The sequence below is a fragment of the Aegilops tauschii genome, chromosome 7 (genome assembly GCF_002575655.3).
Source record: "Aegilops tauschii subsp. strangulata cultivar AL8/78 chromosome 7, Aet v6.0, whole genome shotgun sequence".
NCBI classification, from domain to species: Eukaryota; Viridiplantae; Streptophyta; class Magnoliopsida; order Poales; family Poaceae; genus Aegilops; species Aegilops tauschii.
Genome location: NC_053041.3, coordinates 333,346,183 through 333,418,271, shown reverse-complemented (window position 1 = coordinate 333,418,271; position 72,089 = coordinate 333,346,183). Strand labels below are relative to the sequence as shown.

General features: G+C 46.5%; 1 protein-coding gene across 1 annotated transcript; it reads right to left on the bottom strand.

Annotated features, from left to right (window-relative positions):
* Positions 1 to 25,067: 25,067 nt before the first annotated feature.
* LOC109765104 (putative fucosyltransferase-like protein) lies at positions 25,068 to 55,461 on the bottom strand. Its single transcript, XM_020323887.4, has 7 exons — positions 55,014 to 55,461; positions 49,666 to 49,826; positions 46,414 to 46,655; positions 27,500 to 27,604; positions 26,882 to 27,038; positions 25,760 to 25,987; positions 25,068 to 25,510 (listed from the first exon to the last, which is right to left on the bottom strand). The coding sequence occupies exons 1-7, from the start codon at positions 55,326 to 55,328 to the stop codon at positions 25,255 to 25,257; spliced, it is 1,464 nt and encodes a 487-aa protein (XP_020179476.1). The 5' UTR covers positions 55,329 to 55,461; the 3' UTR covers positions 25,068 to 25,254.
* Between the last annotated feature and the right edge of the window lie 16,628 nt (positions 55,462 to 72,089).

The window sequence follows — 72,089 nt, the reverse complement described above, 5'->3', positions numbered from 1 at the left end:
CACCGCAGGTTGCACAGATGCTGAGAAGGTGCGTTTTGCCACACACCAACTGGATGGACCCGCAGCCTCATGGTGGGAGAATTACACAACCACTTTCCCCATAGCCAATGTCACTTGGGATCAGTTTCAGCAAGCTTTTCATACTGCTCATGTCTCAACTGGAGCTATGAGCATGAAGAAGCGTGAGTTTCGCAACTTACGCCAGGGAAATCGTACTGTCACTACTGGAATTAGCTAATTTGCCGTCAGCCAAGTCTTTGCCGTCCGCTGGCTGACGGCAAAGAAGGTCTTTGCCGTCCGCTTACAGAAAACGGACGGCAATGAACTGGCTGATGGCAAAGAACGGTCTTTGCCATCAGCCTACTCTTTGCCGTCAGCTAGCGGACGGCAAAGAATCTTTGCCGTCAGCTAGCAGACGGCAAAGAGAGTGGTGGTCCCCACTAACGAGCTGATTAAAAAAAACTTAACGGCCTCCCCTCTTTGCCGTCAGCTAGCGGACGGCAAAGAGAAAAAAATTGACGGCAAAGGTTTGGCGGAGGGCAAAGAACTAACCTAACTAACGGCGAGACCCACCCCGCCCTGGATCCATCTCTCTGTTTCTCTCCTCTCTCCTCGACCCGAGCCACCACGCCGCCGCCCCACCACCTGCCGCCATCCCCGCCACCCGCCGCCGTCCCCGCCACCCGCCGCCACCCCCACCAGCCGCCCCCACCACCTGCCGCCGCCCCCGCCACCCACCAGCCGCCCCCGCCACCCCCACCACCCGCCGCCACCGCCCCCACCCTGTGTCGTCACCCCACCACCCCGCCGCCTCGGCGCCCCACCACCCCGGCGTCGCCGCCGCCCCCGCCACCCGCCACCGCGGCCCCATCGCCCCCGCCTCCCTGCCGGCTCGGGGCCGCCGCTCACCGCCCCTCCCCCCTGATGAGCTCCACCGCCCCTCCCCCATGATGAGCTCCACCGCCCCGGCCGGAGCCCTGCGGCCCCCGTCGCCACCGCCACCCTTCCGTTGCGAAGCCCCGGCCCCCGTCGGGTCCGGTGAGTTATTTTTCTTTTTTTCTTTTTTTGCTGTTTAATTGTTAGTGTTAGGTTTAGTGCTAGATATATATGTGTTAGTGTTAGATTTAGTGCATGGGTTTTAGATAATTAGTCATATAATTAAAAGAAGTAGAAAAAAGATGAAAAAAGAAGAAGAAGAAAAGAAGAATATGTAGAAGGGGAAGAATAAGAAGAAGAAGAAGAAGAAGAAGAAGAAGAAGAAGAAGAAGAAGAAAGTGTAGGAGAAGAAGAGGAGGGGAGAAGAAGAAGAAGAAAGTGTAGGAGAAGAAGAGGAGGGGAGAAGAAGAAGTAGAAAGTGTAGGAGAAGAAGAGGAGGGGAGAAGAAGAAGAAGAAAGTGTAGGAGAAGAAGAGGAGGGGAGAAGAAGAAGAAGAAGAAAAAGAAGAAGAAGAAGAAGAAGAAGAAGAAGAAGAATATGTAGAAGGTGCTCTTTGGCCTTCCAGAGGCCGGCGGGGTCATATATTTGTGAATTATGAGTTAGGTCGTATATTTTTCGATTTTGTTATGCAAAACATCATACATATTTGTGTTTATCGGGTGGATTCAAATGTGCAGTTGTTTCGTCGCTGCGAGGGTGTGGTGTTTGACGACCTCCCCGTGCGTTCGACGAGCTCCGCCCCTGCGTTCGTTGGTGAGCACAAATGACATCTCCTCCCCCCCCTTCATGTGCTTTGTTCCGGTCTTCGTGCCGATGAAACTTGCTAGCTATAGGTGTCAATCATTAGTATGCGTAATCACTATGCGTCTCCCGTTCGAAAGGGTTACATCTATAAATATGCATGCATTTGCATATTTATAACCGTGATTCTTTCGAATTGTCCAACGCTATCCATGGATAGCCCGAGTATGTGTAGATTGGGTTCATTTTCCCATATGCTTTGCTCCGGATCCGACGCATAAATTTCGTCAGTGTCTCCCCTGTTGTTCTTCGGGTACACATCCTCTCTGTTTATTGCAGAGACGTGTATCAGGAGAACAGCGGGGAGGTGCTGCCAAAATTTTGTGTCGGATCCGGAGCATAGCATGGGAAAAGGAACCCAATCTACACATACTCTGGTGGGATTAGGACCTATCATTACCTATTAGAGTGTAGGTTGCATGGACGTAATAAAATTGACAAACTAGATCAACTGATGAATATATACATGGTGAATTATATATATATATATTGTGTGTCCAGTAGCTCTGAAAGTCAAGATGAGTGATCGTGCATGGATGTACACCAGTCACACTGGTCAGAACAAATGGAGCACTGAATGGTTCACAAAAACCAAGGCGTTTGTGCAAGCCGCATTTGCAAATGGCCAGAGGAAAACCTGGTGCCCCTGTTCCCGGTGCGACAATTGGGAAAAGAGGACAGAGGCTGAAATAGGCAAACACCTGCAGAAGAGTGGTTTTACGCCCAATTATACGGTGTAGACATTTCATGGTGAGTCTGCCCAACGTGACCAAGCTGAGGTGGTTCGTCGTCACACCGACGAGCATGGTACCGGGATGGAAAACATGGTGCAAGACTTGGATGATGCCCGGGATTCGGACGAGGAGATGGAGGAATCTGCAAAGGCCTTCAATGAAATGTTGGAGTCTTCAAAACATCCGCTCCACGAGCACACTGAGCTTTGTCAGTTGGATGCCATCTCACAAGTAATGGCTCTGAAGGCTCAGTTCAACTTGGGTAGAGAATGCTACGACGCAATTATGACAGTATTTGGACGCTTTCTACCCAAAGGCCATGTAATGCCTGCAAACCTGTACCAGTCGGACAAAATCCTCCGTGCACTGAAGATGCCCTATGAGAAGATACATGCATGTGAGAAAGGATGTGCCTTATTTAGGCTTGAATATGCGGACTTGAACTATTGTCCCATTTGCAAGTCTTCCAGGTATGTTGTGGTAGACAACGGCATGGGTGAGAAGACGCAGACCAAAATCCCCGTTAGTGTTCTTCGGTATATGCCAATCGTACCAAGACTTCAACGTCTTTTCATGGTTGAAGAGACGGCCAGACAGATGACATGGCACAAAATGGGCAAAAGAACCGAACTAGATGCAGATGGGAATCTGATGATGGTACACACATCAGATGGTGTTGCATGGAAGAAGTTTGATGAATTACATGATGACAAAGCAGCAGATCCGAGGCATCCTCGAGTCGGCATTAGCACGGATGGGTTCAGTGTGTTTGGTCTGACGGCAACCCAATACAGTTGTTGGCATGTATTTGTCTTTCCACTCAATCTCCCCCCGGACAGATTATGCAAAGAAAGAACATTTTCCTGACGTTGATAATTCTAGGGCCCAACTATCCGGGGAAAAATATGAATGTGTACATGCAGCCGCTTAAGGACGAATTGCAAGAAGCCTGGGATAATGGGTTCGAGACATATGACGCCTATAGCAAACGGAACTTCATAATGCGTGTCTGGTACATGTACTCGACGCATGACTTGCCGACGTATGCGCTATTCGTTGGCTGGTGTGTGCATGGAAGGTTCCCGTGCCCCACATGCAAGGGAGCTCTTGAGTTTCGTTGGCTTCAGGCCGGTCGCAAGTTTTCTTGCTTCGACATGCATAGACAGTTCCTGGATCCTCGCCATAAGTTCAGGAAAGACAAGAAGAACTTCATCAGAGGTAGAGTTGTCAAAAACTCTGCACCACCTGCGTTGACAGGCCAACAGACCCTGGATCAGTTAAACGCTCTCGAGCCAGATCCAGAGCGTCCAGGGTACTTCAAGGGGTATAATTCTAAGCACGCCTGGACTCACAAGACATGCTTATGGGATCTGCCTTACTTCAAAGACCTCCTTTGCCCACACAACATCGACATGATGCACACTAAGAAGAATATCGCCGAGGCACTTTTTGGTACATTGTTCAGCATAGATGGGAAGTCAAAGGATAATACTAAGGCTAGAGTCGATCTAGAGGCGCTATGTGATAGGTCGTTACAAAACATGAAAGAACCGAAAGGAAAGCAGAACTGGACGAAGCCAAAGGCATGGTTCAATCTTGGAAGGCCAGCTATGAGGGAAATTATCTTGTGGGTGAAAATGCAGTTGATGTTCCCCGATGGGTATGCAGCGAATCTAAAGAGGGGAGCGAGTCTTGATAAATTGAAGATATTTGGTCTCAAGAGTCATGATTGGCACATATGGATTGAGCGGGTAATGCCGGTGATGTTGCGTGGCTTCATCCCTGAGGATGAATGGCTAGTACTGGCAGAACTCAGCTATTTCTTCCGTGTTCTTTGTGCGAAAGAACTATCGCCTGGCGTGCTAGAAGAAATGTAAGAGTTGGCGCCGGAGTTGATCTGCAAGTTAGAGAAGATATTTCCACCGGGCTTCTTTAATCCAATGCAGCATTTGATTTTGCATCTCCCGACCGAGGCAAGATTGGGGGGGGGGGGCGTGCAAAATTGTTGGTGCTACCCAACTGAGAGGATGCAGAAGACGCTTCGACAAAAATGTAAAAATAAACGTAGAATTGAAGCATCGATGGTTGAGGCATTCATCACTGAGGAGGCGGCAAACTTCGTGACAGCACACTACGAAGCCAAAAATCGTCATTTGCATAATCCGAAGCCTCGGCACAATGCTGACGAACCTCAAAAGGGTGGATCCAACCTCAGCCTATTCAAAGGGAATCTCGCACCAGCCAGTGGTTCGAAACCAGTATCTTTGGATAACGAAGAATGGCGAACCATTACGTTGTATATCTTCAACAACCTGACAGAAGTGCGGCCGTACATTGAGTAAGTTCTCGGTACATTGTTTTGCAACTTCTATTTCCTTTGAACTGCTCTTATTCCTGGATATTTCATACAGTCGATACGTCGCCATATTCTCGTATGGAGCGGTGATCCAAAAGGATTCTGTCGAAGAGTATGAGCTTCTCGCAAAGCAAGGAGGCGGCTATCCCGGTTTCATCTCTTGGTTCAAACAAACGGTAATTTCTATTAGACCATTTCATTTCATTCGCTAATTTTTGCCTAATGCAACAATCCTTTCGTATTAAACTTGTAGGCTAATTCAGAGTCTATGGACGCCGAATTGAGACAAGTCGCTAATGGTTTTGACTATAAGGTCTGTTCATTTGACAAATACGACATCAACGGGTATCGCTTTCGTACCTATGGCAAAGAGCTATTTATGGCCGACCGAAAGTCTACAAATTGTTGTGTATCTGCTATCGGCGAAGGAGGTACCGAGTATTATGGGAGAGTTGAAGCAATTTATGAACTTCTATTGTATGGTGACAACCCACCGAATGTCATACTCTTCAAATGTTATTGGTTTCAGCCGAAGGAGACTAGAAGGACTCATGAACATATAGGGCTAGTTGAAATCAAACAAAGCACCCATTTAGATGTTCCTGATGTCTATATTACGGCTCAACAGGCGACCCAAGTATTCTATCTACCGTGGGCCTGCCAAACTAATCCAAATCTGAAAGGTTGGGATGTCGTTTATGAAGTGCCGCCACGTGCTAGACTATCTCCCCCAAAGGAAGAGGATTATGAACCTCACATTAACCCAGACACATATGAAGGAGAATTCTTCCAAGAGACACGTCTTTCCAAAAAGCGTTTGAAGAACCGCTATACTTCACCCCAAAACATTGAAGTAGACAGCGACAGTGAATCCGACATCAACCCAGAGGAGGAACAAGAAGAGCCGGAACAAGAAGAGGTTACTGCTGCGGATAACCTGTCAATGCTTGACCGATTACGTCAAGGTGGCCTTCCACATGTTGATGCCACTGAACCCTATGAGCCCGTCATTGATTATAGTGATGATGATTATTATGCATTTATTGATGATAGTGATCGAGATTATTAGTAGTGTCAGGTATTCAATTTCTTTATGTTGTACTTGATGATGATACACTTAAGTGATATACATATTATTATTCATGTCGGTATTTTTTTTATGTTGTACTAATTTCGTTTACTCTTTGTCATGGCAGGTGTTGAAAGATGGTGGGCGCTGGTAAGTTTCTTCTAGTGTTTTGCTTAACAAATGCATAAAGACCTAGACTTAGCCTTATTTCCTCCAATATGCTTACCACAATGACCTAGAGTTAGCTTCTTTTCCTCCAAAATGACTTAATAAGCTTACTGACCTCCAAAACCATCCATTTTACCTAAGTTAGCTCTAAAACGATCTATACTTAGCTTTGTTTCCTCCCAAATGACCTAAGTTAGCTCTAGTATGCTTAGTTAACTAGGTTTGCTCAATAATGACATGTACTTAGCTTACTTATGTCAAAAATGGCATAATTAGCTTAGTTAGCTCATAAACAATCCATTTTACCTAAGTTAGCTCTAAAATGACCCATTATACCTTAGTTAGCTCATAAATGATCCATTTTACCCAAGTTAGCTCTAAAATGACCCATTTTACCTAGACTAACTCCAAAATGATCCATTTTACCTATGTTAGCTCTAAAATGACCCATTTTACCTAGGTTAGCTCCAAAATGACCCATCTTACCTAGGTTAGCTCCAAAATGATGCATTTTACCCAAGTTAGCTCTAAAATGACCCATTTTACCTAGATTAGCTCATAAACGATCCATTTCACCTAGGTTAGCGCACAAACGATCCATTTTACCTAGTTTAGCTCCAAAATGACCCATCACACCTAGGTTAGCTCTAAAATGATGCATTTTACCAAAGTTAGCTCATAAACGATCTATTTCACCTAGGTTAGCTCATAAACGATCCACTTCACCTAACTTAGCTCAAAAACGATCCATTTCACCTAGGTTAGCTCCAAAATGACCCATCTTATCTAGGTTAGCTCTAAAATGATGCATTATACCTAAGTTAGCTCATAAACGATCTATTTCACCTAGGTTAGCTCATAAATGATCCATTTCAACTAAGTTAGCTCATAAATGATCCATTTCACCTAAGTTAGCTCATAAATGGCATATACTTCTTCTTCTAGTCACCTTTTTCTAACTTTCTTATTTGCCTTTTTGCAGATTTCATTCACTTCACGGAAGCTAGCTTGCTATGATGGAGTGCTTGTTTTTTCTTTCATTCTCCTCTAGTATTCTTCTAGCTTGCTATGATGGAACTTGCTATCTTGATGAAACTTTGCATTGTAATATGTATGGATGGAACAATGTGTATGTGCAACTTGCTATGTATGAATGGATGGAACTATATATGCATGCACGATGAAACTTATGTGCTGGATATGTCATTGTTTGCTGTTAAATAGCCCTGTGAAATATATATATATATATATGTCATATATTTGCTGTGAAAATTGCTGGATTTAAAAAAAAAGAAAAAAAAGAGGCACCTTTGCCGTCAGCCGCTGATGGCAAAGGCGCCTTTGTCGTTGCCGCAAACGGCAAAGAAGCTACGCAGCGGCGGACGGCAAAGGCTTTGCCTATAGTGGCAGATGGCAAAGGCTTGTCCCGCAGTGACGTCCAGCTGACGTCATTCGGCGGACGGCAAAGGCCGGATGCTCTTTGCCGTCAGCGGCGGACGGCAAAGGCTGCCGTTAGCCGCCTAACGGACTAACAGCACATTTATTGCCGTCGGCTTTCTTTGCCATCAGCCGCTGATGGCAAAGGCCCCTTTGCCGTCCGCTTCAGAAAGCAGACGGGAAAGAAGCTCTTTACCGTAGCCTACTTTGCCGGAGCCTTTTGTCGTCCGCGGCAGACGGCAAAGGCCTTTGCCGTCCGCCATCCTTGCCTTTGCCATCCGCCGTGGCAGACGGCAAAGTAGCTGATTCCTGTAGTGTGTGGGGCAGTATGTGGATGAGTTCAGTAAGTTCGCTCGCTATGCCCGAGATGATGTGGCCACAGATGTCGCGAAGCAGGAGAAGTTTATGGAAGGGCTGAATGATGAGCTGAGTATGCAGTTGATGGTAGCAACATTTGCTAACTACCACGAGTTGGTAGACAGGGCTCTTATGATTGAAGGGAAGCAGCAGCAGATAGAGAGCCGCAAAAGGAAGTATGGACAAGGGAAGTACAACTCTGGAGCTCAGCAGAAGCCTCGTTTTACCCCGAACTCGGGAGGACACACCCATCATAACCATGGAGGCCACACTCACAATGGAGGAAGTTCTCATAAGCACAGTGGCCCCAAGAATGGAAATGGGAATGGAGCAAGCAGCAACCAGAATCGTTCCAATCTAGCAACACCCGCTAAGAAGGACCTGAGTCATGTCACCTGTTACAAGTGCGGGAAGACTGGGCACTACGCCAACGATTGTTCTGAGTTGAAGAATGGCAATGGAAATGGAAGCTCTGGGAAGAAGCCCAATCCCTTCACCAGAGGTCAGGTGAACCACATCAATGTGGAGGAGGTTGAAGATTAGCCTGACGCAGTGATTGGTAAGTTTTTGGTTACGTCATTTACCGCTCTTGTTCTTTTCGATACTGGTGCATCGCATTCATACATATCAAGGGGATTTGTGGACAAGTTTAAGTTACCAACCTTAGCCCTTAGGTCACCCATGTTAGTAAGCTCGCCAGGAGCAGAGTATATGGCCAGCCGATGGTGTGATCGGTTACCATTAACCATTGGTAGCCATGTTTTCCCCTCAGACCTAATAATTTTGGAGTCACAAGGATTGGATATAATACTAGGCATGGATTGGCTATCGAAGTATGGAGGAAACATCGATTGTGCTAGTAAGTCGATACTTCTCACCACCCCTGAGGGTAAAAGGATTAAGTATGTATCCAGGCATGCGCCAAGGAGGACCCAAGTGAATTCCCTCTGAGGAGTTGTTCAGGAGGAAGTGCATGTTGTGAAGGATTACCCGGATGAATTTGCAGAGGAACTACCAGGCATGCCGCCAGATCGAGATATAGAATTTTTTATAGAGTTGTTGCCAGGCATCGGACCAATATCCAAGAGACCGTATTGGATGCACGCAAATGATCTGGAGGAAATTAAGAAGCAGATTAAGGAATTATTGGAGAAAGGTTATATTCGACCAAGTTCATCACCGTGGGGAGCCCCAGTGCTCTTAGTTGAGAAGAAGGATGGATCTTTGAGAATGGTTGTTGATTATCGTGCATTGAATGAGGTGACAATCAAGAACAAGTACCCATTACCGATGATCAATGATTTGTTTGACCAGCTGCAAGGAGCTAAAGTATTCTCCAAGATCGATCTTCAATTAGGATACCACCAGCTGAAGATCCGAGAACATGATATACCTAAGACAGCTTTCACCACAAGGTACGGGCTATATGTGTACACGGTTATGTCATTTGGATTGACTAATGCCCCTGCCTATTTCATGAGTATGATGAATAAGGTGTTCATGGAGTTCTTGGATAAGTTTTTTGTGGTGTTCATTGACGATATATTGGTATACTCGAAGAATGAAGAGGAACACAAGCTGCATTTGCGTTTAGTTCTCGAGAAGCTCAGGGAAACATCGGCTATTTGCCTAGTTCAGCAAATGTGAGTTTTGGTTGAAAGAAGTTGGATTTCTTGGACATGTTATATCAGGAGAAGGTATAGCAGTAGACCCTACCAAGGTTAAGTCTGTCACAGAGTGGTTGGCACCCACCTCAGTAGGAGAGATCCGCAGTTTTCTTGGACTCGCGGGATATTACCGGAGATTCATTGAGAATTTTTCCAAAATTTTGAAGCCCATGACGGAGTTGTTGAAGAAGGACACCAAGTTTAAGTGGGCCAAAGGATGTGAAGCCAGTTTTCAGGAGTTGAAGAAACGTTTGGTTATAGCCCCAATGTTGATTCTTCCGGATATACGCAAGGATTTCCAAGTGTATTGTGATGCTTCTCGCTTGGGACTTGGAGGTGTGCTTATGCAGGACGGGAGAGTAGTTTCATATGCTTCACGACAGCTTCGACCTCACGAGCTAAATTATGCCACACATGATTTGGAGTTAGCTGTCGTAGTGCATGCGCTCAAGACCTGGAGACATTTTCTTATTGGAAACCGTTGTGATGTGTACACGGATCACAAGAGTTTGAGGTACATTTTACTCAGAAGGAGCTGAATCTCAGGCAAAGGAGATGGTTGGAGCTCATAAAGGATTACGATATGAAGTTGCATTATCACCCAGGAAAGGCCAATGTCGTAGCAGACGCTTTGAGCCGCAAGAGTTGTGTCAATACCCTCGTAAGCGGAGGATTACCGCAGGAGTTAGCCGACGATCTCAAGGAACTTCGTTTGGAGATAGTTCCAAGAGGTTTTGTTGCAACAATGGAGGTTCAGTCTACATTATTGGGAAAGATTCGAGAAGCTCAGAAGGAGGATAAAGAAATTGCTGAGATAAAGGAGAAGATGAGCAAGGGAAAAGCCAAGGGTTTTCATGAGGATGAGCACGAAACTGTATGGTTTGAGGATTGTGTATATGTACCCAATAATGCAGAGATCGGGAAGATAATACTTCAAGAGGCCCACGATTCGCCATACTCGATTCACCCCGGAAACACCAAGATGTATTTGGATTTGAAGGAACATTTCTGGTGGACAGGTATGAAGAAGGATATTGCCGAGTATGTAGCAGTATGTGATGTATGTCAGAGAGTGAAGGCAGAACATCAGAAGCCAGCAGGATTATTACAGCCTATGCCGATACCCGAATGGAAGTGGGACAAGCTTGGCATGGATTTCATCATCGGATTACCCAGGACTCGATCTAGATATGATTCTATCTGGTAGTAGTTGATCGTTTGACCAAAGTGGCTCACTTTATCCCAGTGAAAACCACCTACATGAGTGCGAAGTTGGCCAAGATATATATGACCAGGATCGTATGTCTGCATGGAGTTCCGAGGACCATCGTATCAGATAGAGGAACAAAGTTTACTTCGAAGTTTTGGAATCAGTTGCACCAGACTTTGGGTACCAGGCTAGAGTTCAGTACAACCTTTCATCCACAGACAGATGGACAGACCGAGAGAGTCAATCAGATTCTGGAGGACATGTTGAGAGCTTGTGCGCTAGATGATGGATCCAGTTGGGATGATAATTTACCTTACGCAGAGTTCTCATACAACAACAGTTATCAAGCTAGTTTGAAGATGGCACCTTTCGAAGCTTTGTATGGAAGGAGGTGCAGGACACCGTTAATGTGGGATGAAGTTGGAGACCGTCAGTTGTTTGGACCGAATTTAATCAAGGAATCTGAAGAGAAGGTTAAGTTGATTCGAGATAGACTGAAGGTAGCTCAGTCCAGGCAAAAGAGTTATGCGGACACTAAACGTAAGGAGGTAGTCTATGAAATCGGAGACAGAGCATATCTTCGTGTGTCACCACTCCGAGGAGTTAAACGATTTGGAGTTAAGGGAAAGTTAGCCCCGAGATTTGTAGGACCATATCGAGTTTTGGAACGTATGGGAGAAGTGGCCTACAAGTTGGAGTTACCGAAGGACTGTCAGGAGTTCATGATGTGTTTCACGTTTCCCAGTTAAAGAAGTGTCATGCAGAAATGGCCGATATTCCTCTGAGGGATACAGTGCCCCTGGAAGCAATTCAGTTGGATAGTGACCTAACCTACGAGGAGAAACCCGTCAAGATTCTCGAGTTTGCCAGACGAGTTACACGCAGCAAGGTTATCAAGTTTTGCAAACTTCAGTGGAGCCACCATACCGAGGAAGAAGCCACCTGGGGCCGAGAAGAAGACCTATGGAAAGACCACCCGCACCTATTTTCTAGCCAACCTGAATCTCGAGGGCGAGATTCATCTTAAGGGGGGTAGGTTTGTAACATCCCAATTTTCAATTTGGATGTTATACATAGGTCATCATATGCATATCATATTTTATTTGCATTTTGATTTGTGATCCTAGAAATCTTAAGCAACTCAACGACCCAAGGAGAGAGTTGGGGATTTCATTTATTTTCATATTTGAAATTTTTCTCAAATTTGAAAAGAGGATCAATTTGGTTTTAATATTTTTCTCTCTAATTATTTCCAATATTAAAAATAAAAGAGAGAAGATAATATGAATTATTCAAAAAGAGAGGAATATTGGAGGAGAAATTTTAAAATCAAATTTATATTTATTTTTTTGGATTTTATTTGTTATTTTATTTGAATTAGAAAAATATGCATTTTTGAAAATTGCATTTTTTAGGCCAGAAAAATGTTCACTTTGTTCTAAATATTAGGTTTAGACGGCGAAAATTGTTTTTGGCATTTTTAGAAAAAAAATTATATTTTATTAGGATTTTTTTTCGGGCGAAATTATTTAAAAAAAACTTCTTCCCGCCCGACTGGGCCGAAGGCCCAGCCGAGCAGGCCGGCCCGCCAGGCGCCGCCGCCTTCCTCCTGCGGCGCCGCACGGACGCCGAGAAACCTGGCTCGGACTCCCCATGGCAGCCCCGTCCCGCAAGGCAGACCCCCCCGGGCCTTTATAAGGCGCCGACCCCGCCGCCTTTTCCCCACCTCGCCCCACCGCAGCCGCCGCCCCGCCGCCTCCTCCTTCCCACCTCGCCCTGAGCCACCGCAGCCCGCAGCCGCCGCCGCGCCTTGCGCTGCCCGCCGTCGCGCCTGCCGCCGCCGCCCGCTGCCGCGCCTCGCTCGCGCCAGCGCACCGTCGCTGCCCGCGCAGCGAGCCGCCGCCGCCCTGCCCACGCCGTTCGCCGGAAACCGCCGTTGACCGCCAGTTTTTCGCCGGTTTCTAGGTATAAAACCTAAATCGGTTTTTTAGGGTTTCTTCGGTTTTCCTCGGTTTATTTCCGTTCGGTTCTAATTAGCGAACGTTCACTCGAACGTCTCCGTTACCAAACGTATTTGTTCGTTTGTCCCTGATAGCGAACGTTCGTTCGATAGATTTTTTTTCTCTTCTTTTTTCGGCGAGGGACCTATCCGCGATTATTTTTATCGCAGATTAGCCCCTGATCTTCAAACCCTCGCAACTTTTTGCTCATTTATCCAAATCCAGTGAAACCAACGCCAAAGTCTTTATCTCGGACCCCTCTTTCCAGTTAACCAATTTGAACATGGTTTTGACAAATTAAAATTTGGTTGCAAGCAGATTTGAATTTGAACTTCTTTTGATTGTGGTTTGAGTTTCGTAGCTCCGATTCGATTGATTCTTTTTGCAAATCGAAGCTCTTCAGTCGAACTTTCAGTTTGGATCTTTTCTTTTGAGTTTTACCCTTGCATCTTATGCTTGAGTGCTTATGTATGTTATTGTTTGTTTGCGATAGAATTTCCGGAGTTCGAAGCGTGCTACTACGAGTCACTAGGGTTTTCAGATCGTCAGCAAGGCAAGTAATACTTTGATCATTGTAACGCCCATGATGCGGCTATATCTTCCACGTGTCGAGGCACGACTTAGAGGCATAACCGCATTGTGGTATTGTCGCAAGAAGGGTTATCTTCACACAATCCCATGTAATGAACAAGAATGGGATAACGAGAGTTGGCTTACAATCGCCACTTCACACAATACATAAATTAATTCATACATCATCCAAAATCCACACATAGACCGACTACGGTCAAATCCAAATGAAAGGAAGATAACCCCAAAAGCTAGATCCCCGATCGTCCCAACTGGGCTCCACTACTGATCATCAGGAAACGAAACATAGTAACGACCACGTTCCTCGTCGAACTCCCACTTGAGCTCGGTTGTGTCACCTGCACTGGTATCTTCGGCACCTGCAACTGTTTTGGTAGAATCTGTGAGTCACGAGGACTCAGCAATCTCACACCCGCGAGATCAAGACTATTTAAGCTTATAGGAAAGGATGGGGTAATGAGGTGGAGCTGCAGCAAGCACTAAGCATATATGGTGGCTAACATACGCAAATGAGGGCGAGAAGAGAAGCGACGCAACGGTCGCGAAGCTAGAAATGATCAAGAAGTGATCCTGAAACTACTTACGTTCATGCATAACTCAAACCGTGTTCACTTCCCGGACTCCGCCGAGAAGAGACCATCACGACTACACACACGGTTGATGTATTTTAATTAAGTCAAGTGTCAAGTTCTCTACAACCGAACATTAACAAATTCCCATCTACCTCATAACCGTGGGCACGGCTTTCGAAAGATAATACCCTTCACTGGTGTCCCAACTTAGCCCATTATAAGCTCTCACGGTCAACGAAGGATAAACCTTCTCCCGGGAAGACCCGATCAGTCTCGGAATCCCGGTTTACAAGACATTTCGACAATGGTAAAACAAGACCAGCAAAGCCGCCCGAATGTGCCGACAAATCCCGATAGGAGCTGCACATATCTTGTTCTCAGGGCACACCGGATTGTCCAAGCTTCCGATAGGCGAGCCCAGAGTTGCCCCTGGTGGCCACCGGCGACTGACGGGTTGGACCAACACTCAGAGGAGCACTGGCCCGGGGGTTTAAAATAAAGATGACCCTCGGGCTCGCGAAAACCCGAGGGAAGAAGGCTTAGGTAGGCAAATGTAAAACCAAGGTTGGGCCTTGCTGGAGGAGTTTTATTCAAGGCAAACTGTCAAGGGGGTCCCATAAATCACCCAACCGCGTAAGGAACGCAAACTCAAGGAACATAATACCAGTATGACGGAAACTAGGGCGGCAAGAGTGGAACAAAACACCAGGCATAAGGCCGAGCCTTCCACCCTTTACCAAATATATAGATGCATTAATTAAATAAGAGATATAGTGATATGCCAAAATATCCATGTTCCAACATGGAACCCACTTCAACTTCACCTGCAACTAGCAACGGTATAAGAAGGGCTGAGCAAAAACGGTAACTTAGCCAAACAACGGTTTGCTAGGAAAAGATGGTTAGAGGCTTCACATGGCAATATGGGAGGCATGATATAGCAAGTGGTAGGTAGCGCAGCATAGCAATAGAGCGAACAACTAGCAAAGCAAAGATAGAAGTGATTTCGAGGGTATGGTCATCTTGCCTGCAAGGTTCTCAGAGTTGTCGAAAGCTTGATCCTCGTAAGCGTACTCAACAGGTTCCTCATTCACGAACTCGTCTCCCGGCTCTACCCACAGCAAGAACACAAGCAAAGGAACCACAATCAATCACGGGAAATGCACAAGCAACATGATGCACTACATGCATGATATGCGAGATATGATATGCGATGCGTATGCGTGCTCCGAAAGAAAAAGGATGAACAAGGCAGCAACTTGGAAAACCAAGTATGCCACTGGAAAGATGAGATGATTTCGGTCGAAATCGATATAAAGATTACCGGAAACGGATGCACGGTTTGCAAATGGCAAGCAAAACAAGAATGACACGATTCTGCAATTAACAGCATGATAGCAGTTAGAATACATCAAGTAACTATGCTACAGCACCCCAACATAGCAACAAAGCATATGGCAGTGATCTACAGGAGATGCTTGACAAACGATGAACACTGAGCTATGGCTAGATCGCACCATAACAGGTTCAAACAAGCATGGCAAAAGTGCAAAAGATATCAGCTTCACAGACTTGGTGAAAATACTGAACATGGCAGTATCAGGTAGCAATGTTCAGAGCAATCAATCAACATGCTACAGGAACTTATCATAGAAAAACAAGGCATGGAATGAGTCTACTAAATGCATAGAACAAAAATCCCTTACTGACCATGAGCCAGAAAGGCACAGAAGATATGATGGCACCCATGTAAACTTAGCAAGTTTCGTTAACAGGTTTCAGACTTGGCAGAAAACAGAGCATGGCATTAACAGAATTATGAAAGCATCTTTGTGAGCTCGATTCACTCATCACAAAGCAATGCATGACAAAACAAGCATACCTAAAGCAAGAAGACATGTTCATGAAGCTATCCATGGCAAGATCAAGTTAATAGCATGTATGGATCAACTACAACAACCTTGGCAAAATTGAATAGCATGTTAACATTCTGCCAGGAACATTTTATAGCAAAAGTAGAGTAAGATTGAGACATGCTAGGGCACTCCACAATTGCAAACAGGGGCATGGATGGATAGAGCATAACCATATATTCAAAACATCCTTACTGAAGTATCTCAAAATAATCATGGATCTCACTGTAGCCACATGGATACATGGCAACAAAATAACAGCAGGAAAAGACTGCAAAATCCTAAGTCCCTGAAAACAGAAACATCACGAAGCCTAGTTTGCATGCTTGTGCTAGTCACCACATAGATCACAAAAATACATGGAATACACCTCTGTGATGGAATGGCATAGATCAAAACACCTTTAGAGCTCATGCCCATAAGATGCACACATCAAATGCAACAAAAATAACAAAACACCAAGTTTTGATAAGTACCGCAGTAAACATCATATAGCACTCTTGCACCAGAGATTTGGGCCTCAAGATGGACTCAAACTAGCATGGTACAATGGAACAAAATGAAGAGCATCTCGTGACGAACATTTCGATATATCTTGCGCATGAAACGGAGCTGTATGCAATGAGATATGATGTGATGAACATAGCAACATAATGTGATAATTACGGGACTTAGCAGAAATATCACCTCCCGAAACAGATCTAGGGTTCGGGGCACGGACGCCGAGGTTCGCCGTGTCGGATCGGGTCAACGGAGTTGGTGCCGGAGAGGAAGGAGATGGCCGGAGCTCGGGGAGGGGGCGGCGGAGGCGCGGGAGCGCGGCGCCGGCGGGCGGCTCCAGTGCGGGACGGCGGGGCGGAGCACGACATCGGCCGGCGGCGCTGGGCGCGCGGTGGCCGGCGAGGGATCTGGCGAGGCGCGGGCGACGCGGGGAAGGCGACGAGGCGGCGGGGACACGGCGGTGGGGCGCGGGCTCGCGCGGGCCGGATCTGGGCCGCGCGGTGGTGGGAGGCGGCGGCGACAGGTGGCGAGGCACGGTTGGACGCGGGCGGCGGCGGCGCTGACGTGGCGGCGGGGGATTGGCCGGAGTGAGGTGGCGGTGGTCGTGTCCGGCGCCGGGCGGACACGTCCGGCGACGCGGAGGAGCGGGGCTAGGGTTTGATCTGCGCGAAAATTCCGGGGGAAGCACTTATTTATAGGTAGAGGGAGCTAGGAGACTCCAAATGGAGTGCGGTTTTCGCCCACACGATCGTGATCGAACGACCGAGAGCATGGAGGGGGCTTAGATGGGTTATTGGGCTGTTTGGAGGGGGTTTGGCTGCAACACACAAAAGGTCTTTGCGGTTACCCGGTTAACCGTTGGAGCGTCAAACGACCTTCAAATGGAACGAAACTTGACAGGTGATCTACCGGTGGTGTACCAAGGCCACTTGGCAAGACTCGGTCCATTCCGAGAACGTTTAACACCCTCCCACGAAAAGAGACAAGAGGGGGGTGTGCCGGTGCATGTGGGAGTGTCGGATTGCAAAACGGACAACGGGGAAAATGCTCGGATGCATGAGACGAACACGTATGCAAATGAGATGCGCATGATGACATGATATGAGATGCATGACATGAACAAAATGCAAAACGAAAGACAAAAACCCAACCACGGAGGGAATATCATAACACGTAGCCGAAAATGGCAAGAGTTGGAGTTACAAATATGGAAAGTTACATCCGGGGTGTTACAATCATACCCCTTTATTACCTAGTTTTTATGCATTTTTCTCAATCCTCAAACATTGCATGAGTAGGATCTGATTAAACATGTGGGTTTTGGGAAGTAGATGATGAGGTAGAACCTATTGTCCTTTATTTCAAACCCTGGGAGTTACTTCTACGTTATGCTCATATTGCTTTGCTATGCTCGTAGACGTGGTTTGGGTTTGAGAGATCCATGACAGATGTGAGTGTATTATTAAAGGTTTAACTTAAGGTGGCTACTTTAATACACATCTAGGTGGATTGGTTTGTGGGCACCTAGGGAATCCAGTGTTGTCCAAGGAGATCCCGGGGAATCCGTGTGATCATCCTATGGTTCGCCACCCAGACTCAAAGGGATCATAAGATTATTCATGCTAGAAACTTTCGTGTGCAGCCACAAGCCATTATGGGCTCTGGCATAGTTGAGTATGTTGTGTGACCTCTTTCAGTGGTAAACTAGCAGATGTAGGGGATGTAAGTGGTACAGTTTACCCGTCAAAAGAGTTAATGCTTCCGGAAGACTGTGTCTCGGTCATCCGTTTCTCAAACACCATGTAGTGCGAGAAATTCAACGGAGGAGATCGAGTCTTGTGGGGAAAAGTGCGCAAACCTCTGCAGAGTGTACAAACTAATCATGGTTAGTCGTGTCCCCGGTTATGGACATCTTGAGTATCTGGTGCTTGAATTATTATGTTGATCTCATCACTTTACTTAATTAATTTGTTGGGTTATTGATTATTAATTTTGGGATTGAGATGGGGTTTCCATACTCAATGTTTTCAACCAACTTGATAGTTAAATGAAATATATTCCTTTGTAGTAGGGAAAAATTGGCTTTACGCAAAATAATAACCATAGAGCCTCCACCAGCCATATATGCATGTAGTGATAATTGTTATCTTGTTCATTGCTCTATAGTGTTATTTTGACAGCATATTCCATGTGCTGACCCGTTTCGGGCTGCAACGTATTATGTTGCAAACTTTTCAGACAAAGAGTAAGGTGCGCTAGGTCGTTGTCGTGCACTCAGCTATGCCATTGCAGTTGATGGACTCATTTACCTTCGAAGCTTCAGCTGTTATCTTATTTAGATGGCCTTCAGCCATATTAGTGTATAAGTTCTCTTTTGAGACATTCGATGTAATAAGTGTGTGATTGAACTTTGTTATAAATCCTTCAAGTACTGTGTGTGTCAGCATTACCGATCCAGGGATGACACTTATGCACAGAGATTTGACCGTCTGAGGTCGGATCGCTACATGACTGATGGTGGCTCACATTTTATTCATGGTCTTTCCATAAATTTCTTGCTAAATATGATGTCAACCATAGAATTGCATGCCCCTATCACCCTCAATCTAGTGGTCAAGTTGAATTAAGCAATAGAGAAATAAAGTTAATTTTGCAAAAGACCATCAATAGATCTAGAAAGAATTGTTCTAACAAACTTGATGATGCATTATGGGCTTATAGAACTACTTATAAAAATCTTATGGGTATGTCTCCATATAAAATGGTCTATGGAAAAAGCATGTCATTTACCTCTTGAGTTAGAACATAAGGCATATTAGGCAATTAAAGAACTCAATTGTGACTTCAAACTTGTCGGTGAAAAGAGGTTATTTAATATTAGCTCGCTAGATGAATGGAGAACCCAAGCTTATGAAAATGCCAAATTGTTTAAAGAAAAGGTTAAAAGATGGCATGACAAAGAATCCAAAAGGGAATTCAAAGTGGGTGAGTATGTTCTATTGTACAATTCTCGATCTAGATTTTTTGTAGGAAAACTTCTCTCCAAATGGGAAGGACCGTATATCATCGAGGAAGTTTACCGCTCTAGAGCTATTAAGATCAATAATGCCGAAGGCACTAATCCGAAGGTGGTCAATGGACAAAGAATTAAGCATTATATCTCAGGTATGCCTATTAATGTTGAAACTAATTATTGAAACTTTGACACTGGAGAAATATATAAAAGAGACCTTCCAAAACACTCTAGAACCCTAAAAAGGAAGAGGTATGTGATACGGTAAGTAAACCAACTCCAAAAATTCCATACATATACTTTATGTCAGTTTTGGAATACTAGAAAAAATACAAAAATAAGAAACACCCGAGGGGGCCACCCACGTGCCCACGAGGCACCAGGGCACGCCCTGGTGGCTTGTGGGCCCCTTGTGGGCCTTCCTTACTCTGTTTTCTTCTGGAATAATTGGTTTGCAAGATAAAAATTCTTTATATATACTCCCGAACGTTTTGACCACCGCATCGCAGAAATATCCTCTGTTCTTGTTTCGTGCTATTTTTCTGTCAGATCTGAAAGTATGTCTTCCCAAGACTCGGATGGAGAGAGCTTTGTATCACACTATGTTGCAAATCCAAGGATCTATGGGGACATACATCCCTATGGGTGGTTCACGAAGGAGGAGCAAGATGTTAACTCGAAGAGGAACGGAAGACGCGAGCTCGGATGGAGATGATGCCCCTCTACCTCAACCGGGAGATATGCATGTGGAGTTCAAGAAGTCGAGTCTCCCAAACACAGTAAGCAAATCTAAGATCCAATTTATCCCTTTCTGTCTTCCAAAGGAAAACAAGAACACATTGTGTGAGAAGATAGTGGAGCTTGAGCAAGAAATTAGCAAGTTGAAGGAAGGAAACTGTGTTCTCAAGTGGAAACTAAGGGACAAGCCCATCACTTCATCACCACCACCATCACCGAAGAAAGAAACTTGAGTACACGGGTATGGGCACTCCCCTTGGCTTGTGCCAAGCTTGGGGGAGGTGCCCCGGTATCGTATCACCATCACTTTTATTATCTTTACCTATTTTTAGTTCGGTCCTTAGTTATTTCGTGATTTAGTTGAATAAAAGTTTAGTATGATCTATTTTCGAGTGCTAGTTTCGTAATCTATCGATTTACGTAATCGAGTTGAGAGTTATATAATAAAGAGTAGTTTGAGTTTTTGCTTCTTTATTATGTTTCAATCCTAGCAATGAAAATAATGAAAAAGATCATATGCTAATCTTATGGAAAGTAATGACATTACATAAGGAAAAGTATAAGTGGTAAAATTTATTGAAAGTTGACAAACATAGCATTGATCAATGATGCAATTCATGAAAAATCAATAAGGGAAGAGAAGATTCACATGAAAATACACTATCTTGGAAATTTTTATGATTGTGAGCCCCCATTAAGTATTATGCCAAAAATAATTCAGTTGGACAGGGAAGACAGCGTGATGAATTATGTTTGCCTATATTCACATAGAAGTTATATTGTCATAGATCCCCCAACATGTGGTGCTTGCCCAATATCTTTGCTAGCCAAAAATCCACACCAAGTTGAGATACTACTTGTGCATCCAAAGACCTTAAACCCAGTTTCATGTCATGAGAGTCCACTATATCTACCTATGGATTGAATAAGATCCTTCAAGTAAGTTGCCATCGGTACATAAATCAATAAAAGTTTCTCCTATATATGTATGATCTTTTACTGTAAGGGAAAATAAGATTTGTACGATCTTGTGATGGTAAAGAAATAAAAGAGACGGACCGCAACCTCTGCTTCCCTCTGCGAAGGATGTATCTTTTACTTTTATGTATTTAATTTTTATGCAAGATTCAATAATGTTCTCCTCTATTCCTTTTTATTTTTCTCTTTTGTAAGCATCATGTGGTGGGGAAAGATCTAGGCATATATCAGTTGGATATGAGTGATCATGAGTTACTATTGTTGACATCACCCTTGAGGTGAATAAGTTGGGAGGCGAAATTATAAGCCCCTATCTTTCTATGTGTCTGGCTGAAACTTTTTGCTCCATATATATGTTGTGAGTGTTAGCAATCATAGAAGACTAAATGATGGTTGAGTGTGTGGACTTGCTAATAAGCTCTGACATGAGACCCTTCCTGAAAATATGATGAATTGCAATTACATTGTTGACCGAGAACATAGTTTGTTAGTTCCCAAGAAAGTTTATGCCTTATACTTCATTGTTGTGATGAATTGTTACTTGCTCATAAGAAGTTCTATGATAATGAATATTGTTGTTATCATAATGATCAGGATGCTACTATGTTCGTTTTTGTTTTTATCGACACCTCTCTCTCTCTAAACATGTGGACATGATTATCGATATCGGCTTTCGCTTGAGGACAAGCGAGGTCTAAACTTGGGGGAGTTGATACGTCCATTTTGCATCATGATTTCTTACAGTTATTTATAGTGTTTTTAATCAGTATAACACTTTGTGGGGCAATTCTAATGCCTTTTCTCTCTTAATATGCAAGATTTGCACGAAGAGGGAGATTGCCGACAGCTGGAATTCTGGACCTGAAAAAGCTATGTCAGAGATACCTATTCTGCACATATCCAAATGAGCTGAAACTTCACGGAGATTTTGGAATAAATAAAAAATATTGGAGCAAAGAAGTACCAAAGCGCGCCCACCCACCCCCCCCCCCTAGGGCGTGCCCTGGTGGCTTGTGGGCCCTGGCCAGCCTATGGTGCCCATCTTCTGGTATATAGGTAGTGTCGCCATCTCGAGGCGGAACTTGGGCAGGAGCACTTTTACTCTTCAGTGGAGCGATTCCACCGGGGATACTTCCCTCTGGGAGGGGAAAATCGAAGCCATCGTCATCACCAACAACCCTCTCGTCGTGGGAGGACCAGCTTCATCAGCACCCTCACTAGCAACATCTCATCTCAAACCCTAGTTCATCTCTTCTATTCAATCTTTGTATCAAAACCTCAGATTGGTACATGTGGGTTGCTAATAGTGTTGATTACATCTTGTAGTTGATGCTAGTTGATTTATTTGGTGGAATATCATATGTTTAGATCCATTATGCTATTCAATACCCCTCTGATATTGGACATGAATATGATGTGTGAGTAGTTACTTTTGTTCTTGAGGACATGGGAGAAGTCTTGTCATAAGTAATCATGTGAATTTGGTATCCGTTTGATATTTTGATGATATGTATGTTGTTGATTCCTTTAGTAGTGTTATGTGAACGTTGACTACGTGATACTTCACCATTTTGGGCCTAAGGGAATGCATTGTGGAGTAGTAATTAGATGATGGGTTGCTAGACTGACAGAAACTTAAACCCTATTTTATGCGTTATTCCGTAAGGGGCTGGTTTGGATCCATATGTTTAATGCTATGGTTAGATTTATCTTAATTCTTCTTTCGTAGTTGCGGATGCTTGCGAGAGGGGTTAATCATAAGTGGAGGCTTGTTCAAGTAAGAACAGCACCCAAGCACCGGTCCACCCACATATCAAATTATCAAAGTACCGAACCCGAATCAAACGAACATGATGAAAGTGACTAGATGAAATTCCCATGTGTCCGCAAGAACGCTTAGCTTATTATAAGAGATCGTTTCAGCCTGTCCTTTGCATCAAAAAGGATTGGGTTATCTTGCTGCACCTTAGTTACTATTGCTACTTGTTACAAATTATCTTGCTATTAGACTACTCGTTACCGATAATTTCAGTGCTTGCAGAAAATACGTTGTTGAAAACCGCTCGTCATTTCCTTCTGCTCCTCGTTGGGTTCGATACTCTTACTTATCGAAAGGACTACGATTGATCCCCTATACTTATGGGTCATCCGCGAGATATTCACTCCCTACAGAGGATGTCCGTCATCATCGCCACATGAGAAACACCGATAATTCCCAACTTTGCGGTGTTGTGGACTCATGGAAACACTCGCTAGTGGAATGTAAAACAACTAGGTGTGTTTGGGCTCTCGTGGACGAGGAACTTTCCGAAAAACTGTGGAGATGACTGATCCAAGTGCGAAGAGATGGATTTTTGAGCTCTGGGACTCATTATCGCATGCATAGTTTGTCAAAATGGTTGTGACTTTGTGGGCGATTTGGACTGCTCGAAGGAGGGCTATACATGAGAATATATTTCAGAGTCCGATGTACACCCACTTGTTCATTGAACAGTTCATTAGGGAGCTTGATTCCATCAAGTAGTCACTTCCATCAAGTAGTCACTTCCATCAAGTAGTCACTTCTACACCGGCGACCAGGAGAATCCCCCGAGCTACCGTGCAAAGTACGTGGAAACAGTCGGACAAAGGTTTCTACAAAATTCATGTGGATGAAGGTCTCTCGAGAGACGGCAAAACCGGTGCATCAGTAGCTATTTGCAAAGGTAGGGTCAGCAACTACCTGGGGTCATCTTTTATGGTTCTTCCGGGCACCATTGACACGGCCACGCTGAAGATTATTGCTTGTCGTGAGGCGCTAGCACTAGCTGAAGATCTTTCGCTCTCTAAGATCATTATTGCATGCAACTGCAAGACGGTTGTTAGAGATATCACAGAGGGAAAAGGAGGCATTTATGGGGCCATTGTAAAGGAGTTTATTGACCGGGCTAGTAACTTAGGTAGTTTCTTAGTTACTTTTCAAGGTAGAGCTTCGAATTGTGAAGCTCATTTACTTGCCAAACACTCTGCTATGCTTGATCAGGGTCGCCACATGTAGCTTATCTCTCCTTATGACCCATCTTGTATCCCTTTAAACATTCACATTGATCAATAAAGTTTTTGCAATTCTCAAAAAAAAGTCCCACATTGCCCCAATTTATCTTTAAGTTTCGTTGGTATCAGGAAGCAGTCTGAGGGATTAAAAATATGAAAGGAAAGAGAGGCTAAGAAAGGAAATGGCTGCTAAGTACCTGCACAACCAATTAAATCAATAAGATTGATTGGCTTAGAGGATTTCAAACGAAATAAGGGAGCGAGAAATAAGCAAGGACAGAGAGACTAATTATATACCTTATATATATATGTGGCGGGCTGCTATTAAACGTATTTGAGAGGGACAATTAAAATTCTATATCCTATATAAAACATATTCATGAGATACATGTACCCTTCATAATTTAAAGATGGACATTCCTGAGACAATGCATGCATCATATGCCCTGATCAATGAATGAAAAAAGCATCCAGAAGGGGATCTACGAACCAGGACTAATTCAAACTCGACTGCATGCACGTGGTTGAAAGTCTCAAGAAAAAATAAACTAAGTCTTTGGTAATTATCGTTTTAACTGAAGTTGGATTTAATATTTGTTTGTGTCCTACACGGACTGGTACTAAACTACTTCACTGATTAGTACTAAACTACTACGACGTAAAAGCAAGATAACACAAACGCAACACGTGAGAATTAGATTGTCCAGATGTGACCAAGATCTCAAACACATCCACACGCTGCAATTCTTAGGTTTAGATGAAACGTTCGTCGTATAGCGGACAACGTGACCATCATCGACAATGAAGACAGAGAAGAGAAGTGATAACATGGATGGGGAAACTTCGGGTCATAATTTGTTTCTCCCATTGCAACGCACAGGCACTTTTGCTAGTATCTCTAACAGAACTACTCCCAGATTTACTCACAATGCATGTCCGACACTGTCATTACAAAGCACAATGTCTCTAGTTGTGTTACGCAATCCATGTTAATTGTTTCCCGCAAAAGATGTACTTGCCTTCAATAGAAATTTACATCCCAGTATCACAAAGCCTACAAAGTTGTGACTTGTACCAAGGTTGACGTTACATAAACGGGAATCTATTACAGTACAGCAGAAACTCAATACACAGAACTAGTTTGCAGTTGCAAAAGGTAGAGAAGATGGCAATATTGTAGTTATACAAAAATCACCTCAAGCTTTGCACATGGATGGCCCTTAATATATCTAGCAACTTCAGCATCATCACTGAATTGAAATTTATATAACGCTTGTCTTTCTGTAAGACCTATTGGGTAAATTTTGTACACCTTCAACTCATCCCCGCCTCGAATACTTGATGGCCTTTCATCCTTCCATACAGGAACATGCTTGAGGGATCTAAATTTACCATGCACGGCAGACTCCAAAGCTCCTAAAGTTAACTGATCTGATCTGCATGGTATACACAGGGAACATCTGTAAGAATGCAGAACAGAAACAAGCAAAAAGATGCAGTAAAAAAAACTTAATAATTTCATAATGCAAGGAAACTAGTACTTATAAGAACTTAGGCAACAACATAGCAGAAGCTGAGACTACGGAATACAAAATGATAAGTTGCTGTTTTTCTCTTGGTTCTTAATGATGTTAACTGCAAATACCAGTCACTAATACATGGTAAGCACAACCGTATTTCAATACCTTAGATAAATGCTCTCTGTCTTAAACCGCCCTCTCTCTCTGACAAATAAGTGGTATACTGTTCCTCTTTTGCTGGAGCAACTACATGAGCGATTCATAAATTTTGGCGTTCTTTCTTCTTTTTCGTGAATCTTCGTAGCGATATGTATGCAAAGGCGACAGGATGAATGAACCGCTGCCATGTCAATAAGTGCCTTGAAAGAATCAGATGGACCATCGTACTTCCACCTACAGATGCAAAACAAATGGTATGATTTGAGTACAGAAACATGATGACGCTATGGCTGCTAGAAGATCTCTGACAAAATTGTAACGTAAGATTTTGTCAATAAAAACATGATTTTTCATGCATCTTCTAAAGTTTACTCGATGATACCCGAGAGACTAGGACATGAAAGAGATCACATCATGGTAGAAATAAATAGAGATCCGAGAGACTAGGACGTGAAAGAGATTACATCATGGTAGAAATAAATAAAGAGATCCGAGAGACTAGGACGTGAAAGAGATCACATCTATTCCCAGTAGACACTGATAGCAGTACACCTTCGTTCAGAGCAACAGATTATTTCAAAAGTATTAGTAAGTTAGAGTGAAGTTCCCGTTGGTTATAATATAAAGCCTAATTCAAGCAACTGCCGCGTGCTTCAAGCTTGTAGGCTCTAGGTGGTTGGTCATGTTCAGTCTAGGATTGCATCCTTATCTTTAATACAAAGTGCCAGAGCCACACTAAAGCCTATCTAGATGGGGAAATTCATTCCTTGATTTAAGTATGCAGCAATTTGGTTCCTGAACAAGTCACATATTAACCAAATATGATGATTGCCGATTGATGCCTGATCCTGATGCAACAAAAATAAATAGGCAAAAGCATCATCATACTGAAGTTCATAATGCAACACAGCCTACTCCCCAGCAAACTGGAATATAGCTTAAGAAAAGAAAAACAAGGCTCCCATATTTTCCATTGCTCTCATGCTAATTAAGTACTTGATCTTGCAAATACGGATCATGGTTGTTCCAAATTTAGCTAGAGAACATAGGCTGTTCCAACAAAATGGTTGGTGCATGATACACATGTTACTTAAGGGATGTGGTCAACTGGGAAAGAAGGATATCTACCTCAAAGATTGATTAAAAGCATCAGGATTCGATGCAATATGTTTCATTGTCTTAGCAACTGAAATGACATCATCAAGCTCCTTAATGTGTAATATTGCACCTTCTCCTGGAGAAAACTCTTGAATATTTGGTGCGCCAACGACAACTGGAATGGCCCCTGTAATGAAGTGCAAATCAAATATTGGAAAATCACTTCCATTCCATCTACAGTTAAAACTTCATAAACTTAAAATGTAAATCGACTTCTGGAATATAGCAACAAAATAAGAAAGTGTCAATGAGTAAACATGGAGAATATTAGAAAAATGGTGATTCTTCTAATCACTTGAGAATGCAACTCCTTTTGTTTCACAGTATGTCTAGTTTCTTGAAGATGGCATTTTTACAATACATTTCAATTGATGAGATCATAGACTTTTTCCATGTGAACAAAATATTTTCGAATAAACTAGCACATGCAGTTCATAGAATTCATTACTCAACTAATTGAAGTCATGAGGCACAACCTAGTTACATATACTCAGCCTGCTATGCTCAATGAGAGTTACCCGATGCAAATTGTGTGGGTCGTAGGAGTGCACTGGGATTTGGGTGAGTGGTTATAGCATACAGTATTACCTGTTACCAGTGACTGAAAAAACTTTTCTGTAACATAATCTTCCTCATTAGAATTCTCAAAAGCCAAGCTGAATTTGTAGCGCTTTAGAGTCTCCACTTTGTCCACTGCATCCAAGCAGCAAACGAAGTAGGCATTACAATTATTTCAACTCAAGTGTAATATAACAACAAAAATTATGCATCCAAGACAAAAGCATCATGTGCCGTTGTTTTCATGGGTAGTAAAAGCATGCAGGCCCAACAATGACAAACATAAGTCACCCTAGAATCATGCCGATGCAAGCAATTTTAGATTTGACAACATCAGTGAAGAACAACATATCTAGACTGGCCACATGAAATTGGTATTACTAGACTCATCAAGAAATATACAAATTTACGTTTCATTGAGGCATTGTAATATGGTATAATTAGCAATGTCAAAAACTGCTCATGTTTGCAATAGGCGGGAGTAAATAACTACATAATGATACAAATTAGAACCTTAATTAACGAAGTTGGACCTAACAATCCTCATTGTTGCAATTAGTTGAACCTATAAACAACTGATGTATATAATACGGTCAAAGCCCTTGTCAATTACTCAATTTAAACAAGAAAGGGGAACCATGGCTATTAAGCTTTAACCTTCGGAAATCAAACAATGTGCTCGATATCACCGCCACTCGCATCACTAAATTCTTGCAACAGACTCTTTTTCAAGATAAACACAAAATTTGAGAACATACCGAGGCAGAAAAGGACTGAATAGACAATCCATGTGTGAGTTTTAGCAGTGCTGACATCACAGCTGTCACAAACATCTAGCAGCAACATATTTTATGGGACTGCACCAGAGAGCGGCGTCGCATTTTTGCCCACCCGTGCGCCGGCACCCTCCCATCTCTTTCTTGCATGCATGCAACAAGGCATCACCTAAAACTCTAAGCTCGCTTGAAGGGAAGCGTTCTGGTGAACCGGGCTGGAGCCTCATGGTGGGGTACATGTGTAAAGTGGATGGGGCGTTGCTTTTGTGTTGCATGTATTTGTGGCGGTCGTGTGGGCTGTTAGCTGACCACTTCTTTTTTAACACAGTACATTTGCAGATGCTCACATACACGGGCATGCACTTACCCCTATGAACGCACGCACGCACACCCTACCTCTATGAGCACCTCGGAGATACTGAGCCGGCACAACATCTTGAGATTGACGAAGTCATCACAGGTGCGTCATAGTTGACGTGAACGTCTCCCCCCACTGAACGAACATCACTGGAAAAACTGAAATAAATCCAGGAAAATACGAGTCTCACGACTAGTCTTGACTAGTCACGTGACTAGTCTAGTAGTCTCAATCTTACTGTCGACTAGCTTCTTCGTGTAGACTAGCTTGTTGAGTCGAGTGGTGGAGCGACTAGTCCAGACTAGTCTGGGTGTTTGAGTCGATCAACTCAATTTGGGAGGGATAAGGTTTTTTAGGGGAAATTGGGAGGGACAAGTGAGCAATTGAGTACTTCATCCACTTCCTCATGAATAGCTATCACAATTGGCACAGCCTCAGGTTCTGCATCCACTTCCCATGCATTCATTTTTTTTTTGTATACTGTACTGTACTGTACTATATACTAGTATATACTACATACTAGGTATTAGTAGTTGAGTACTGTAAGATGGGTATTACAGTACCATGTTGAGTAGTCCAGCATTAGCCTAGACTACTAACGATTAGTCTATGAGTCTCAACCTCGGCTCGACTCGCGCACTCATAATTCTTGCTCTTGAATACACTGTCTAGCTATGCATAACATTGCAGTGTTCTTGAACATACGCTACTACTCCCTCTCTCTCAGTTTACAGGGCGTGCGCGTACCCCTAGGTCGTCAATTTGACCAACCTAATACAAGTCATATATTACAAAAAATATACCAATATAAACTTCAGATGTTCTATTTTTAAACGGTATAATTTTTGTGTTATATAGTTCATATTAGGGTGATAAAATTGACAACCTAGGTATACGCGTAGGACTTGTAAACTGAAACGGAGGGAGTATTATCTGATAATTATATACAATCATCATGGCAACTGTTCACCATTAAGATGGCAACTACGGTAATAATCTGGCGACTTGTGGCGACGACAAAAATCATCAAAACATGTCAACAAGCGATCTTGTTTCAAAGCCCTCGCCGAGGCAAACCCGCTGGTTAAGGCGGATCGCTAATCAGATTAACTGTTTGTGAGATAAATCATTTCAAAAATTCATAAAAAGCAATTAATGTGATGATGTCAGCATGATGTGTACAATTGCTGCATTCATGCATGTGCTCTCTCCATATATAGGTAAAACCCACTGGAAAAGGAGCAGCATGGGAAGACATGTATTCTCACGGTTTCAACATAGATTTTCTGTATTTTCTAACAATACTTACTAAGAAAACCATTTTGTAAGCTCCAGGCAGGCACACATGCAATTTGATTTTAGAGAGAGGTTAGTTGTCCCAGGTTTGAGCCTGGGAGGATGGGATTGCCAGCACCTCATAAACACAATTACGAGCACATATGTATGTTGAAAAACCAAATGTACAAGTCAAATGTGAAGTTACCAGTAGCTCATTATCGAAGACTAAAGTACATTCTAAATCCCAAAATGTGAACACGGCGTTGATCAAGAATACAGTGTTAATGTTAACCTCGAGGTATCTGCATCTTTCATGTCTCCTATCTTCATAGTAGCTATATAAGCGTACCCACACGTTCTTTAGCCTGCAAGTAGTCTGCATGGGCCAGAAGCTTGCTGCGTTCCAGCTGTGGCCAGGCCTAGTCTTTAGCTCGTTTAGTTAAGCTCTTGACTCGGCATGATCCCAGCTCGTGGGATGGCGTGCACAATTGTAGGATCGTGGCGAGGGTAAAAAATAAAAGATGCAGAGTTTACACGTCTCAAAAACCTCTTATCCCTGTGACTGCGTTCATCCACTCTGTCTTTGTCCAGCTTGGTTCACGTGCAGTACTGCAGTTCATCTAAGAAAGAAAGAGAGACAGAGAGAGAGGGAGAGCAGATCACCCACAAAAACCATCAATGGTACCATAGCCTTAAGGTTAGGACTTTTGGGCGTGTGGTGGCGATGATCAGAGGTGTTTGGGGGCGACGATGGGGGATACATCTCCTAAGAAGTGTGGTGGAAAAGGATGCGGCGAAAAGTACACGCCACCACCGGCCAGGAAGACCGGTGCAAGCAATGCAGACGTCGGCGTCCTGGTGCTAGCTGCCGCATCTAGGGCCACTAACGTGCCAGTGCAATATCGATGCTGACAGAAATGAACTACTCATTGTGGGCCTTGAAGATGAAGGCACTCTCCATCTGGTCGGCGACCAAGGAGTTCAACCAGCTGGCAAATGAGGGAGTGTTCGCCGCGCTCTCTCAATCTGTCCCAGATCACGTTGATGATGTAGGTTGTAACTACGGCACCGCGGAGGAGGCATGGAAGCCGATCCGGTGTGTGCTCATCAGCGAGGAGTGAAAAGGCGTGTGCACCCCAGCTCAAGAGGCAGTTTGATCACCTCGACATGGCGGATGGGGAGACGATCCCGAAGTTCGCTAGAAAGCTTACCATGCTAGTGAGAAAGATCCGTTCCATTGGCATGACTCCCGCGGACAAGGCCATGGTGCAGCGACTGTTCAGCATCGTTCCAAACTGGTTCACCAACATCGTCAACACGATCAAAATAAACCACAACAAAGGGGGATAAGAAGGGCCAAAGGACCTGATTCATCAAGTACATAAAGGTGCTTGGTGCATTCTGAATGTCCAAATGGCATGGTCGCCCATTCAAGCAACCCTTTGTCTTGAAGGTTGCTTTCCATTCATCCCCAGGTCTAATATGAATTTGATGATATCAGCTCCTTAAATCTAGCTTTGTGAACACTCTAGCCCCACTAAGTTGATTCAACATATCATCCAGGCGGGTAATAGGGAATATGTACCTTACGATGATCTTGTTGATGGCTCTACTATCCACACACATGCGCCAAGATCCATTTTTCTTTGCTGTGAGCAGGGCTAGTACAGCACACACCGGCTAATACTTTCTCGAATGTGCCTCCTATGGCAATTCCTCAACTTTCTCCTTCAATATATCATGCTCTTTTGGGCACATTCGGTAGTGTGGAGGATCGGGAAGACTTGCTTCCATAATTAAATCAATTCTATGTTGAATTCCTCTCATCAATGGTAGGCCTTGTGGCTCTCCAAGTATGTTCTGAAATTCTGCTAATAAGCAATGTACCGTTGTTGGAACTTCGACAACCGGTTGCTCCTCTCCTTTCACAATAAGTGCAGCACACAAATATGCCTCCTTCAAGTCTTCCATAAACTCATTAGAGGTGTAGGAGATATTTAACATACTTTTCCTTTCCTCCTTAGAGGTCTTACTATGAGTATTGTTTGGTAAAATAATTATCTTTCTCTTGTTCCAAATGAAAGAGTAATTCCTTCCCTTAGCGTATCCACATCAAATTGCCAAGGTCTTCCAAAAAGAACATGGCTGGCACCCATATCAACCACATCAGATAACACATTCGAGCGATAATACTTGCCCGAAGGAAATGGCAGGTTGCATTGTTTGGTGATCCTCATATTCACTCCTTTCTTGATCCACCCAATAGTGTAGGGATTGGCATGATGATGAGTTTCAAGCTTTAAATGGTCACCAAATTCTAGGAGATAAGATTCTCGCTATTGCAACTATCAATCACTAATTTGCATACCTTGCCATTTACCGTGCATTTGCTATCAAACATTTTCTTTCGTTGTGTGTTATCAAGTTGTGGTATGGAACATAGCAGATGTTGAATCACACATACCACCTCTTCACCTTCTTGTCCCTCTCTTCAGATTTGTATTCTTCCTTATCGTCTTCACCATCATGGATAGTTGTGTTAAACAAATTTCCTCAGTGGCCAATTGTTCGATGTCTCCCTTCACCACATTTATAACATTTGGGCCTTCTTTGCCTTACCCTTGCTTCTAGTTTGCTTCGGGATAGGTCGTCTTGTGATGCGGAGCATCCTTTGGTCATCGCCATGGACACCACACCGACTCATCAAGCACCAAGTGGACCAATGACAAGAGCACGTGCACGTGCCATCGAAAGCGAGGTGAACTCACTCCTCTTCGAGCTCGACATGAAAATATGGATGGGACTTGGTTGCTACCTAACCATGGAACATTGTGTATCATTAGATATGAGAACGACCCCCACCATAGAGCTAAGGAGCCTCGTCAAGTCCAAGAAGAAGGACGAGAAGATTGCACGGAAGATGGAGGCCAGCAGCAAGAAAAAGGCGCACCCAGGCGACCCCGTGCGCACGGCCTATCCAGAGAGTTTCTGGATACCTCCAGGACCCCGTGCGCACGGGCCCTCCACTGTAGCAGCTGGGCACCCCGTGCGCACGGGCATGTACCATGCCCACGGGTCCACTTAGCCCGTGCGCACGGACTCTCCAGCGAGCTGGCCGTGGATTGCCTCTTTTGCCCCTCCACTTGTCCCTCACCTCCAGCCACCTATATATTTCGTACCTAGGCCATTTGTTAGGGATAGCAAAGTATATGAATATGATCTAGAGAGAGCGTCGCTCATCTACCACTACTCTTGGAGATCAAGACTGTTAGGAAAATATGCAACTAGTATTCCCATGAGGCCATAGGCCGATATATATACATGTACAGGTGTGGAACATATGCAGGAAACCCCTTATACAACGGGATAAATACAAAGGGGTACATGACTTATATTATAACTCTAACACCCCCCCCCCCCCCCCTCAAACTCATGGTGGATGAACAACACTGAGTTTGGAGAGATAAAAGCCATGTTGTGCTCTAGTCTGGGCCTTCGTCAGGAAATCTGCCAACTGTAACTCGGAAGGCACATACTGAAGAGCAATAACCTGATCCTGCACAGCAGCGCGCACATAGAAAGCATCAACACCAATATGCTTGGTGAGCTCATGCTTCACAGGATCGCGCGCAATGCTAATAGCACCTGTACTGTCAGATAAGAGCAGAGTCGGTGTAGTGACAGAAACACCAAAATCCTGAAGTAACCACCGTAACCAAGTCACCTCTGTCGTCAAAAGAGCCATGGCTCGCAACCCAGCCTCAGCACTCGAACGGGAAACTGCAATCTGTTTCTTCGTCTTCCAGGCAATGAGAGAACCACCAAGAAAAACACAGTAAGCAGAAAGTGAACGGTGATCAGAAGGATCACTAGCCCACGTAGCATCCGAATAGGCCTGAAGCTGTAAAGAACTGGAGCTAGGAAAGAATAGACGGTGAGAGATCGTGCCCAGAAGATATCGGAGAACACGAAGGAGATGACTATAGTGAACCGATGTGGGAGCAGAGACAAACTGACTCAGAATATGAACCGGATAAGAGATGTCCGGACGAGTGACAGCTAGATAGACAAGACTGCCAACAAGATGACGATAACGCGTCGGGTCAGGGAGAGGATCACCATTAGTAGCACGGAGGTGAACATTGAGCTCCATAGGAGTCTCAACAACGCGCTCGTCAGTAAGAGCAGCACGAGCAAGAAGATCCTGGATATACTTTTCCTGGGATATAAAAAAGCCATCAGAGGTAGAAGAGACTTCAATCCCAAGAAAGTAGCGAAGAGGTCCAAGATCAGACATAAGAAACTGCTCATTAAGACGGGCCTTTACAAAGGCAATATACTCGGGGTCATCCCCAGTGATGACCATGTCATCAACATAGAGAAGAAGAAGAGTCCGACCACGAGGAGAAAGGTGAATAAACAAGGCTGGATCATGAGCACTTGCTGAAAAACCAGCAGTAGTGACCACAGAGGCAAAACGCTCAAACCAGGCGCGAGGGGCTTGCTTAAGGCCATAGAGAGAGCGACGAAGACGACATACCATGCCATCAGGAACAGAATACCCAGGGGGTGGCTGCATGTACACCTCACGCAGCTCACCATTAAGAAAGGCATTCTTAACATCAAGCTGAGATATAGACCAGTGGCGTGCAGAGGCAACGGCAAGAAGTGTACGAATAGTGGTCATATGGGCCACAGGAGCAAAAGTCTCGTCATAATCACGACCATGCTCCTGCTGAAAACCACGAGCCACGAGACGAGCTTTGTGACGCTCAAGAGAACCATCGGAGCGAGTCTTAACCTTGTAGACCCACTTACAAGTGATGGGACGGACTCCGGGAGGAAGAGAAACAAGATCCCAGGTACCAGTGCGTTCAAGAGCAGCAATCTCCTCTGCCATCGCAAACTGCCATTCAGGATGAACAACAGCCTGACGGTAAGAAGTCGGCTCAAGAACAGCAGCACCAGCGGTGGGAAAACCAAAGCGATCAACAGGCGGACGAGGACGAGAACGCAAGCCATAAGTAGGCTGAGAGGAAGAGGACGACTCATCCAAGGAAGCATCCACAGGTCGTGAACGACGAGTGTAATGCTGAGGAAAAGATGGAACAATAGAAGGAGGAATCGCCAAGGTAGAATCAGGGGGTGGCGACGAAGAAGTCACCGGAGAGGAAGGTGTAGAATCCGGTGACATGCGAGGTGAGGAGACCGGGGAAGATGGTGGCTGCAAATCGACGAGGGGTGGAGAAGCAGAGGGAGTGGAACAAATAGGCACAGGCGCGACGGGGGTGATAGGTGAGTCAGGAAAAGTGAGGAAAGAGATATCCTCCACGAAAAAAATCGATGATGGGCGTGGGTAGAAAGGACGAGACTCATCAAAAGTCACGTCTCGAGAGATACGCATCCGACGACCGACAGGATCCCAACAACGATAGCCCTTATGTTCATCACTGTAGCCTAAGAAGACACACTCAACAGACTGAGCGGTCAGTTTGGCGCGTTCGCGAGGGGCAAGAAGAACATAGCAAACACAACCAAACAAGCGAAGCATCGAATAATCGGGAGAACGGTCAAAAAGACGCTCAAAAGGAACACCACCCTGCAAAGCAGCGGACGGCTGAAGGTTGATGAGATAGGCGGAAGTGGAGATAGCCTCGGCCCAAAAATGAGGCGGAAGAGAGGCGGCGATCATCATCGCACGAGCCGTCTCAAGAAGGTGATGATGCTTGCGCTCAGACACGCCATTCTGAGCATGAGCACCAGGACAAGAGAACTGGGCAAGAGTACCCTGCTCAGCAAGGACACCACGCAACATCTTAGAGATATACTCGCCAGCGGAGTCAGCACGAAAAACACGAATGGGTGAAGAGAACTGAGTATGAACCATGGCAGCAAAACGCTTATAAATAGACAACACCTCACTACGAGAAGTCATGAAATAAAGCCATGTGTAACGAGAAAAATCATCGATGAAAATAATATAGTATTTATGACCACCTTTCGAAGCGAAAGGAGCCAGACCCCATACATCAGAATGGACTAAATCAAAAGGACGCGTAGACACTGACTCACTATGTGAATATGGTAACTGAATCTGCTTGCCAAGACGACAACCCTGACACTCTAAAGAGACATCTCCTGAGACAAACCCCGGAAGACCTCGACGAACTAAAGACGATAACCGAGAACCACACAGATGACCAAGTCGATGATGCCACTGCTTGAAAGAACCAGTAACAGAGGCGACAGCAGCGGAGGGACTGGCGATGGTGGTGGCAGCAGAAGGAACATGAAGCCAGTCCAATTCCCAAAGACCCTGAGAATCACGGCGGCGAGGGCCAGCCCCAACCAGAGTGTGCGTGCGACGATCCTGGACAGAACAAGAGTCAACATCAAGGATGACACGACAACCAGAATCAGTAAGTTGACCGGCAGAAAACAGATTCATGGTAAGTCGAGGAACATGAGCAACATCAGGAACAGAATAAGGAGTGGAAAGATGGCCTCTACTAGCAACAGAAAGTGGAGTACCATCAGCAGTGAAGACATGAACAGGAGAATCTAGCGATCGAAGAGAGGACAAAGCGGAAGAATGAGAAGACATATGAAAAGAAGCTCCAGAGTCCAAAACCCATGGGGATGTACCTGACTGTGTAGAGGGCGGGTGCTCAGTGCGGGAAGCATCAGTCACAGAACCAGCAGTACCCGTCGAGGAAGAACCTGAAGCCGCGAGCAGACGCTTAAGTCTCAGAATATCCTGCTCAGTCAAAGCAATGGCTGAAGCTGTCGAGGGAGATGACGAAGTCCCCGAGGAGGATGATCGCGCCTTGCGCAGGTGTTTCCGCTTTGTGTAGCACTGGGACTCAATATGACCATCATTGTTGCAGTAGTCACAATGTGGACGGGGGCGACCTGAGCCTCCAGAAGGAGTGGGCAAGAGCGGCGGAGCACTCGAGCGAGAATGTGGCGGTGCAGCAGGTGGAGTGGAAGAAGCCCGAGTAGCGAGCACAGAGGGAACCTCCAGCAAACCAGCACCACGTAAGCGAGTCTCCTCAGCACGAATCTCTGAAAGCGCCTCCATGAGAGAAATACGGCCACGAGCAAACAACTGAGCACGCCGGGGCTCAAACTCCTTACGGAGCCGAGACAGGAACTCGTAGACACGATGAAACTCCAAGTTGGCCTGGACAGCCTGGCAGCAGGGGCCGATCGGGAGGAGAGGGACAGCAGCCCAGCCGATCGGGAGGAGAGGAGCCTAGCGATCCACACGGCGGGAGGGCGATCCACACGGCCCAGTCGATCGGCCAGAGGAGCCTGGCGGCGGCCAATCGGGAGGAGAGGCAGCGGCACACGGCCCAGTCGATCGGGAGGAGAGGAGCTGGCGATCCACACGGCGGCCGCAGCGCTCGATCGGGAAGAAGCGGCCCAGTCGATCGGGAGCAGAGGCAGCGGCGACGGGGACACAGCGCTCGATCGGGAAGAGAGGCAGCGGCGACGGGGAAACAGAGCGGCGGCCACAGAGGACAATGGCGTCGCGGGGCGGATCAATTAGCACGAGTTGCAGCGTGCAAAAAATTGACCTAGCTCTAATACCATGTTAGGAAAATATGCAACTAGTATTCCCATGAGGCCATAGGCCGATATATATACATGTACAGGTGTGGAACATATGCAGGAAACCCCTTATACAACGGGATAAATACAAAGGGGTACATGACTTATAACTCTAACAAAGACCTCTTAGGAGAAGATCCCCAAATGGATATCAAGACCTCCTCTTGGAGAAGACTATCATCAAGACCTCATCTCCTTTGGATTTGAGAAGAACCTTACCTTTGTGCTATTTTCCCTTGATTGTTCATGTTATACTTGTGGATCTCATGTATGCTATTCTAGTGGATGTGTGATTTGGGTTTTGTTCGAGTGATTTCTCTTGTGTTCCTCTTGATTCTTCCCCTTTTTCCCCTCCAAATGTGAAAAGATCATAAACTAGGGTTCCACCCTACATCATCTTGGATCAGAGCAAGGTTGATTCACATCTTAGTACCTACCCCCACTTTTCTAGCCTAATTTTGTTGATTTTTGTCCCAATTCTTAAATCCCCACAAACATAGCCCTACCAAAAAATTTGCAATTTGTTAGATCTTGTGAGATTTTGTTGATTTGGTCCACGAATTTGTGGTTTGGCAAGTGGATCAGACCCTCCCCTCCATCCTCAACCTCTTCCACCATCGAATTTTCTCCGAAATTTTTCTTTTACCACGGATTTGGGTGTGTTCTTGTGCTAGCGGAACATCCCGTGCGCACAGGCCCCTGACAACCCCGTGCCCATGGGACCCCGTGCACACGGGCCTCACTTATCCTCAACCTCGTGCCCATGCAATTTTCGTTTCCTAAGGTGTTTTGGCTAATTAGGGACGGTTCAACATCAACATCACCGCCATTCATCATCGCCACGGACTCGACATGACAACAACCTCTTCACCTTCATACCAACCGTAAGCAAGGACGGTAACCTCGACGACATCTTTGTACATTCCTTGCTGTTGCATTGATAGCCCCGAGCCATTTTGTGTTCCTTTCCTGTCGAGACTAGCGAGTTGAGAATTGCCTGGCCACGCTCTTTTGTGCACCTTAGTGATATGCTTACGCCGCATAGCTACTTTTAGCATGCAATCATCTTGCTACCATCATTGTGTCGTAAGTGTCTCCTGTGCATATCGCACCTTAGTGATACGCTTACGCCGCATAGCTACTTTTAGCGTGCAATCATCTTGCTACCATCATTGTGTCGTAAGTGTCTCCCGTGCATATCTTACATACTTGTCTCATATATTGGCTCGAGCATCAAGCATTTTGGCATAGTATATACAAAAAAATGGAAAAGGCTTTTAAGCAAAAGAAGAGAAACAAAGAGCTTGTAAGCAGCAGCATTGAGCCATTTTGCATAATTACATCATATTGGATCATATACACATAGCATATTTGGGATTGAAGACGGCATGTTACTCTAATAGTTTGGTGCACAGCATATCTAGCCCATTGAGCGGTCGAGTTATCATCTCTAGTATCCGTGCAACACGAGCATTTTTGGTGATATCGCATTTTGTGCTCATTCCTTGATTGCGCGGATCGCACTTATCTTTCGTGTGTGTGTTCCAAGTGTCATCCTCGGTTTTAATCTATTTGTTTTACTTGCAATTTGTGAATCTCTTCAACATTATCAATATCTTGACTAACACTTGCTTGAATTTTGTGCCACTCATCCTAACCAAACTCCTCAACAAGCCTTTACTTTTGTAGGTGTGAGAAACAAACCCGATACCAATTCTACTATTATAGCACTACATTGAGTTATACTCAATACACCCTCAATATATTGTTCCCTCATTTCCTACTCACCTCTACTTGACCATGATGGATAGGCCAAGTACATCGAACCCACTATTCGAGGAGCAAGATGACACGAATGACTACGTCACCAAAGGTCATCTCTTCGGCGTTCAACGAGCACTACATCAAGAAAGTGAAGCTTTGGGCGAACGCATCGAGCAACTCGCCACCGACTTACGCCACTCAAAAGCAAGGATCCGGGACTACCTTGACGCCAAGCTATCCACTCAAATGGAAGAATTTCGTGCCTTAATGGCCAACCGCACTTCTTCCACATCTTCTTCATCAAGACGGCGCCACTCGAGTCACCACTCTTCGGACACCTCTTCCGATGCAAGTCCTCCACAACATCGTTCTCATCAAGGTCAAAACAAAACATCGTTCTCATCATCGGGACGAGCATCAAGCTTCATAAAATCCATTCCATGGCAAGGGGTTGCAAGACCGTCTTCGAGAGCGTGGACGACATCGTCACCAAGAACAAGATGCCATGGACCAAGGGCAAGCTCGACAACGCCGACGCCAAGGCGACCAAGACGGCGACGCACTACGGCAAGAACAACACCGTGAGGAACAAGCGCTTGAAGCACAACGTGCTCTCCGAGAAGCCACTCGCGCCGTCAATGAGCGCAACCGAGTATGTGAACAAGAAGAGCTCTGTCAAGAGCAACAAGATTTAGCCGCTCGTCTTGCGGAGCGCCAAGAAAGGAGGAACCAAGCAAGAATCCCTCACCCTCAACGTCAAGCCAATCATAAGGAACAAGAGGTTGAAGACCCACCTCCAAGACATGAGCGACATCATCATCGCCACTATGATGAAGAACAACGCTACGACAAGCTCAAATTCACCATGCCAAAGTTCTCCGGAAGCACCGATCCTGAAAAATACCTCTCATGGGCAATGAAGGTCGACAAGATATTCCGGCTACACAATTATGAAGAGGAGAAGAAAATCACCATGGCCTCCCTTGAGTTTCAAGACTATGTCCTCATTTGGTGGGAGCAAGCGATTGAGCGACAAAGGGAGAAAGGCGATCCACCCATCACGACTTGGAACCAAATGAAGGATATCATGAGAGCTCGTTGCAACTCCTCAAGCAAGGCACAAAGTCGGTGGAAGAATACTACCAAGAGATGGGAGATTGCCATGATACGAGCCAACGTCAAGGAAGATGACGAGCAAACTATGGCACGCTTCTTGAATGGCCTCAACCACCCAATCAAGAAGATTGCCTATTTCCAACCTTACTCCAATCTCCTTGAACTAGTGTACCGAGCGACCAAGGCGGAGCGATAAGTGCAAGATGACTTCAAGTACAAGTACTCTTCCAAGACCTACGGCTCCTATTCCCAAGCTTCCACAACTACGACGCCTACAACTACTACTCGAGCTTCACCCCACACCAGTGACAAATCAAGTTCTAAGCAAGCTACGACATCTTTGAGTCGTCCTCTTTCAAGAACCTACAAGCCAAGAGCTTCCTCGTCAACTACTCCAACGGATGCTACCGCCAAGGCAAGTTCAATTCAATGTTTCACTTGCAAGGGCCGTGGCCACAAGATATTCGAGTGCCCCACACGGTGCACAATGATTGCCAATGATGACGGCACCTATGACTCCATGAGCGAAGAGGACATGGAAGCACTAGAGCACGTGGCCATGCATCGCCAAGTGAATGAAGATGAAGATGCGCAAATCTTTTGCGACAACGATCCGAGCCCCGCTCTTGTTGCTCCAAGATCTTGACACTTCAACAACAATAAGATGAAGACAAATGTTGCCCTATCTTCCACACCAATGCGGGCATCCAAGGACGTTCCGTCAAGGTGATCATCGACGGCGCAAATTGCCACAATTTGGCAAGTGAAGAATTATGCTCCAAGCTACAATTGGTCAAGAAGCACCCTCGCCCCTACAAGGTCCAATGGCTAAGTGACTCTTGTACCATTCAAGTGGAGCACACCGTTCAAGTATCCTTCAAGATCGGCGCATACGAAGACACCTTGGAGTGTGATGTGGTTCCTATGTCTGTGTGTCATCTCCTAGGACGACCTTAGCAATTCGAACACGGTGTCATCCACAACGGGCGAACCAATCACTATAGCTTCAAGATGAAGGGCAAGGAGTACGTGATTCGACACATGTCGCCAAGTCAAGTGATCGCCGACAAGCAAGCATCGAGGCTTCGTGGAGAGACTAGTGAGAGAGTGAACCACCAAAAAGAGAGTGAGCGCCACAAGCCAAAATTGAGTGACTCCACGAAGAGCGACAAGAAAAACTTAGTTCTACTAGCCACTAAAAGAGATTCGAGGGATGTGAGTGAGAGCCACTGGAGAGGAGGAGGTGCGTGTGGATTGGGGGTTGTTTCTCTCTCTATCTCCCCTCTCTTACCTGTTGGCGCCAATAGCATCTATGTTTCCTGCCAAGACTCTGTTTCCCGCCTAAAACTGCTCCCATGCCTGCCTGGCAAGCTCAAGGCGTCCAATATAGACTAGGGCGCCAACCTGGACGTCTATGCTGACGCTTCAGACGCCTTAAAGCTTAAGGCGGACACCTTACGTAGGTACCTAAGGAAAGGTGGACGCCTTGGGCTTGCAAGGCGCCCTGACGCCTAAGCGTCACCTAGGAAACGCCTTACGGACGCCTTAAAAACAATGCACGTTGTTGTGGTAGTCTTGCTTGAAGACTACCTCCCTTTATTTCCTGTTGAACATCTTCGTCCACCATCTATGAATTTTCATCATTGGCAACAGGGGGGCACTCTTTCTTTTCATCTCAACTAGTTGATCGAATCTTGAATTACGATCTTTACACAGCGTTTCAATTTGTTGTTCTGCAGCATCCATACTCTCCTCCAATTGCTCTATCACTTGCTACAGCTCTCTCAAAGAGGACACCAAGAACTACTACGGATCAACAGGGGTCTGGTACCACCTGAAACAAAACAAGGTTGTGGAGGAGAAACTCCACCTTGCTGCTACAAAGTGTACATCGCATGTGTTGAAGGAAAACGTGATGTGCTAGATATAGCTAGGCGGAAACAGGCCAATGTGGCAGCAGCAGTTCAATCAAAACTCCTAGAGCACAAGATCTAATCCAAGATCTTAGATAAGAACACCAAGTTCTAGATAGTGGGGTACACAGTCTGGTTACAAACTAGAGGTGAGAACCTTTATTTATAGGGCTTTGGGAAGCCTTCACATATCAACTTCTACTGATAGCTAAAACACTCTAGAAAACATTAGTTAAGATTCAACATTCTAGATATTATCTAGAAATGGGAGGGGGAGTGAGGATAGTGGAATTAGGTCACGGGAGTATATAGCTACTAGATGGGCTTTTGGGCCGCAAGGAAGTGCATAGGTCGTGGCATTCCTTGCAATACAGGGAAGTGCATAGTACGTGCTAAACTGCTGCTAAACTACTTGATTGCCCTGTTCCTTCTATGTCTAAGGAGTAACCTTGCCTCGCCTTACCGCCTCGACTTACACACTTCAAAGGTAAGGTGGGGCTTGGGCTCCTTGCCTCGGCTTACGGCCTTAAGAACAATGGAAGAAACATAGGAAGTTCGTCATTTCAAAGGTGAAGTGTTTTAACTATGATGAGCATGGACATTTCACCTCTAACTATCCAAGCAGAAACGGTAGTGAGCAACCTGACACAGAAGCAAACCGATTAAGATGCAGATGCAGCGCCGCTCATGACCAAGGTATGTGAGGTAGCTGAGAATACTTAAGTCACGGGTGACAAGGTGATGCAGCACGAAGAAAAAGTCACACCCAAACTAACAGGGTCACCAAACAAGTCCTTGTATCTTGATACTGGAACAAGCAACCACATGAGAACAGCGGAAAAGGAAAGCAAAAGAAACATAGGAAGTTCAATATTTCGAAGGTCTGAGATGAGCATGGACATTTTGCCTCCGACTGTGCAGAGCCAAAGCAGGAGCGTGCAAACCTGACACAGAAGCAAACCGATGAAGATGTTGCGCTGCTCATGACCGAGGTGTGTGAGTCACAGGTGACAAGGTGATGCTGCACAAAGAAAAAGTCAACACCCAAACTGATGAAGATGTTGCGCTGCTCATGACTGAGGTGTGTGAGCTGGTTGAGAACACTGAAGTCACAGGTGACCAGGTGATACCGCACAAAGAAAAAGTCACACCCAAAATGACAGGGTCACGAAACAAGTCCTGGTATCTTGATACTGGAGCAAGCAACCACATGACAAGCTGTGTGGAGAAGTACGTCAAGCTGGACCGAAAGATTAAAAGTTCAGTTTGATTCGAGATGGATTAGTTGTGGGCATCGAGGGATGTGGTCCAGCTCTCTTTCTTGCACACAATGGTGAACACCAACTGTTAACTGAACTTTAGCTGAAAAGCAATATAAACAGTCTCGGGCAGTTGGATGAGTTTGGTTGCGAGTACGCTGTTTGATCAAGGGCTGATGATTATGTTGGGTAAGGAGTGCAAGGTCCTTGCAGAAGTCAGGAGATCACCCAAGAGGCTCTATATTCTGAATATTGAGCAATCTGACCCAGTATGTTTGCTGTCGGAAACTTCAGAGGTTAGCGGATACATGGACAAACCTGCAACAGATCACTCGGCGGCCGTGAAGCATATCCTGCGTTGATGCGGCATACCCTAGCGCAAACATGCATAGTACACAGGTCATGATGAATACACCAATCATTGACAAGGGGTTGCAGGCATCTGCGGCAGTCGTTAACAAAGGGGTGCAAACAGAGGATATATTTTATGAATAAAGACAATGTGTTTTTAGGGTAAAATACCCGTATCGAGTTTTGAGGGGAAGCTGTCTAAAAATCTCATCAACTGGTATCAGAATACTGGGTTTATTACGGTGCAAATTTCCCCAATAATTTGTTGGTACAGATTCTAAAATTGCAATGAGAACGGAGTATTACTTCGAAGGTGAGATGTCACGAAGTGAGAAGGATCCGGCAACTGCACTTTCTTGGTTTCAGATCTACACAAGGGTGCAAGTGGGAAGAATTACTTGTGCTACAATGATGGATCGTTCTTCAAAAATAAATTTGGCGAGTCAAACCATGGTGGATGCGTTGAAGTTATCAGTGATAGAACATCCTGACCCATATAAGCTCTCTTTTTGTTTTTGGGGGTCCATATAAGCTCTCGTGGCAGGGCCAATTCCTAACTATCAAATATCAAGTGGAGGTGCGCTTCAAATTATGTGGATTTACCGACTTGGTTGTTCGTGATGTGTTTCCTCACCAATATGTACGTATGTTCTATGATTTTGGGTCAACCATGGACAAAAAAGAGGGAGCTACGCAGCGACAAATCTTGCAGTTTTTCTTGGAGGAAAATTCAGTTTCTTCATAAGGGGCAGTGGGTTTCTTTTGAATCCTACACTTCCGAAAAATATTTGGTAGATCGCAAGAGGCGAGACCATGCACACGCTACAATTGATGCAAAGAAAAACAAAGCTGAGATATTACCAGAAAAGAAAGGGGCTGAGAGTGATCTTGTTGTAGTTAAAAATATTTCTTCACATGAGGAGCTCAACAAGTCAGGGGCAATGGTGATTAATAGAGATGAGAATAGCAAAAATAGTACATGCTATGGGCAAGGTTCAGGAAGCACATGCGGCCATTAAAATAAAGGAGGGAGAGGCAATACGACTCACTGAGCTGAACATACAAATCAAGAGGGTACAGTATGGTAATAATAAGGTGGACAAAGGACAGCGAGTTTGTTTCAGACTCGGTGCGATATCAAGGGAATTTCCTGCAAATTGATTATCGATGGAGGTAGCTGCACAAATGGCATTAGCAGGGCGTTGGTTGCAAAGCTTGGTTTGTCCACGTGGCGATACGACGAACCACATCATTTGGAGCGGTTGAACAGTTGTGGACAGCTCAAAATTACACATAAGGTGCGTGTGTCATTTTCAGTTGGACCATATATTGATGAGGTGGAGTGCGACGTTTTGCCACTGGAAGTTTGTGATTTATTGCTTGGACAACCATGGCAGTACGACCGCAATGCAACACATGCCAGAAGGATGAATACATATACTTTTGTCCACGATGGGAAGCAAAGGACACAAAGCCAATCGAAGAGAAATTGATTTGCTCAGATATGGTGCTGACAGTATGCAAGGAAAAAGCTTTGAAGGACAACTTGAAAACACGGACGTTTTCTTTTCAAGAAAGGGAGGATGATGCGGCAATACCCTAGCGCAAACATTCATAGTACACAGGTCATGATGAATACACCGGTCATTGACAAGGGGTTGTAGGCATCTGCGGCAGTCGTTGACAAAGGGGTGCAAACGGAGGATATATTTTATGAATAAACACGATGTGTTTTTAGGGTAAATACCCGTATCGAGTTTTGGGGGAAGCTGTCTAAAATCCCTAAGTTTTGGAGGAAGCTTTAGAAAACCTCCGTGTTGCGATTTCTCTGCGAGGAAATTGTTTTGCGTGTGAGTTCCTTCGTCGAGATTGGTTCTCTCGTGCTGGATCGCAAGCTTCAAACCCTCTACTCGTGTACATCGTGTGCGCAGGCGAGAGGTTGCTGCTACTGAAGGTGGTGTGTCGTTAAAGGTCAGGCCGCAACAGATCAGATCTTGCCACAAGGTTCGGTCCTCATCATGCGTGAAGGGAACACTAAAGCTGGGCTGTTTCTATGGGAGAAGTGAAGAAACTGCTCGGTTGTAGTGACAGCAGCTTGGGGGTGACGTAGATGACAGGAAGAGTACAAATGGAGTCATCCTCTACCTTGGTACAAGTCCGGTAAGCTGGTTATCTCCGAACAAAGGGAAAACAGAAAAGACGCAGAGATTGCGCGTTGCAAAACTCTCCTCTCTGTGACTGTTTGTCCTATCTGTCTTCGTCATGCCATACAAAGTAAGATTCGATAAGTAATTCATCTCAATTAAAAATTCACACTGACAGCATCACAACTGCTATATTCAGTATCCAGTATTGTTATCACTTGCATTGCAATTAATACCATCATACTAAATTTGCAGAAGCTGGTCACTAGATAGTCTTCTAAGCATAACAGAGCGTATCTAGCATTTGCTTATAAGCTATAATATTTAATAAATAAGTATATGTCTAGCAAAGTACTGAGAGAAAAGTGTACCTTTGCCATCACGATTACGATGACAGCTACCATAAGAATCAATTTTTACATCTAAGCTTTCAAGCATCTCAAGGGCTTGCAAACGAAAGTTGCGTGCACCGCAGTTGGAAATAAAGGCTGCAGCTAGGGCTTCTTCAGTCTTTGGAGGCACAGGTGCCATGATATCATATTCAGCCCATGAAAAGTAGCCAACCGGCACATCTGAGGAAAGGCTGGTTGTCATCACAATTTGGTACCCTCTTCTGTGATAGAAAGGATTAGAATCACCCAATATATTAGAATAATAATTATCAGAACGAACAAAGCCTACAAGGACCACAGACAATGGATGGTTCAACAGCTGGACATACATGAAAATAATATGGTAATGAGTGAGTATAATATAAGACAAAAGCAGTGTTCATTTTTAGATTGAGAAAAATTCACTCTATGTCCTATAACTTGCGCCGGCGGTCACTTTAGTCCCTGTGGTTCAAAATACCCGAAATACTATCCCTAAACTTGCTCTAGGGGTTCACATACGATCCATTATACGATTTCATCTACGTACATGCTGATCTGGCCCCAGTCATCCCGTGCCACGTGTGCGCTGACTGCCATGTCCTCTTGTCCGCCTGAATACGAAGGATAGCAAGGGTTTTTTTGCAAAAACGCAGTGATTAAAAGAACCTCCCACGACCCCGCTCCCCCGGTGCGCATCTGGTCGGAACAAAGTAGAGTAGGGCGTCATCGGCGATCGAACAGCCGCACCGACGTGCCGCCACTACCCCGGTGGGCGGCGGTCTCGCCGGAGGCCAGACGGTCGAGCCCCAGGTCGCCCACCAGCGGCTCCATGTCGGCGCCGAGCCACCGCACGCCCACGGGCCCGACATGCGCGCGTGGCTGCGCTATCCCCTATAGCGGCGCGGGGAGCGACATTGGCGAGGGTCTGGGTCAGGCTCGGCAGCGGCACAGCGTCCTTGCCCCTGCCTGCGGCCACGAGCAGGAAAGTGGAGTTGGGGCTGCCGCTGCTGAAGAGGAGGCACCAGAAGCCACCGCGCTGGTCCAAGAAGGCATTGGACGACGCGTTGCCGTGGCCGGGAAGCGTGGCGCCATCCTGGCACCGCAGGAGGCTCAGGTCGCTCTGGCGCGACGGCAGGTCGAGGCCGCCGTGGTAGGCATTCAAGCTCACGGTCAGCGCCGGCGGTGCCAGAGTGGAGCTCCTTGAAGCTGCTCGCGCCCAAGAAGGTGGCGAGGAGTGCGTCGTCGCTCTGGCAGCTCGGCACGGTCACAGGAGGCTGCGTGCTCTAGCCGAAGGCGTCCATATGTACTATGTGTGCCGCCACTGCCTCCGGCTGGCAAGCAAGACCCGATCCCAACTTGCTAGTTCTGCTGCGAATGTGCCCTTGCTGCTAGTTACTACCAAGCTAGTGGTAGATGCTGCTAGTGCACCACTACAAGCAAATAGTTAATTGAAGTGAGCTTGATTGCTTGATTGCACAAATAGAAATACATCCAATTAATCGATGAGAAAAAAATTAAACTGGTATGCATATTAGGGTTGAATTCCAACCAGCACGGCTAGATTACTGGGGACTTGACCACGGACACGGCCGGAGGTGTTCTTGGCGAGGATTGACGCCAGGCGTCCTTGCCCCTGCTAGTGCAGCACTTGCTAGTTCAATTGAAGTTGACGACCGCGGCGACAGCCAGCACGGTGCAGGTGTCGGCGTGTATGCTGAAGGGCGCGAGCTGATGAAGATTGAAGGCCCTGGCCATGATCACGAGTAGGAGAGCTTGTGCTGGCGTTCTTGGTGCCGCCGCAGACGGACCTGCTGCTCTTCGGGTTCTAACGCCTTCGACGGCGATGGCCACATCGAGCTGGTCTGCTCGCCCAACAACCCGACGGTGCCATCCGCGAGGCCTTCCTGAGCTCCGAGTCCGGCAAGGCGATCCCCGACCTTGTGTACTACTGACCTCAGTACACGCCCATCACCGGCACTGCCGCCCACGATATCATGCTCTTCACCATGTCCAAGATCATCGGCCACGCCGGCGCCAGGCTCGAGTGGGCACTGGTCAAGGACCGCGACATGGCTAAGAAGATGGTGTACTTGGACCGGAGCGCTGGTGGGCCCTGCGCGCCGTCGTGGCCGCCACCGTCTATTGCAGCTTCACCAAGCAAACCGTGGCAGCTTCCCCGGTACGGTAAATCGATGCCAGATGCCCAACGCCCCAACCCAAGCACACAAATTCCGCCATTACTGCAACTTGCTTTGAATTCTCACTGGACTTGCAATCGGAAGCAGCGTTCGCGTGGCTGTGCTGCGAGTTCAAATTCCTCGTTATCTAAGAGAATGCTCATGGACCTGACGCTTGACGAGACGGCGGCGCCGCGCCCATGCCGCGGGCGCCGATCTCGCAGAGCCTGTCGACGGCAGCGAGGTGCTCCAGGCCGACGACCCCTCCTTGAACTGCTCAGCGCAGCGCCGCTGCAGCTGGTCAACGTACAAACCGCAGGTGTCGAAGTGACCGTGCATGGCGGAGGCTATGAGGTTGCGGTAGTCGTTGCGGCAGTCGTCGGTGAGCTCGTCGAGCAGAGCAAGTAGGCGGTGGCTGGGAAGATGGAGCAAGGAGGGTGCGGTGTGGTGTTTGTTTAATTTGTGGGCATTTTGCAAAAAAGACCTTGGTTCCCAGCATATTTCGGCGGGTAAGACGATGTGGCAGTCAACACACGCGTGGCTAGAGTTGACTGGGACCAGATCAGCGCATACATAGAGAAAATCGTATAATGGACCGTATGTGAACCCCTAGAGCAAGTTTAGGGATGGTATTTCGGGTATTTTGAACCACAGAGACTAAAGTGACCACCGACGCAAGTTATAGGACCTACAATGAATTTTTCTCAAGTGACCACCGACACAAGTTATAGGACCTACAATGAATTTTTCTCTTTTAGATTTCCTTTGAAGTGATAACTGATCCAATAGCCAAATAGTTACCACCATACTTTCTTATGCTATTTTGAAAGTTTAAACAACGATGGAACCTACAAACAAATTAGCGCAGTAAATAATGCACTTAATATGTATATCATAAGGAGCTAGGAGCCAGGGAAGGAGTGACGGATTATGTTGTATATGGAAGCATATGACAATCATGAGTTTCTGGTTCATCAACACTATTATTTACTCTGAGCAGAGAGCACAGTACATAATTTTTGACATGTCATTTCCAGCAGGCAAACAAAATAACTGGAAACATCTTACCCACCCTCGAGCCGCATTAATATTGTTCTCGGAATAATATTGAGACGATTCCATTGATCTGAGGATACTCTCTACGGAAGGATCTGGAGCGATTCCGAAAGTAGCATCAGGTGTCTTACTAGCTGGAAACCCGAATTCACATCCTACAGAACATCTATTCCAATCCTGAGAGGGGGGAAATGCATGAGCATATAGGTGGAAACAGCAAATAAAGCAAAAGAAAGAAGGGAGAGGAACATTAATGCCATAGATATGATGCATCAAATATGGTCATGTGGACAATGGTACAAACAATAAAACGCCCAAAGCATTGTAATGAACAAAGTACGCCCAAAGCATTCTAAAGGGGAACATTTAATATACTAGCACTTTGTACTAAGAAAGTGTTCCTTGATTAACACACTAGTGCACTACCCCCGCTTGTTTATATGATTGCATCAGCATGGCACCATGTGCGTTCGAATCTATTAGCAACATGTAAACAATCCTGATTCCCAGGAGCTTCTTCAATACTATGATAAATGATGCCAATGACAATTACCAAGTCGTGTTACACAATTTCCAAATTTTGCAGTACAACTACAAATTAGGCATGCAAGTGAACTGGGTCAGGCTAATTAATGGGACTACCAGAGTATTAGTTGCTTCATAACAAATCAAGAACCATGTGCATAAAGTGAACGACCAGTTAAGTGAGATGGATCGGAGGTCAGCAAAATCGCATCCCTAAATATTACGTGCATGTAGCGAACTAGTGATACGGACATGACATGACCCACTCAGAATTCCGCAAGCTGCATTTTTCCCCATTATCCTGTATGTTAGCAACCAAACTACTAATTCACTTGATTGACATGAATTTGGTTCCAACTCTGGAATTACAGAGGAGGATTTGAGAGGAAGGTGGAGATCAGAGAAAGAAGATGAGCAGTGCCTATCCTAAGCCAACGCCATGCCTCGGCCGAAGCCGCCCAATCCGTCCAAGCCAGGTTGTGTGTAGCTGCATCCCAATATTTGTAAACGTTGTCCTTCCTTCGTGGCTTTGGGCTGGGCCGGGTAATTGTTCAAAGCCGGCAAGACCCAGGTGGCTCACAATTACCCCTCCATAAAATTCGGCTTGCCTTCAAGCAAAAATCTCATGGTATTTGTAATTCCTTGTACGAGGTCAATTTAGTCGTCGTGGTCGACGGGGACTAGGTCGAAAAATGCATTGAGGTAGCAGTCATGGTTGGCACGGACTTGGTCGAAGGAGAGCGCGTGGTCAAACCGTCTAAGGAGTGGTCACAGCAGAACGTCAGCGCCACAAACATCTGCCCTCCTCGCACCCACCGAGCAAATTCCATGAATTTTGGCTTGATCCCAAACCAATGTCGAGTAAGACCACCAGGGTTCGAGGGCAAGTGCAGCACATAGATAGAACGAACATCCGAGCATTTGATCCCAATCACCAAGTAGCAGGTCACAGTGAAGCACTCCAAGGTAAGGTGCGGGTGCATACCCCGTAAGAAATAAAGTATTGCCAATGTTGCAGTTTACCATGCAATCTCCCACGGACGATCTGAATAATCGTACCCATGGAAGGAAGTTTTTCCAGCAGGACAAAACTGAGACCAACCCTCCAGTAGTGGATGTAACTATGGAATCCTCCATTGCATTAATTCAGGATCCCATCGATTATGATCACTGGTGAGGCAGTAACTCTGGGGTATCGCATAATTCCACGGGATCATTCCTTCGGAACAGAATTCCATAATCTGAAGCATATAACTTTCCTGCCCATCATCAGGTCCTGAAGGAAAATTTACCATCATTCCAGACCGTGGGGAAGGTAGATTTGGACATACAATTGGACCACAAACCGCCCAATATTTGAGGCCCACGCAATTAGCCGCGCTGGTGACTTGAGGTCCCTTACAGTGCAGATACTGTACCAACACAGAGTTTGCTACAGCATTGAGTGACATAGAAGACCATGTGAACTGAGCAGACCATGATTTGAATGCTATGGCTCTTATTCAGCTGCTTGGAGGTTCTGGTGCTTTCTTGTGACTAAAGGTGCGGGTAGCAGGCCTTATCTCCATTATTTGTGAGCTATCAGAATCTGACTCTGTGCATAGCTAGCTATTTGACAGTTCAGCAGATCAGGTGTCTTAACATTATCAGAAAAAGGTGACATGTAAACTTTTTTGTTCCCTAAAGATGGTCCATTGGTGGTTCGAGCTTTAAGTTGGTCAAGCAGGCTGTCTTGTTCTAAAGGAAGATGTTCCGGTTTTTCTCACAAGCAGGTCATCTGGTTGTGATGGAGAAATCATAACAGGGGTGACTTCAGGTCCCTCTGTAGCAGATCCACCATGGTTTGCAGCTGCTTGTGAGACCCGGAGTGAGGCAATATAACCATTCGAGGGTCTAGATCTTCCATCAGTTTCTTGAGACAAGTTCCTCTCATTTGTGGAGGCAGTAGTAGTATCTCTGCTTTTTGCTACAGAACATGCCTTGGACTTGGTGTGCCAATTGAGACATTAGGAAGTAAACAGAATTCCAAGAATAGCAGATGCCAAACCACCAGAATTCCATGTCATATGCAAGCAACCCTTCGCAGTAATTTCCTGCCCGAGAATGCATAACAAGAGTTCAAGTTGGAAAGTGCCCATCCTGAAAAACCAAGCAATCTCCCACTGGAGCAGCCCACGGTCATATAGCAAAGTACAGTTGTCTGTTACCACCATTCCGAAGCTTGAATAGGCACTACATTTGTTGCAATAGCCATGAAAAACAGTCGGTTGCAGGATTGTTGAAGAATGGAAGTCCCACGGCTCCAAACACTCTAACTGCATTACCCAGGCAATTGCCAGTTGGAATTGTTCAGAAACAATTATGAGAACACCTTCAGATGAACCAGAGCAGAATAGAAAGATTGTATGGAAAGTTGCAGCCCATAGCAGTATGGTCACTGAGCTTCCTATCCAATGGAGCGGCAATAGGCAAACTCTGCTCGCAGAATTGCAATTTCAGTGACGACACATTCAGAGAAAAATGGGTTCGCCACACAGGTTTGTCATCCCATTGCAGTAAAGGGCGGATCAATGAATGCAGCAGTAGTTTAGGGCAATTCACAGGGAAAAAACTGGCGAGTATGAAATGGAAGGAACTCACGAACTGTGATGGCATGCTGCACTGAGGAGATGTCCATCTTCTGAACAGATTTACCCTTCTCCTCAGAGTTGTCCTGTTGCTCGGTCATGGCCATATCAATGATATCCAGTGCAGGAGAGAATGTGAGCACCAATGAGAGAGTGACGAGGTTTTGACCCATCGTCGAAGACATACGCTGCAAGGTTGAGGTCATCTATTTCCACCACAGTGGCACATGCGCCTGTGTTGCAAGGATGCTCCAAAGTGGACACGAGCTCGAGCAAGGCCGGCGAGTCCGTATCCGTCATGGCTGCCAACAAATCAGTGGAACTCCTATTGACCTCGACATTGAACCGGGCGATCCACGCATCCCGCTGCAACAGATGATCTAGCCTGATATAGACTTGGGCAAAGCCTTGCTGATGTCATGGCCAGGGGCGAGGAATGACCGGTTCACGGGAGACGACGATTCCACACGCACCAGATCGTTCGAGGCACGATCGCCACGAGCAGAGGCGGCTCGGCGACTTGGATGGCGATGTTGATGGAGATCAAACCCGAGGTCGAACAACGGACAATCTAGCCTGATATAGACTTGGGCAAAGCCTTGCCGATGTCATGGCCAAGGGCGAGGAATGACCGGTTCACGGGATGCGACGATTCCACACACACCAGATCGTTCGAGGCACGATCACCACGAGCAGAGGCGGATCGGCGATGCAGCTCGGCGACTTGGATGGCGATGTTGATGGGGATCAAACCCAAGGTTGAACAAGTGGTGTGCGCTATGGTGCAGAACCCACTAGTTGCAGGGACAAGATCCACGAGAGCCTCCTCGACATCGCTCCTTGCAGGTGTAGCCGCAGTCGAGTTCGATGTTGACGAAGCCGACGCGAAGGAAGCGAGCAAGACGTCCAAAGCAAAGGTATGGGTTGGGTTGGTGATGAAGATGTTGTGTCAAACACTCACTGTGAGAGCGTCGTTGATGAGACCGACGACACCTTTGCTGAGTCCCGCTTGGGGTCGAGGAAGCCGGCGAGGGCAGGGGCAAGGGCGACATACTCATCTCACTTCTGGTCGGAATCACACGGGTTTGCCACGAGGAAGGCATGTAGCGCCTTCATCCTCGGGCACTCTTCAATCATGGCTCGCATCAAAGTCATAGTGGTGGTGGAAGAAGAAATTTGGTGGGGATTTTGTGGAAAATTGGGAGGAAGGGGGGTCGAACAGCTCTGATGGCAAATGTTAGCAACCAACTACTAATTCAACAGTGCCTATCCTAAGCCAGCGCCATGCCTTGGCCAAAGTCGCCCGATCCATCCAAGCCGAGTTGTGTGTAGCTGCCTCCCAATATTTGTAGGCCTTGTCGTTCCGCTGTGGCTTCGGACTAGTCCGAGAGAGAAAGGTGGGCCACATAGTAATAACACAATATACAAGTATGACTAACTCGTGCAGGACGGACTTTTGTTTTTCTCTTGCTGTGCTTGCCTGCACTCGTGCAGGACGGCTGTTACAAAACCTTTCTTCCATCCTTAATGAAATGACGCGCAATTCTCTTGCACGTTCTGTAAAAAAAAGTATGACTAACTACTATATGAGTGGGCTATTAGGTTGACTCTAGGTGACGTGGCAACTTCAAATAGCCGGTTATTGACTATACTATTAACCATGCTCCAAAGAGCTTCTTCTGATAGTTTTCGAAGTTCCAACTATTACAAGACACTGCATTAAATTCACAATTACGAACTTACAGTTCAAATAGCAAGTCCAAACTGGCATTGTGTTTCACCAAGTATGGCACTAGGTCTATGTTCCACCCTCAGGAGCTCTACAAGCTTCTGTCAAAATATCTAGTCCCTCCCTTCTGGTTATTAGGATCCACACATATTTCTAGATCAGCAATTTGACCAATGGAATACAAGTTATATCTCATAAAAAATATACCATAAGAAACTAGTACTTGCGAATAATAATTCAATTGCAATACTTTGTTGTCGCATATGACTCCTATTTGGTTGGTTAAAATGCCGATCTAGGAACTCTAACCTCCCAAAAGTTCATATGACGATTGTCTAGCAAGATTATCTAGATTTTTTTCGGGAGAGATTACTGGAACTTATACACCTGCTAATGTTACCCCCAATGAAGCGTTGAACGAAATAAGCAGCAGATCCGGCAAGTCCGTCAACGTCGATACCAAATTGCAAGGAAGGAACATGCCTTAGCAGCACCGCCGACAAGTACGGGATCCCTTTCAAAATCGCGGTCGTAGGGCACGGCGTCCTCCCTCTCGAGCCGCTCCTCGCACTCGTCGTCGTCGTCCCCGCTACCCGGAGGTGCGTCCGCGCCCCAGGTCGAAGAGAGGCGGTAGAAGGAGGTGGTCCAGCTCTCGACCGCCGCAGCGTTCTTCGACATGTCGAGGCGACCGAGGAACGCGATCTCGCCGACAAAAGCAACACCAACGAGAAGCGGGAGCAGCCACCCACAGCGCCGCCGACGGCTTGCCGCCTGGGACTGCGAGTGGGAGCCCTTCATGGGCGTTAGTGAGCCTCACGGCTCTTTCCGTTGGCTGGCGGCGGCTAGGGTGGACAGGTCAGGAGGAGCAAGAGAGGTATAGAGGCGCGGGGATGAGCCGAAGGCGTAGTCGACGTTATAGCACCTGCAACCCAACTGCGCAAATATGATCCAGCATTTTTTTTAAAAAATTACGAATCAACATGTGGTTGGATGGTTAGAGAAAATGTGGTATTCTCAGCCCACAAGAGTTCAAATCCTGGTGCTCGCATTTATTTCTGGATTTATTTCAGAATTTCCGGCGATGCGCATTTAGTGGGAGGAAACGTTCCCGTCGACGACGAGGTGACCACGGTGACTTTGTAAATTTCAAGATGATATGCCGACACAGCCTTTCAGAGGTGCTCATAGGGGTGGGGTGGGCGTGTGTGCGTTCATTGGGTTAAGTGTATACGCGTGTATATGAGCGCTTGCGTTTGTACTGTGTTCAAAAGAAAAAATAGCATTTTTTTTATATACATCTTCTTTATTCAAGCAAGTTCAACGAAATCGTTACAATGTCATGTGATTGAAGTAACCACACATAACTTCCAACATCTACAGACAAAGCAAATTTAGCTAAGCTATCAGCCTCAAAGTTTTGAGACCTTGATTTGCTAGCACAAATCTCCTGGATAATAGTTGCATGTCTTCCACCCTATTTTGCCTGGATATCTTTTATTAATGTAGCACAGTCCAAAGAAATCAAGATCCAGGAGATGTCTAGATCCTTGGCCAAAGTCAAAGCTTCACGGCAAGCAAGGACTTCCAACGTTGGCAAGTTGGTAATACCCATAAAAGTGACCCCCCCCCCCCATAAACCAATATGTCACCACCGCAAGGATTATAAATGTAGATGACGCGCTTGGAAGACATGGGGTGAGAGGTGTTGCGGTTGCAATTTCTTCGGACGTGCCGACTCCCGTGTTGAAGGCTTCGCCCCAGATCATATCATCGAATTTGGCAGTTTGGAATACACTGCCGACTCCCGTGGCGATCTCGCCCTCTCTGTATGGACGCCAGATCGGTTGGAGAACCCTGCGGGCACCGTGGTCTTAACCTTAAACCCAACCTCAGATCCAATCTTCGGATCAGGTCCCGCCTCGGAACCAACCTCAAGTTTGGATTTGTTCTCTTCAACATCAGACGAGGCCCTTTCCCTGTCTAATCCGCGCTCCGAAGTTGTGTCACCCGCTTCGTCGAGCATACTGCAAGTTAGCCATGCCTACTGTAAAGAGATGGGCCCGGTAGACCTCTTGCTTTTAAACGATATGTTGGACCGAATCCAGAAATTTAGGATTTCGGACGACCGGTCTTCAATCAATGACCAGATCGGATGTAAAGCTGATGACAGGAAATTTACATCCCGCCCATCACCCACCTAGTCGCTACAATTGAGGATTTAACCGACGTACTAGACTACGCCTTCGATGAGGCAACCGACATGGATGAAGATGTCGGCGATCTGCCTAGCGCCGCACCATCCAACACGGGCAAACTGGACGGCAACCTCCACCTACGACGTCTACATGGTGGATGTCGGCGTAAGAAAAACTAAGGTATTGCTAACCGGGTGTATTGGGCCTTGACAGTGGGCCCATGAATAATCCTCAACGGGATCATAACCCTTGAAGACCCCGCTCTACCCGGTGGACTATGACATGGGCCATCGAGGAATGGTTACAGATGCAGAGTCGGGATGGCCCCGGGAAGCTCTTCGCAGGAACCACCCGGGAGGCTACGTTTGTGCGTCATCAACCCGTCCGGGGGGTAAGAAACCTGGCTTCGGGAGGTTGCGCAGCGTACCATGCCTCGATCACTGCTGTTACCATCAGCAGAGGGATGGGAGCTGAATGACCAGTCGGTACGCATGGGCTCCAGCAAGGTCTATGTAGGGATGAGATCGCTCACAGCGGCTACAGGGCAGTTCACCTGCTCCCTACGCTGCTACTGGGGCAGTACCTCATCGTTGCAAGCCCTATATGAGGAAGGAAGCAAGTGAGTATTCGCGGTGCAATACAAGCATGCCATGAACGGCCATGTCTCAATGGTACAAGCTAGAGCCAGCCTACCGATGTGCTAGAATTTTGTCTATTTCGGGCCTAGCCCAATAGCAGTTTCAGAAATTCCTAATAAATCCTAGAGGCCCACGCAGCTCATTCGTGCAAGGCAAGAGGTGGAACTAAAGTCTAGTCCCACATTGCTAGTTTAGAGGGAGTTTGACCTCTTTATAAGGGAGGCTCTTTCTCCACATGTATGAGGATGAGAACAAGAGGGACATCCACGCGCGCTCCTCCTTCGCCGCCCACCTCGCCACGCCACGCCTCGTCACGACGCGCCGCGGGTTGCGGGAACGAGCCGATGTCTAAATTTTTGCCACGCACGACGGGTATACGAAAGGTCACGCGGAAGCTGAAGCGTTTTTGCTGTAGTGGAGAATTGAATACGAACAGTGCACCTCTTCGCCTGCTGCCTGTTCGTTTCGTCTCCCTCGTTCTCTTCAGCTCCCGGCGCAGCCTCTCGCCTCCTTCTCTTGCGCCTATAAAAGGGAGGTCGCTCCCTCAGAGAGATGCACCAGAACCTCTTCTTCCTCTCGCCACAAGTTCCTGAGCACTGCGCTGCTGCTACGTTCTTCCTCATCCTGGCTTGCGGCGTGCACCACAGGTCGGGACAGTAGGCCTCCGGAACCGCACCTTTTGAGTCATGTACGGGAGAAGGGTGATAATGTTTTTGGGGAGCGCTCCGCGCGACTACTAACTTCTTCATCACGGACTCCGACGACTACTTCCCCGACGTCGACAACCTCATCAACGACATGGCTGGAGAGGATGTCGACCCCAAGTCCAGTGCTTCTGCTGCTGCTGTCCCGTATGTGTTCTTGCTCTTTCTGTTAGAAGTCCTGCCGCAGTTCTTTGCTCTAGTCTCTGCCCTACATATGTTAGGCTCTACTTAATATCTGCAACTTCATCTAGTGTCTGTTCTAGATGTGTTTAGTTCAAGTTCATATATGCAGATGCTATTTACCTTCTCTTTGTCAGATTACATGACTTGCTTTATCTCTGCTATATTAGTCATGCTTTATTTAGTATTTTCGTTAATAAAATCATTAGGTAAGTTGCTCATATTTCCAACAATCCAAAAACCTTATTATAGGCAATTTACCCCAAGTGGTTTTGCTGCTTCCATGAGACCTCCTATGTTTGAGGGTATCCACTATAAGAGGTGGCGCGTGAGAGCAGTCTTATGGTTTCAAACCATGAGTTGCTATGACGCCACTCTTGGCAAACCTGAAGGAGAGCTTGATGCTCAACAGGCACAAGCTTTTCAGAAAATGGATACTCTGTTTAAGGCTGCTCTCTTGAGTGTTCTTGGTGAGAACATAGTTGATGCTTATGCGTCAATTGATAATGGAAACGATATGTGGGATGCACTCGAGGCCAAGTTTGGGGTCTCGGATGCTGGCACTGAGTTGTACATCATGGAGCAATTCTATGATTACAGGATGACTGAAGAGCGCTCCGTGGTTGAGCAAGCTCATGAGATACAGTCATTTGCTAGAGAACTTGAGCACTTCAGTTGTATGCTACCGGACAAGTTTGTTGCCGGAGGTATCATCACTAAGCTTCCTCCTCCGTGGAGGAACTTTGCTACCTTACTGAAACATAAGAGACAGGAGTTTTCCGTCCCGGATCTCATTGGCACTCTTGATGTGGAAGAAAAGGCGAGAGCAAAGGACACACGTGCTCGAGGTATTGAGGGAGGATCTAGTGCCAATCTGGTACAGAAGAAGAACTTCCAGCCCCACAAGTTCAAGAACAAGGGCAAGTTTGATGGTAAAGCAAAGTTTGATGGGAAGAACAAGGCTGTGCAACACACGAACTTCAAGAAGAAGAATGACAAGAAGAAAGGTGTTTGTCATGTGTGTGGGGATCCTGATCATTGGGCTCCTAGTTGCCCTAATCGCTATGACAAGCGTCATCCTGGGAAAGGCGGCAAGACTGCTAATGTTGTCATTGGAGACACTGACATGAAGGATGCTGGGTATGGTATATTTCCCACTATTCTTTCAGTATGTCATGCTCCTGATTGGTTGATTGACACGGGTGCTAATGTGCATGTATGCGGTGATATTTCCATGTTTTCCTCTTATCAGACCGCAGGAACTTCAACCATGCTGATGGGCAACGGTTCAAGTGCTTCTGTTCTGGTGTTGGCATGGTCGATCTGAAGTTTACTTCGGGGAAGATCGTGCGACTGAAGAACGTGCATTATATCCCCTCCGTCAATAAAAATCTTGTTAGCGGATCTCTTCTGTGTAGAGATGGCTACAAGCTTGTCTTTGAGTCGAATAAATTTGTAATATCCAAGTATGGAACTTTTGTTGGTAAAGGCTATGAGTCAGGAGGCCTGTTTCGTTTATCCTTGTCAGACGTTTGCAATAAAGTTGTTAATCATGTTTGCAACAATAGTGAATCAAATGTGTGGCATTCACGTCTTTGTCATGTTAACTTTGGTTGCATGTCGCGACTAGCGAAGTTGAACTTAATCCCTAGTTTCACCACTGTCAAGTTTGTGTGCAAGCTAAGCAACCTCGTAAGTCTCATACGACTGCGGAAACGAGAAATCTTGCACCCCTAGAGCTCATACATTCAGATCTATGTGAAATGAATGGTGTTTTGACAAAAGGTGGAAAGAAATATTTCATGACGTTAATTGATGACTCCACTAGACACTGCCGTGTGTATCTTCTAAAATCTAAGGATGAGGCTTTGAACTTTTTCAAGATCTATAAAGCTGAAGTGGAAAACCAACTTGATCGGAAAAGCAAGAGGCTTAGGTCCGACCATGGTGGAGAGTATTTTTCCAATGAATTTGATGCTTTTTGTGCGGAACATGGTATAATCCATGAGAGGACGCCTCCCTATTCACCTCAGTCAAATGGGGTGGCCGAAAGAAAGAACCGTACTCTAACTGATTTGGTTAACGCCATGTTAGACACATCGGGTCTCTCCAAGGCATGGTGGGGGGAGGCGATATTGACTGCATGTCATGTCCTAAACCGAGTTCCTACAAAGAATTAAGAGATAACTCCATTCTAGGAATGGGAGAAGAAAAGATTATAACTCTCTTATCTACGAACCTGGGGTTGTTTGGCGAAAGTCAATGTGCCAATTCCAAAGAAGTGCAAGCTTGGACCAAAGACCGTGGATTGTGTTTTCCTGGGATATGCTTTTCATAGCATTGGTTATAGATTCTTGGTTTCTAAATCTGAGGTACCTGACATGCATGTCGGTACGATCATGGAGTCGAATGATGCGACTTTCTTTGAAGATATCTTTCCCACGAAAGATATGGCTACCTCATCTAATCAGGAGATGCCTAGTTCATCGAATTAGTTACAATTACCGAACCTGCCATTTCGATGGAACACTTTGGAAGTCCTGTGGAGGAGAACAATGAAGTTCCCACTAGGAGCAAGAGACAGAGGACTGCAAAGTCCTTTGGTGATGATTTTCTTGTGTATCTCATAGATGACACTCCCAGTTCTATTTCAGAGGCCTATGCATCTGAAGATGCTGACTACTGGAAGGAAGCGGTTCGTAGCGACATGGATTCCATCTTGGCGAATGAAACTTGGGAGATAACTGATCGTCCTTATGGGTGCAAACCTATAGGATGCAAATGGGTATTCAAGAAGAAGCTTAGGCCTGATGGTTCTATTGAAAAGTACAAGGCTCGGCTCGTGGCTAAGGGTTATACCCAAAAGGAAGGAGAAGACTTCTTTGATACTTACTCACTTGTGGCTCGACTGACCACTATTCGAGTTCTACTTTCACTAGCTGGCTCACATGGTCTTCTCGTTCATCAAATGGATGTTAAGACCGCTTTCCTAAATGGAGAGTTGGACGAGGAAATTTATATGGAACAACCAGATGGGTTTGTACTAGATGGTCAGGAAGGAAAAGTGCGCAAGTTGCTGAAGTCTTTGTATGAACTCAAGCAAGCACCTAAACAGTGGCATGAGAAGTTTGAAAGAACTTTAACAGCTGCAGGCTTTGTTGTAAACGAAGCTGACAAATGTGTGTACTATCGCCATGGTGGGGGCGAGGGAGTTATCCTTTGCTTGTATGTTGATGACATACTGATTTTCGGAACAAATCTGAATGTTATTAAGGAGGCCAAGTATTTCCTATCTCGTTGTTTTGAGATGAAGGATTTAGGAGTGGCTGATGTCATTCTGAACATCAAGTTGTTGAGAGACGATGATGGTGGGATTACATTGCTTCAATCTCACTATGTGGAAAAGATCTTGAGTCGCTTTGGCTATAGTGACTGCAAGCCCTCTCCAACACCATATGATGCGAGTGTGTTACTTCGAAAGAATCGAAGAATTGCTAGAGATCAATTGAAATATTCTCAGATTATTGGCTCGCTTATGTACTTAGCCAGTGCTACAAGACCTGACATCTCTTTTTTTGTTAGCAAACTGAGTCGGTTTGTCTCAAAACCAGGAGATGTGCATTGGAAAGCTCTAGAGAGAGTTTTGCGTTATCTGAAAGGCACTACGAATTATGGAATTCACTACACCAGGCACCCAAAGGTGCTTGAAGGGTATAGTGACTCAAACTGGATCTCAGATGCTGATGAGATAAAGGCCACGAGCGGTTATGTATTCACTCATGGAGGTGGCGCTGTTTCTTGGAAGTCTTGCAAGCAGACAATCTTTACGAGGTCAACAATGGAAGCAGAACTCACAACACTAATACAGCTACGGTCGAAGCAGATTGGCTTCGCGGGCTCTTGAATGACTTGCCGGTTGTTGAGAAACCTGTACCGGGTATCCTTATGAACTGCGACAAGCAAACTGTGATCACGAAAGTGAGCAGCTCAAAGAATAACATGAAGTCATCAAGACACGTTCAGAGAAGGTTCAAGTCTGTCAGGAAAATGAGAAACTCCGGAGTTATTGCATTGGATTATATCCAAACGTCTAAAAATCTGGCAGATCCTTTTACTAAGGGTCTATCACGTAATGTGATAGATAATGCATCGAGGGAGATGGGTATGAGACCCACAATATGATTTGTTCATAGTGGTAACCTCTTCTTTGTGATCAGAGATCCCGTGAATTAGATGTGGAAGACAAGTTGTTGATCAACTGAGAGGAGAGTATCCTTACTATCAACAATACCACTCCATGAAGATGCAATACTCTCCTAAAACTGCATGGCAGGTTGATGTATATCTTAATGTGTTCTAAGTGGCTCATTTAAGCAGAGATGTTGTCCTGCAGAACATCTTTTGAAGAACACACCTATATGAGTCTGATTGTTAAACGTTGCAATCTATGAGAGTAGGGTTCTCTCTAGTAAACTCATGAAAGGTCTCGGAGTATGACGCATAAGCTCCACCCGCGGGGAAGACCCACGGTAGCCACGTATCGGTCAAGGCTTTATGTGAAGCTAGATTCGCAGAAAACTTGCAGTTCAAGGCCCAGTCCACTGTTCAAGTTGCTTACTAGTGTAGCATAGAGTTCTAGGTGGAAGTTCAACTTAACAGTCTCCATTGCAGTACCAGTATATAAAACAGTGTTTTGGAACCAAAGGCAAATTTTGTGTGCCTCTGGGATCTGGTGGGGGATTGCTGGAATTTTGTCTATTTTGGGCCTAGCCCAATAGTAGTTTCAGAAATTCCTAATAAATCCTAGAGGCCCACGCAGCCCATTCGTGCAAGGCAAGAGGTGGAACTAAATTTTAGTCCCACATTGCTAGTTTAGAGGGAGATGGACCTCTTTATAAGGGAGGCTCTTTCTCCACATGTATGAGGATGAGAACAAGAGGGACATCCACGCGCGCTCCTCCTCCGCCGCCCGCCCCGCCACGCCACGCCTGCCTGTTTGTTTCGTCTCCCTCGTTCTCTTCAGCTCCCGGTGATGAAGCTATGTACCTAGGGTAGGGTCATAGGCCTACCCTAGACACCCTTCCCTAGGACATCACCTTAAAGTCAGAAGTATTCAAAGGATAACAGCATCCACTCGACCAGAAGCATTCCACTCGGAAGATTCGATGTCACTCGACCGTAACAGAAACCACTCGACAGACAGAGGATCCAAAGTCACTCTGCACAGTAGCGGTCGGGCGTTACTCATAGACTTAATGATCATTTATGCCACTTTATTATGGACGTTACCTGTAACGCTCCCTCTTTATGTACATTGAACTCCTTGTAACGTGGGCTGGCTGGGGTCCTGGCGCACTCTATATAAGCCACCCCCTCCACTGGCACAAAGGTTGGCACCCCCTGTAACACACACGCATAATTCAGTCGACCGCCTCCGGGCTCCGAGACGTAGGGCTATTACTTCCTCTGCGAAGGGCATGAACTTGTAAAACTCGTGTGTACAACTTTGCCATAGCTAGGATCTTGCCTCCTAATACCTACCCCCATTCTACTGTCAGTCTTAGATCCACGACAGTTGGTGCCCACCGTGGGGCGGGTGTCTTAGCGACTTTTTGGTGAAGTTGTAATTTTTCCGATTCCCATCATCATGGTTTCCAGCTTTGGATTGGCTGAGGGCCGCGAGATCCGTCTCGGCGCGCTCGTCTTCGTCGCTGACGACTCCGCCTGGCTTCAAGAGGCTCCACTCGACGTCGAGGCGCTCCCCGTCCGCGGGGCGACGCACTTTCGCGCGTGCGTCCGCGGCGTCCTTCTCCGGCAGCCGTCGACCCAGTATCGGTCGGCTCCTGTGGTGTCCTCACTCCCCGCTGTTCGCCGGCGCAAGTGTTCCGGTCGGTCGCGGCTCCAGCGGTGGGTGAGACACGCGGTGGCCCGTCAGTCGGCCACCCCACAAGTCGCGGCAATCGAGCCCGACGGGACTCTCTACGGCCTGTTCGACTGGCTCCGTCGAGACTGCATTCGAGTGCAACAGCAGCGATCCCGCGGCAGAAGTCTTGATGGTCAACGGACCACGCAATCCTCCTAGCTTCCCCCGCGACGACGGTGGCGATGGCGGCGGAGATCCGTCACGCGCTCACGAGGAGTACCGCCCCGAGCCCCTTTCTTCGCAGCAGAGGGAAGAGCTTCGCCGCCGCAATATGGATGCACTTCACACTCCTATCATTGGAGAAACCCCCGAGGCCCGGGCCTTGGAGGAGGCGCGCCTGGCCAACTTGGCTGAGCGCACTCGACTGGAAAATCGGCAACATGCACTCGACGAGTGTGCTTGACAGCGGATTCCTGAGTCCAGTCGACGACAGCTTTTTCCGCCCCAAACTCAGGTATACCGAACTCCGATTCAAAATCTCACAGCTGCAGCCCGAATAGCAGAGTCGATTCAGCCTTCCCAGTCGGAAGCTGGCAGAGGTTTGATGCAGATCCGGGCTTTACTCCGGGCAGCAAGAGAGCAGAACATAGCAGTATCTCAGTCGCGGAATAGGATTCATAGCAGATCTGTGATGGCAGACACAGTTCAGTCGGCTCACAGCCCAAGATCGTTCCCGCGGCATGAGAGACGTGGGTACCGGCAAGATCAGTACAAACCGCGAGCAGTATGATCATCGACTCGACCACGATGACCGTCGTCGAGTGCCCATGCCTCCCCCGAGGAGTGGGTCGTATGTGCCTCGGCAGCACGATGACAGACGCCCTCACAATGGCGGGCGAAGAATTCTAGTCGACCCCAGGGAGCTGGGCTTTGATGCGAGATCTATTCTCGTTCAAGGTCTGGTTGACAGGAACAGATCACACAGAGAGGGTCATGACAGAGATCACCCGACTGGCAGCAGAGTGCATGTTTCAGGACCAGAGTGCTTCAGCAGAGCCATCAGGGCTGCAGTGATTCCTCCCAACTTCAGGTTGGCGACTGGAGTCAGCAAGTTCACTAGTGAGTCCAAGCCTGTCACTTGGCTTGAGGATTACCGAGTGGCTATACAGATCGGTGGCGGCAATGATGAAGTGGCCATGAAGCACCTTCCTTTGATGTTGGAAGGCTCGGCCAGAGCATGGTTGACTCAGTTGGCACCTGGCAGCATATACAGTTGGGAAGAACTCGCCCGAGTGTTTGTTAGAACTTTTGAGGGTACTTGCAAACAGCCGGCAGGGTTAACAGAATTGCAGCACTGCGTGCAGAAGCCGAATGAAACCCTGAGGGATTATATCCAGAGATGGATTACGTTGCACCATACAGTGGAGAATGTGTCAGATCACCAAGCGATTTGTGCCTTCAAGGAAGGTGTTAAATATCGAGAGTTGAATCTGAAATTCGGTCGGACAGGGGATATGTCCCTGACTCGGATGATGGAGATTGCCACCAAATACACTAACGGTGAAGAAGAAGACCGACTCCGGAGTGGCAAGCACAAAATAGTCACCCAGGAAACCGGAGGAGGGAATTCCAATCAGAAACAAGAAGCGCAAGGCCGAGCCAGCTACTCCTGGTGAGGCTTTAGTTGTGGCTCAAGGAAAGTTCAAGGGGAAGCCCAAAGGGCCCTGGAACCCTAAGAAAGTGAAAGATCAAGTCAGAAATGATGTGTTGGATTTACCATGCCACATTCATACCAAGAAAGATGAAGAGGGTAATCTCATTTACCCTAAACACACCACTCGACAATGTCGACTCCTGATCCAGCAGTTCCGAGAGAAACAACCCAATGAGAAGGAAAAGGAGTCGGACAAGGGTGAGGATAAGGAAGAAGATGATGATGGTTTTCCCAACGTCAATTCCACTTTGATGATTTTTGCTGATGTTGAGAGCAAAAGTCGACTGAAAGTTATCAATAGAGAAGTGAACATGGTTGCTCCCGCAACACCAAGTTATTTGAAGTGGTCCCAGACTGCCATCACATTCGACCAGTCTGACCATCCAGCACGTATAGCCACCCCTGGGAGGCAAGCGTTGGTGGTTGACCCAGTTGTTGAAGGCACTCGACTGACTAAAGTGCTAATGGATGGTGGTAGTGGCCTGAATATCCTTTACGCTGAAACCTTGAAGGGAATGGGCATTCCGATGTCCAAACTTAGTGAAAGCAATATGAGTTTCCATGGCGTTATACCTGGTAAGAAGGCTGAATCACTCGGCCAAATCGCCCTTTATGTGGTTTTCGGTGATTCCAAGAATTACCGCAAGGAAAAGTTGACATTTGAAGTAGTGGATTTCCAGAGTGCTTATCATGCTATTCTGGGTAGGCCTGCCTATGCACGTTTCATGGCTCGACCATGTTACGTGTACCTGGAATTGAAAATGCCTGGTCCCAGAGGAGTGATCACTATCACTGGCAATCAGCAGAAGGCAGAAGAGTGCTTCCAGAAGGGCTCAAAAATAGCTGATGCACAAATGGCAGGAGTCAAAATGCAAGAATACCGGAAGAATGCAGATCCGAGTGATTTGCTGCGCTCCAAGAAGCCTGCCACTGATTCTGCATTTCAGTCGTCCGGTGAAACCAAGCCGATTCATATTCACCCGACCGATCCTAATGCTGCTCCTACTCATATCTCAACATCACTCGACAGCAAATAGGAAGAAGCGATCATCCAGTTCCTCCGTGAGAACTGGGACATCTTTGCATGGAAACCTTCTGACATGCCGGGTGTACCCAGGGGACTGGCTGAGCATCGTTTGCGAGTCGACCCGAAAGTAAAACAATCAAGGAACATCTTCGACGGTCCGCCATACAGAAGAGAAAAGCAATTGGTGAGGAAGTGGCTCGGCTCCTGGCAGCTGAGTTCATCCGAGAGATTTACCACTCCGAGTGGCTCGCCAATGTTGTCATGGTCCCCAAGAAGGACGATTCACTTCACATGTGCATCGACTTCAAGCATATCAATCGGGCCTGCCCGAAAGATCATTTTCCTCTCCCCCGCATCGACCAGATCGTCGACTCGACCGCGGGGTGTGAGCGTTTGTCTTTTTTAGATGCCTATTCCGGGTACCATCAGATCTGACTGTATGGACCCAATGAGATAAAAACAGCTTTCATCACTCCATTCGGGTGTTTCTGTTATGTCACCATGCCATTCGACCTCAAGAACGCCGAAGCCACATTTATGAGGATGATTCAGAAGTGTTTGCTCACTCAAATCAGTCGGAATGTGGAGGCATATATGGATGACATTGTGGTCAAGTCGCGTAAAGGTTCCGACCTGCTGACTGACCTTGCTGAAACCTTTGCCAACCTGAGAAGATATGATATCAAGCTTAATCCGTCAAAATGCACATTCGGAGTTCCAGGAGGTAAATTACTCGGTTTTCTCATTTTCGAACGGGGGATCGACGCAAACCCGGAGAAAGTTGGTGCCATCCTCCGAATGAAACGACATGTGCGTGTGCATGATGTTCAGAAGCTCACTGGTTGTTTGGCCGCCCTGAGTCGATTCATTTCTCGTCTCGGTGAAAAGGCATTGCCTCTTTACCGACTGATGAAGAAACCTGACAAGTTCGAGTGGACTGACGAAGCTGACGCAGCGTTTGCAGAGCTCAAAGCCCTGCTTTCCACCCAGCCGGTGCTTACTGCCCCAATCAGCAAAGAACCTTTACTGCTTTATATTGCAGCCACTGGACAAGTTGTCAGTACTGTACTCATGGTCGAGCGGGAAGAACAAGGGACAGCCTATAAAGTTCAGCGCCCGGTATACTATGTTTCTGAAGTTCTGACTCCATCCAAGCAAAGATATCCACATTATCAGAAGCTTGTTTATGGGATTTACATGAGCACGAAGAAGGTTGCACACTATTTCTCTGATCACTCCATCACAGTCGTCAGCGACGCACCATTGTCAGAAATTCTGAATAACAGAGATGCAACTGGTCGAGTGGCTAAATGGGCGATTGAACTCCTTCCATTGGATATCAAGTTTGAGGCAAAGAAAGCTATCAAGTCCCAAGCAATAGCAGATTTCCTCGCCGAGTGGGTCGAACAGCAACTGTCGACTCAGATTCACTCGGAGCATTGGACCATGTTCTTTGATGGATCCAAGATGCTGAATGGTTCCGGTGCTGGGGTAGTATTGGTATCCCCCCGAGGTGACAAACTCACCTATGTTCTCCAGATTCATTTTGACTCCTCCAAAAATGAAGCTGAATATGAAGCACTTCTGTACGGGTTGCGTATGGCCATTTCACTCGGCGTCCGTCGCCTTATGGTCTACGGTGACTCGGATTTAGTGGTTAATCAAGTAATGAAGGAGTGGGACGTCAGAAGCCCAGCTATGACTAGCTATTGTAATGCAGTGAGAAAGTTAGAGAAGAAGTTTGAGGGGTTATAGCTCCATCACATACCCCGACTGAAAAATCAAGCAGCTGATGATTTGGCAAAGATAGGTTCCAGAGGGAGGCCATTCCCAACAATGTGTTTTTGGAACATATTCATACACCTTCAGTTCAAGAAGATCCTTTCACTGAAGAGCCCCCACAACCAAAGAGTGCCACTGATCCGACTGAAGTCGAAGTCCCAGCCGTGGTCGACTTGATCATGGAGGTTTTGGTGATCACCCCCGACTGGACAATACCGTACATTCTTAGGAAGGAACTCCCAGAGGATGAAGAAGAGGCTCGACAGATCGTACGTCGATCCAAAGCCTTTACTGTGATAAGAGGACAGCTGTTCAGAGAAAGTGTGACTGGAGTCTGCCAGAAATGCATAACACTAGAAGAAGGTCGAGTGATCCTCAACGACATCCACTCGGGGACCTGTGGTCACCATGCGTCCTCTCGGACCATTGTGGCCAAAGCATTGTAATGCCCCGAGACCGACGCTTCAGAAGCCTTCCAGTTATTTCGTTGTTGTTGTGTGTTTTATTTGCTTGTTGCATTCATCATCGCATCATTCGCATTGCATCGGCACTCTGCTGCCGTCATTGTTTCCAAACTTGCATCCGCTCATAGTTGCCGTGTCCCCCCTTGCCTTTGTTGACCATTCCAGACCAACTGGGTTTTCGCTTCCCTCTTGACATCGTTCGCCTAACTCCTCTTTGCACAGTGCACCGACCCCTCGCCCGTGTCCGAAACTTCCCCGTACCCGAACCGGGCTGTCGTTACCGATGGGTCCGGATCATCTCCAAATATCTATAAAACATTTTTGGTTTCTCTTTAGGTCTCCCTAACCTATTTATTTCGGGTCGTTCGATTATGATCGGAGGGACCCGAACGACCCCTATTCAAATCCACTTGGTATATATAGCGGGCAACCCTAGTTTTTAGGCCTCCTGTCCCATCCATCCATTCCATCCATCGCGTCGCCACCCCCCCTCGTCCTCTCCACATCGGGATCCCCTCCCGATCCATCCAACCATCTACCTCCTCGTCTTGCACAACCAGCCAGCTGCGCCACGCCGAATCGCCCAAGCCCTCTGCTTGTGCTGAGACCACCAGCAGCCGTGCGCCTCCTCCCTCATCCCAGCGGAGCCCCGTCCTCCTCGCGCCTGTCTCGTGCGCCCGGCGCGACGCCGGCAAGAAGCAGCAGCAACCAGGTCATGCCGCCGCTCCCCGTGCCTCCTCTCTTTTCCCCGCTGCTCCTCCCTGACCATGCCTCCCCATCCTGTTGTTCCTCGCAGGGAACCGTGGCTGCCGCTTGGAGCAGCAGCAGCGCCCGAGCGCTCCTCCACCGGCGATCCGCGAACCGGGCCGCTCCCGCACCCCACCGCCTTCCTCTCCCTTCCTTGTCTTTCTCCCTCACCTCACATCTCTCCCTCTCTGTTTGCTCAAACAGGAGACAGCGACGCTGCCTGGAGCTTCTCCACCGCCGACTCCCTCCGTCTCTGGTTCCGCCCGGCTCCGCTGCCTCGCCACGACGGACCTCGCCAGCAGGTCCCGTCGACGAGCCCCTGCTCCTTTCCTCCCCTCCCGCTTGCCTTTCTCTGAGCTTCTCTGACCCCGCCGCGACGCCCTCTGCAGGTAGACATCGCCGCCTTGGATCCGCGCCAAGCTCCGCCATCCCCGCGCCCCTACCGTCTCGCCAGATCCGGCAGGTCCTCGTCGCCGCGCCGCGCCCCCCTGCATCGCGCTGCCGCTCCCCTGCTTCACCTGCTTGAGCCGTCGCTGCCCTGCTTCCTGACGAGCAGAGGAGCTCGCTCGCCCGCTCTTTCGCCTGTGCGTGGCCGCCCGGATGGGCCACATCGTCTGCCTCTAGCGCCCCCCTGGGTCGCTTCCTCTCCAGATTCGGCCCAGTGGCCCATGGTGAGCCGCCCCCAGCGCCTGCCCTGTTCGGCCCCTGTTCCAGATTCAGCCCGCCTATGTTTTTTCCGAGCCCTGTGAATTTGTCTAATTATCCAGAGTTGGCAGAATTGTAGAAAACCCTCAAACATCATGCATATAATAACTCTCTAATAGTGCATCATATGTAAAAACATTATATATGAAAAATGCTTAGATTTCTGTCTAGTTTCATGTTATGTTGTTTTCATCCATGTTAAAATGTTTAAACTTGCTGTTTGTTTAATTTTGCATAAATGCCATGTTAAAATGATTTATTTCATAACTAAATAACCGTAGCTCCAAATTTAATAAACTTTATATGTAAATGGGGTAGAAAAATGCCTAGTTTAACTTGGTACACTTTATTTTACTGTTTAACAATAATAAAATATGGTTTATGGCAGAACAGTACCAAATCTAAAATATGGACATGAGGATTTTCCAGATTTGTTATTTGTTATTTCCGGCCTCATTTAAACTTGCTTAAATAGATAGTTTTATTATGCTTCACGTCTTGCCCTACTTAACCACAGTTAATATTGTTGGGTACTGTCACAGCCCCAGATCAGCCCTTGTTTGACTTTGCTTCTTCCTCATGTCATCATGTTTAATTTTCAAAGAAACTTGAAATGGGGATGTTGAAACCCTAGCACCAAATGCATTCAACTAGGTTCAAATAAACAATATTTTCAATTAACCCAAAATGCCTTTGAAAATGTTCATGATTTTTGATAAAGGTGAAAACCTCTGCCAAAACTGATGCCAATATTACTAGGTCATTTTTGGATTTTTGAATTAACTCATATTGTATTTGAATTGGGGCATTTAAATCCTATAAATATTTTAAATGCTCTAATAATTCTGAAACTAGTTGAGGGCTGTTGGAAATATTGTCAAAAGTGCCCACAATTATTTTCAGGATTTTACAGAATGAATTAGTATTTTTACTAATCCAAAACAGAGAAAGAAAATAGAAGACAGAAACTAAAGACAGAAATAAAAGAGAGATACCTGGGCCTTACCTGCAGCCCAAGTGGCTAGGCCAGTCCACCACTGTGGCGGCCCAGCCCAGCTAGCCCCCCCTGTCGTCTTCCTCCCTGGACAGAAGGATGAGCGCGTGCTTGCCGCACGCTGGCCGCGCGCCGGCCACCTCCTGCTTACCTCCTCGCCGCTGGAGACACCCGAGGGCGCCACACACTCCCCTCAACCCCTCTCTCCTCTCCCTCACTCGCTGCTCTCTCTCCCGACCTCTTCCCCCCCTCTGCTCCCTCTTCCTCTCTGCCCGAGCGGAGCTCGTCGCCGCCAATCGCCGTACCCATAGCCAGAGCCACCCCCTCGCCTCTCCGACGCATCCCCGAGCTCCGCGACGTCGTCCTCGACCCCCTCACCGAGCCACGCCCCGCCAGAAGCCCCGCAGCGCCGTCCCCGAGCTCATCTTCAATATTCGGCCGCCGGCAACTTCATCGTCGATTCGCCGCCGTCTGTGCTTCCCCGACCTAGCTAGCTTGCTCGTCGGAACCGCGGTGAGCTCTACCACCGTTTCCCCCTGACCCCGT

Bases quoted from the DNA above. Each gene is read 5' to 3' on its own strand.
- LOC109765104 (XM_020323887.4), bottom strand. From the start codon at position 55,328: ATGAAGGGCTCCCACTCGCAGTCCCAGGCGGCAAGCCGTCGGCGGCGC. The intron at 49,827-55,013 runs GCATGTTCCTTC...CCCCCCTCTCAG, and splicing joins TTGTCGGCGGTGCTGCTAAG to GATTGGAATAGATGTTCTGT. The intron at 25,988-26,881 runs GTAGATATCCTT...TTGCATCTGTAG, and splicing joins GCTTTTAATCAATCTTTGAG to GTGGAAGTACGATGGTCCAT.